Source organism: Alnus glutinosa, chromosome 10 (genome assembly GCF_958979055.1).
Source record: "Alnus glutinosa chromosome 10, dhAlnGlut1.1, whole genome shotgun sequence".
Lineage (NCBI taxonomy): Eukaryota > Viridiplantae > Streptophyta > Magnoliopsida > Fagales > Betulaceae > Alnus > Alnus glutinosa.
Window position 1 is genome coordinate 27,112,675 of NC_084895.1, and position 64,193 is coordinate 27,176,867.

Sequence of the window (64,193 nt, forward strand, 5' to 3'; positions counted from 1 at the left end):
TAATCATAAGCGTAGTGATGCAACCTATCCTAAGTCTAGGTTTTCATGTTGCTACCTAGGTTTTCAGCAAGTCAACATATGATTGACTATGCTCTGATACCATGCTGTCACGCCCCCGTTTTGGGATGTAAGGGGATACGTGAACTTGAGAAAAATAAAATCATCCACAAATATAATTCTTTTTATATTAAAAGAGGATAATACAATAAACACAAAATGTAGATTAATACCCATAATTTCACATATGTTATAAGTCTTCGTAATATTTCAGCTAATACAAACAGCCAGGGATCACAAAATAAAACACTGATCATATACAAAAAAAACTAATCCGGTCTTCGAACTACTTCTTGGAGGTAACTTCTACTATCTCCAAACTGGTCCGGACTAGCAGTGTCATTACTATACATAAACAAAATAAATCCCTGACTAAACGTTATGATCACGGGCTATCAAAACAAACATAAACCCACTGATCGGCATCAATGGGCCAGAACTGTGAATCATCATAGGTAGCGACCCCTATGGGTACGCCCGCTATGAGGATGATGATATGAAGCGCCATCTGAAAAGAATTGTAAGGGTAAGGGGGTGAGTTCAACAACTCAGTAAGTAACACAACAAAACATAAGATATAATATAAAATTAATTTACACATTTAAAAATTTTCACATAAATAAAAATTCAGTAATAATAAGAAACGTGCATTCATAATAATCATTCATAATGTGTAAGTTTTGTCTACCACTGGTCCACTTCCGCATTTTAACCATGAGCGGTGCACGTTGGGCTCGTCCAAAGGACCGATCCCGAAGGACCCATAGGCTCATCCTGTCGTCACAGGGGAGAGCTGCCGGGTTAGGAAGCTCCCTAGGTGAGAACCTCCCCGGCCGATAGCCCCACACTTTTGGTGTGGTTGCCCTGCTACCCAGCATTGTAATTAGTATAAGATCCGGATCACAGCATTATGGTACCGTGTGACAAAACTTTGTGTGGTGCACATAAAACAAGTATTCAATCATAATTTCATCATCATGTTCATATAGTGCGCATGTAGCACATATGTCATCATCCTCATTCTCATGATGCACATCCAGTATATAATGACCATCTTCATTCATTCATGTGATTACAAATAACATATTCATTATTTCATACCTGAGATAATAGAACAATTAATGTTAAAGTGAAAGTCTTTCGAAAATTCCCGACATTTTTCTTTTGAAAGGATTTTATTTAAAAACTTGCCGGGGTTTTTAGGGTTGTGTTTCCTTACCTGAATTTTCTGAGTGTAACTAGTTCCTCCTTCCTAGATTGGATCACAAGAATATATTTTTAGAGGATAAAATAATCAAATTTGGTGCATAATATATTGAATTAGATTAGCTAAAAGACTACTGTATTTTACGGCAAGCATCAAACCAATATTCTCCACATGTTTATTGACAAATTTGAAAGATACAAGTAAGGCTAAAGAACCTTAAAGTCCATATAGATTATGACAAATCACTTATAGTATAATATTGGCTAATGGTCCAATGATGACCAGTCTGAATGCATGTGCACCATGTAATAGTCATATAGTCTATAGGAGTTGGACTAAATACTATGTCAGATAATTAAAGCAATTGTCACTGTTTGGGCTTGAAGTCATTTCATTTTTTTTTTTTTTTTTTTTTTTTTTTTTTTTTTTTTCATATTACGTTGTTCTCTGTTCTGATGTGGATTCACTCTAAGTTTTCCAAGTACATGACACTGTCAAATGAAATAGTTCTAATGGCAACACTTAAGATGGCTTCTTTGATTTCTATCTCAACATCTAGAAACATTACTTAGCCAAACTATAAAATCGACATCCAGATTTGCAAAGCAACTCACACATAATTTCAATACTCATATAGTTGATCACAAATATAAAAGCCTTCTACAAAATATAATCACTGAATGAAGAAGTAACCTGTCGACAGCCTAATGAGGATCAAACAAGCATTTCCAAACTAAAACACCAACCAAACTCAGTTATCCATACCCAGCATCTCAAACAGAAAAATAGAAGTTAAAACCCATTCTGTTTTACGAATCAAAAGAAACTTCCCTCAAATAAAAACTGAAATCTGAACGAAGAAACCCAACAAAACCCATCTTTGAAAAACGAAATTCAAACTCCCCTGCAGCTTGCCGACGCCGAGCCGTGGCCTGCCGGCTCACTGCTCTAGCCCGCCCCAACCGGTGGTTCACCCACCGGTTCACTCTTCCTTCTCCCTCTTTCAATCTCTCCCTCATCTCTTCCTCTCAGTTGGGCTCAACAGGAAAAGAAATCAAGGAACCAAACAACTTTAAAATTTCATTACCCAATCTGCTGCTACTAAAATTCATACCAAAAAAAAAAAACCAAAGCCCAAAAAAAATCTTCACCACCCGCACGTTATTTCCAAGAAGAAAAATCAAAAATTTCAATACCCGGTTGATAATTCTTCTTCCACCGAAAATCCCTCTTTGAACCAGAAATTTTCATAATCAATCACCCCAAATCAGAAACCAAAGATTACACAATCCAGTTCTAAATCATTTCTACAAAATATACTCACAGGGAATCACCGGAAAACGGCCTCCGGTGGCGTCGCCGGCGCGGGACCGCGGCCTGCCGGCCCTGCGGTTCCGTCCGCCCAGTCCGGTGGCTAGCCCACCGGCTGGGTCTTCTCTCTTCCCCACCTCCCTCACTCGGCCGGTCTCTCCCTTTCCCCACTCTGTTTTCTCAATTTTTTCCCTCTTTCCAACTCTCTCTCAGAACAGGAAAAGAAAAAGAAGAGGGAAGAAAGAAGCAGGGGAGAAAAGAAATACTAAGGGCGTCCAACCAACGAAAAAGGAAGAGGAAAGAAAGAAAATAAAATAGAATAACTTCTAGCAACATAACACTTCAAGAGTCAATTAATCGCAACCCAAAAACAGAAATTAAAGTTCAACTCAACACAGTTTAATCAGGGATTTTTCTCAGAATTACAGTGCTACGAACCACCATAAATTATTCACAAAAGCTTTACAAACGAAACAAAGAAGATTGATTACCTGCTGGGTTAAGTTCTAAAAATGACTAAGAAGCTGAATTTCCTGCCGATGCCTTGATGCATGGCGAGGACAGTGGTTATATAGAAGAAGAAAAGAGCTGTCGTGGCTAACAGGTTGGTGCATGGGCTCAACGTGGGTTTCATTGGACTGAGACATGGCAAGAAGTGTCTGGAGATTTTTGCAATTTGTCACGAGAGAGATGAAAGGTGGAAGACGTCGTGCGAGTGAAAAAAATAATACTTCTTCAATTAAACGACGCCGTTCAAGAGGACTGATGATTTGATTTTTTTTTTTTATTTTTTTTTTAAAACATATATATATATATATATATATATATATATATATATATATATTTATATCTGTAATCATTCTTTTAAGCTCAAAAAAAAAAAAAAAAATATTGAAAGAATTTGGGGTGTTATATAAATGTAATATATATTTAATATATTAGTGACATGCTGCATGCAATATATAGGCCGGTCGCCAAACCATAATATTTTATGTAAATTTTAAATATTATATATAAATATATATTTTTGGTGTTATTTGTAATACGCAAATACAAACCCTAACCCTGAGAGTATGTACTACACACACAACAAATTAACCCCTAACGCATAAACCATATTTAAGAAACTCAACCTGTAAATCCTACTTTTTATCTATATCACATAGCCCTAAAATATAACCATAAGTACAGTACATACTATATATAATTATAAACCATAACTAAATATAGCACAAATCTAAGGTTGGGGTATATACGTGTCATTATGCATGTATATAGTAATAACAATAAGATTTTTTTATAAAAAAAAAAAAAGGAAAAACATTTAAATACAAGAATTTATTTGCATAGTGTACAAAACTAATTAGTTTATAAACTCTAATTTGGTATAGTGTACCTAGTAATATATTTGTTTTTTTTGAAAAAAAATGAAAAAAAAAAAAAAAAAACCAACAGTTGACCACGTGGCATACTTACACATGGCCAACATAAGGCCACGTGTCCTATTAATACACGTGGCGAAAATCCGCCACTAGAATTTTTACACGTGGCCATCTGGCCACTAATAAAATACACGTGGCCATATGGCCATGTGTATTAGTAAACGTAGCCAGATGGCCACGTGTATTAGAGCATGTGGCCAAATGGCCATGTGTATAAATACACGTGGTCAATTGGCCACGTGTAATAAATACACGTGGTCAATTGTTTTCACGCCCCAGATAGCCACGTGGTCACTAAGATACGTGGCTATCTGGCCACGTGTCTACAGTAACCGGTACTGTAAACACGTAGCGATCTGTAATGTTTTTTGTAGTGATTGCTAATTTTTAAATATTGAAAGCAAGATCGAAAGAGCTGTCCAGTTAGAGGAATGGGGAGGGTTAAATGTATTCTCTCGATTCTCTCCAACAAATAACTTCAGATAATGAAGAAAAAATGAGAGGAAAACGGGCATGGTGGATCAAGGCCTAGCCTTGTAGGATTCTCCTTTCTTTCTTTTTTTCTTTTCTTTTTTTTTCTTCTGGTCACAAACATACTCAAAATCAACATGGAGATCCAGTATAATCGGTTAGACCGCTGATTTTTTCATATAATAAACATTTGTTAAATTATATTCCTTTTTTTTTTTTTTTTTTTTTTTTTTTTTCGAACAAGAAGCATGTGGTCCTTCAATTTCTAAACAAGCCAAAAGGCATTACAACAACAGATAAGGGGTACAAGCTAAGACACCCCTACATCTATAATCAGACTAAATCTGACAAAGCAGCTACTTAAACAATACACAAAAATTACATGAACACCTATTGAAGCCCTTTTTTACAATTAAGCACACCCTAAAAAGATAAGAGGGTTGATCTAGCTATCACAGCCAACAAATAAGTTTAGTAAAAATTTATGTATTACAAAGACACACTGTGATACACAGAGAAAACTAGAGAATAGACACACACAAACATAAACAACAGAGAGCCAAAACACTATCCACCATTTGAGGGAAGGCAAACTGCCACCGGAGATGGCGCGTGTCCTTGAGACTCCCCAACAGCAAAAACAATTAAACTCCTCCATCCTCCGACCACCACTACCCATGACTTGAAAAACATGGCATGATTTACACGCGCCCATTAGGAAGAAAATCCCCCCACGTGTAGACCACATGTCGGTAAGAAAGAACGGCAAGGTCACCGGATTGTGACAGTCGAAACAAAAGAAGAGGGTGATCACAGTAGGGAAGCGCGTGTCTTAAAGAATCAATGGAGAATAACAGATCTGGCTCACAGGGATGGAATCATCTATTGTAGCTCTGCCAGAAATCCACGAGAGACACAAGGAAGACGGTCGATCTTCCAAAAGACGACGAAAACCGTGAAGGCTTACCTGTCATAAACAAAGAAAACAACAAAAACAACAAAATAAACAAAACAAACTCTTTAACTCCTACGGGTTAAGAGACAAAACCTCCACCGTAGAACATCCGAGAGGAAAACATACTCCCTGCCCTAATGTCAGGGAGAAACTAGCCTACCCTCCAATGGTAAAAACCATAAAGGGGCAAAAAAACCTCCTAGAAAGCTAGGAGAACTAGAGACCGGGAGGAGGGAGGGTGACCTCCCTCCCCCGGCAAGAAAACTCTGAAGAAGAAACTTGTTCTACTTCTCTCTCTATTAAATAATATTCCTAATACTGAATATATGTAAAGAATAATAAATAAGTACTAAAAAAATAGCATATCTTATTAAATAAGCTTTTTTAAAAATCGAGTGCAATTAACTTGAGTTAGGATTTTAGATTATGTAATTAACGTGATAAATATACGTTGACGCGTCATTTAAAAAATATAAATAATGTGGCATAATTTATATTATTAGACGCAATAATATTAAATCATGATCTTGAAATGGGTTTCACTCCAATTGCATATAATACAAAAAGTTAATATAAGACATGTTTGGATTGATAAACCTCGTTTAATTTCATGTACACTAAATTCACTGATGTGTATTTTGTACATGTAATGTGTTGGGAATAACAAACAATTCGGTCTTTATGGATTTTGTGATAACTTTTTTTAAAAAAAATTTCCTATTGTAAAAGGGAGGTGGGGGAAGACCAGCATTGGTCCATCTCGATTTTATATTTTTAATAGATTTTTTTTTTTTGAAAAATGCATTATATTATAAGATTTGATTCTTGTACAACATCAATACAATAACTGCATAACAATTCTTCACATGAGGGTGGACCCCAGTATGTGGGACCCACCCTCATGTGAGAGATTGTTGTACAATTATTATATTGGTGTTGTAAATCTAACATTTTCCTTATATTATTTAAGGAATATTTACTTTTCTTTTTTAGTAATCCTCTTATAGTAGAGACTATCTATTCCTAAGACTGGCGGGCAATGAAACAAAAGAGAAATCCTACCGTCGATATAAAAGGATAACATGCCAAACCAAATAAGAGCACCATGGAACAAGATGAAGCTAGCTATGGCGAGAAAGGTCAATAGCTTAGCCCATATATTATAGGAACATGATTTCTACACAACAATTATGCACGTATCAAGAGGCGTGGGTGAGTCCTATATGGTGGGTCCCACCACATAAGTCCCACGTGAGACCCAACCCAAGTCTATTGTCTCTTGCACAACAGTAAATATTTATGTATATTATATATAAAAAATAGACATTTAATTCATATAAAAATAAGTCAATAGCAAAAAACCATAAAAGTCAAACTAAAGAGTTTCGTTCAAACAAAACAGCATATTTCACGTGTCAGGAACAAACACACTTCTTTTATAACGAATGCGGCCCCGTTTGAAATTCACATTCTCATCCTCTTCCCTTATGTTCACTTCTCAAAAAAAACATCAACTTCAAATCATTCTTAATTTTTTTTTTCATTTATTATATCACATCAACATTTTTTTATTATTTTTTAAATAAAAAATTCATTACAATACAATTTTTTTTTTCTTCACTTTTTCATATAAATTATTTCAATTTTATATCACATCAATCTTATTTTTCAATCATTTAAAAAAAAAAAAAAAAATCCCTAAGGAGAGGAGAGGGATGATGGATTTTCAAACGGAACCGAAATCTTATTCGAACGACATAACGTCTAGTCGTCTACATGTGTTAAAAGGAAAACGCGCGAGTAAACCAACTAACACACTCGATCTCGTCTGAACGAAATTGGATCTCCATGTTAACTCAATGTGTGGGATTAGCAGGTGAGAAGAGACGCTGGCTTAAAATGTATTTAATGCAAGTTTGTTCAAATGAACCTTAATTTCGTTCAAACGAGATGAGCAGTAATCGATCAAATTCGTCTATTTAAAGCAGTGCAACTAAATGACAAAGTTTGTTTTTTGTTTTCCTCTAAGTGCTACGAGTTAAAGGATGCATTTTTGTTGAATGTTTGAGTAAAACCTAAGTGTGATAGTGAGTGTTTAGATTTTGGCCAATGTGGGTGGTTCCTATGGCCGGTCTGGAGGTGTCTGAACCACCCCTTTTTTGGCATGGGATAGTTTCTAACATCTATACATGTTTTTCATTTCGCTGATCATTTGGTCTAAAAAACAAGCTTACAAGGCAAAAACCCATTTAATGCCGCATAAGTAGTTTTAGGATCCGTTTAGATTTACGGTTACAATTTAAAAATGTGCGATTTTTTACAAACACAATTAAACATTTGGTAAAAATGCGGTTTGCTCTTTAAAATCACAGTTTAGCCTTTAAAATTGTGCATTTTAAAAAATGCACCCATTTATCTATGATTTTTTTTTTTTTTTTTAAAAAAAAAAAAAACTCTCCAACGATACATTTTTCTGCAATTTAATTTAAAATTGCACTTTTATACCGTGAAATGACAATGCCAAACACATACTTAGACGGTTTTGAACGGAAAGAGTGAAAAAAAAAAAAAAGGTGAAAAAAACTTAAGAAGTTAAAAGTCAAATATAAAAACCGACAGAATAAATTAAAATTTCGTGATTATATGGAGTCCAATTATTGGATACAATTATCTTACGGGCAGTAAATTGGCGTCCATTTCTCACACAAAAGGTTCAAAAATCCAATTTGTAAACCAAATACTGAACATTTTATGAAAAGTCTACTGAATTTGTAGTGTTGTGGGAGCTACCTCACCTTGAGAGGTGATAGGGCTGCCGCCCCTTCGTTGCTAGGACTGCCACCAACGGTCCATCCCTCTCCTTTAGTGGGAGAGGAGTTTAGACTATGTAATTTTGTGGACCGATATGATATATATGCGTTAATTAGCTAAACAGTGTTCTCAATGGGTAGCTCAATCGGTTGGGGATTACACCTCATGAAGCGGAAGTCACTAGTTCGAATCTCTTCTCGTCCTCTTACGTGGACATGTCAAAAATAATAATAATAATAATTAGTTAAACAGTAAGTTGACAACTGGACTTATTTTAAATTGCGGTAAAAATCAGAGACACATGCAAGACTAAATTGGAATCTCATAAAAACTTTAAAATTAAAATACTATTTTCAAATTGTTGATATATTGTCATATAAGTATTTATCATTTTTTTTTTTCTTTCTAATTCAGCATTTATCACTCTAATATTTACCATATTTTACACAATATTGATTTACTACAATGTTAATAAATTAATTTAAAAACAAATTAATTTTTTTTTTAAATATAGGGATGAAATTAAATTTTTTAAAATTTGGGCGACAAAAATCAAACATAGGCTTAATTTCAAGGACGAAAGCTAACATAAACATGATGAAGAGGCTTTTCCAATTAATTAATTAATATAAAATAATATTATATTTTAGAGAGATGCTATTTTGTATTATCTTGTCCTTCTCTTCTCCTTCTTTGATGATGTGACATTGTCAATCTACCTTTAGATCAATCTTAATTAAAAAGAAGGGACATGATATACATTATTCCCTGGATCAATTCTCTCATCTTCTCACTTTTAAAAATTATTATTGAATTTATGGATCCATGTGTGAAATAACATGTATCTTATAAATTCAATGGTGATTTTAAAAAGTATGAGGATGGGAGAAGGACAAGAGGATGAAATGAATAATTTCTCTTATAATAAAGCATACGGAAAGAAAAACGATTCATTTCTTCTTCCCGTCCTTCTTTCATCCTCACACTTTGAGAATCACCATTGGATATTTTAGGTTTATGTGAGTCCCTCGTATAAGCCCTACAAATTTAATATTAATTTTCAAAAAAAAATGATGAAAAAAGGACAGGAAGAAGATATATAATACTTCTCTTACCGAGAAACTAACATAAATCCGTTATTTGTTTCAAACACCCCAAATAAAGTATTGCATGCCCAATTATGACAGTTAATTGCTTCCAATATTAATTAATTATCTGCCAATGCATGGAATGCAATTATTTTGGAGTTGTTTTCCTTTATAGTAGCATCTAATATATTTCTTAATTTGCTTCTCCAAAGAAGGATAAATTCACTGTAGTCTCTAGCTACCATATTTACTTCATATTTAGAAATCATATTCTACATTTTCTAATATTTTTGATCCTATCTTTCTCTTATTCTCCAATTTTTAAAATCAATAATTCGATTTGTAAAACCTAGGGGTGAAAACCCGATTACGGTTATCAGTTATTAGCTAAAAACGGTAACCGTAATTGGGGTAGCCAGTTGGCCAAAATCGCCAACCGGCTCCAGTAACCGAGTAGCCGGTTAACTAATTTTTTAATTACCAGCGGTTATCGGTGGGTACTCAGTTATCTGGACCGGTAACTAAAATTTTTAAAAATTGAGTCTTTTAAGCCTAATATTGGTATTGAGCCTACTTTTTGGGCTTACTTTAGACTTTTTTAGCCATTTAAAAAAACATTTTTAACCTTTTTTGCCCAATATGTTGACCTAAGTTGAAATGAAAGTAAAAATGTAAAACCCTAAATATTATTATTTTGGTTTTTTAAATATATATATAGACACACACATACATGGTCACCGATTATAATCGATTTCAATATTTTTTAAAATAGGTAACCGCTCCAGTAGAGGCGGTTACCGGTTATTTTCAACTGAGTACCAAATCGGTTATTCGGTTACCGACAAGTTATAACCAGTCGGCTTTACACCCGTAATAGAACTCACACGTGGGTGTTATGCTATCCTACACATCTAATAATTAATTTTTTAAAATGAGAGAATGAAAGAAAGACCCAAATATATCAAATAGCATATCTCTAATCAAAATAATGGTTTCAATTGGACAGTCAATTAAGTGTGCAGTGTATAGAAAAATAATAAAAGTCATTCTCCTAATCGTCCGTTATACAATTTTTTAAAAGCGAATTTACAAATCAACCAATTAATATTAATAGCATATCAACTGGAAACTGTCTCCCACCCTACTTAACTGCACCGACAGCCGCAGCCTTCCATTTCCGTACGTCTAACTGATGTGATAGACATCGACCTTTGGCAACTGAATCATCTTTTAGCCTTAAAGCAGTGAATGAGACATGACTTCTTTTTTTTTTATTTATTTTTGTCGGTGACATAAGTTTGTTGAGTTGGGAAAAAAAAGATAGTGCATTTCTTCAACACATTTTCGGACAATTTTAAGTTTTAAATTTATATATTGATTTATTAGACCCATATTTAAATCTCACAAATTCAATGAATAAATTTAAAAATAAAATGTGTAAAAAATATATTTATATCATTTCTGCACTGGAGATAAGTTTTTTAAAATTCATTTTATTTTTTAAATGTAAGGAAATAGTTTTTATTTTTATTTTTTTTATATTCCCTAAATCAAGGAAATTAAGAGTGCTACCTTAAATTTTGGGGGATAGGAATTTCCTACAATTCCAAATAAATTTTAGATTATCAAATTATGGAATTTAAACCATTTCTAGGCATCAAAATGTTAAGAAAACGCTACCTATTAAAAATATGGCACAGTACAGTTGAGAATTAAGTATATTTTCATAATGTTCTTGTTCTTTATGTTGTAAAAAAACTTTGAACAGAATACTATCTTTTGGTTTTAAGAAGAATAAACATCTCTCCAAAAGTGAATAAAAAACTTTTTAGAAGAGAAATTATTTATGGTTATTTCATAACATGTCATCTTTTTAATGTGGCAATTTTTAAGCATTTTGTTGCCTAGAAATGGCCAAAAATTTTAATCCAAATTTAAGATAACATTTTGCTTCCCTTCACATTATTTAAATAATATAAGACAATGGTTTAAAATAAAAAATAAAAATAAGAAAGGGAAAAAAAAATGCTACACACATCTTCACACTAAATATTTTGAAGGGTAAAAAAAACTCCGGAAATAATACTCAAAAGTTTAGTTTCCCTCTGAAAATATATTGCAAATATGAGCTATTAATATAACAACCTTTCTATCTTTCATACGTATCAATGGAATCCAACCTTCTCTCTGAAATTGTGAAGATGGGGACCAGCCAGTGAAGAAGAAGAAGAGAAGAGACAAGAATGAACTCCAGTTTGAAAAGTTGAAGAAGGTACGTAAAGTGAAAAATCAGATTGACAATCGGGAATATTATTCTAGCAAATTATCAAAATTACTTCTTGAAAAGTTATACAAATTTTTCCAGCAGTCAGGTAGTAAGATGGCCAAGACTGTTGAGCTCATCTAAGACCCATCTCTCATTTCAGCAAACTTTCGCACTCATTAATCCAAGGTAAACACACAAACACTAAAATGTTAACCACCGTGATGGGTAGTAGGATTTTCATCTACTATTTTATCGATCTATCACTCTTGAGTACTCGCCTTTTCTTTTTCTTCTTCTTTGCAAGTTTTTTTTTTTTTTTTTTTTTTTTTTTTTTTTTTTCTATGACGCTGAGTTTGAAACTAATGGCTCAGTCTTCTTTCTTATTGTGAAGACAAGATAAGACCACCTGTCATGATCACACATTTTTCGTTGTTTTTATCGATCATTCACAGCCATATGTTCTGATGTGCTTGCTGACAAAAACTTGTCATGTTATTAATTTTATTTTTGTTTTTTTACCTCTTATGTCACTTTATCGTTTTTGTCAAACAAAACTTATGTATTGTGTAAAAAAAAAAAAAAAATCTTGAGTTAAGTAGATTTTTTGTTGAATAGTAAAATGTTTAGCAAAAAATATAATATTACGTGTTTTTGCCCCTGTAAAATTTATATAGGCTTGCTACTAGTAATATAACATTGAATTTCAAAAGTGAAAACAATAATTTTAGTATAAAAGTGTAATAAAAAAATTAAAAATTAAAAATTAATTTTTATTTAATATTTAAATATTAAAAAAAGCCTTATTTATAATAATCGCACAAGGCTCCAAAATTTATTGAGCCGACCCCGCATCCCACGACACCTACATTTTTCAGCTTTTCTTCTTTTTCCACAAGCTTCTCCAAGAAGCTCAATACCTCATTACAATTATGGTTGAAAAAGACAAGTCTCCACTTTAATTACACGACACCGACTATACTTAGGATCAATAATATCACTGCCTAGCTAGGTAGTTGTTACAATTGTGGTTGCTTTAATGTTGGTTATAATTAAGTATATTTATGAATATGATTGGTATATTATAACTGAATATATATAATAGCTGCACGAAAGAGAAGAGAAGAGAAGAAAGAAGTGGTAGCTAGCAATATTATCATCAATCTTGAGTAACAGTGCAGTTTGATTGAAAGAAACAGGAGAAGAATGTGGAGGCTTAAGATAGCAGAGGGTGGCAATGACCCTTATATCTTCAGTACAAACAACTTTGCTGGGAGGCAGATATGGGAGTTTGATCCTCAGGCTGGCACTCCACAGGAGCGGGCTGAGGTTGAAGAGGCTCGTCAAAATTTCTACAACAACAGATTTCAGGTCAAACCTAACAGTGATCTCCTATGGCGAATGCAGGTACGTACCCTCCTCTTCTCTCTCTTCAATATATCATTATCATTTTCTCTGCACTAAAAATAGCTTCTTTAACTCCAAGGGTTAGCTCTAGTGATAAGTCATTTGGCCCTATTCCTCGTTAAGTTTGACCTTATTGAGTTTAAACAATTCATTAGGGCAGAGTGTTACCCAACCGTGTAAAGAAAACGTTTTGTATGGTGTTCAAAAGATCTAGTTAGAGTGAAGCTCCGAATACCCCTATATATATATATATATATATATATATATATAAAACAGCTACTTTCCTGCCATGTCATAACCTTTCCCATGTATCAAAATCTGTGTCACCTTACTTAATTTGAAGGGGCCGGAGGGTGGAAGGTTTTGAAGTTTTTTTGCATGGTCTAACATCCAAAATTTTACCTTCATATATAATTCGGTTCTCATATTAATAAAGAAGGAAGCAATGCGCTATTTGATATAAAACTCATTATAATGGAGTATTGAATGATTGTTTCATTATAATGGAGTATTGAATTGAGGACAAAGACATTAAAACATCAAAATCAATTTCAACATACACTTAAGGTGGCACTACCATACACTTTAAATGCTTACAAACATAAAAAGAAAGGGAAAAGTATACACATAACCCTTTCAAACTACAATTTCATTTTCAATGTCCCCCCAAACGACCAATTGTGTCAATCTCCTCATTTGCACTACCAAAAAATGTCAATATCTACCCTTTATAAGATTATTAAAATTTAAAAGAAAAAACTAAAAAATTATTAAAAAAATCTGAAAAAAAAGTTATACAAAAAAAAAAAAAAAAAAATACAAACTGGTTTTTCTTCTTCTGTTTTTTTCATTTGTTTTTTTAAAAAATAAAATTGTTTTATAATTTGCAATTATATTTTTTTATTTCTTTGCTCTTTTTCGTTTTTTTTTCTAGTTTTTTCTTTATTTTTTTAATTTTGGTTTTTTTTTTTAATTTTTTTTTTTTTTTGGTTTTTCTTTTGTTATCTTTTAGTTGTAGTTTTTTTTTTTTTTTTTTTTTTTCAAATTTATAAGGACATTTTTGCCTTATTGAAAAAAAAAAATTATGGTCATTTTTATCTTTTTGTTGGTCTTAGGGGGCGGACATTGACATTTTTGGTAATTTGAAGAGGGATATTGACACAGTTGATAATTTAGGGAGGACATTGACAATTTAGTGGTAGTTTGAGGGGGATACATGTACTTTTCCCTAAAAACAACAAAATCAATGTTAGCAAAAAAGACAATAAAAAATAAAAATAAAAATAAAATAAGACAAAGAATTAGAAAAGAAAGGAATTTAAATCTTATAAGAAAGATTGGTGTATAATTTTTTTTGGAAAGGAAGATTGGTGTATAATTGGAGACAAGTCAATTTACCTTTTACAGAAACAATCCTTCTAATACAATTGCTTCTTGTGTTAAATCATCATTTATCCTAAAAGCTTAAGCTTATAGGATGAAGTAAATTTAATCAATTATGCAGTTTGTTTCGATGTAAAATGTTTTCCGTCGTAAAATATTTTCAACGAAAATCATTTTTTAGAAAAAATGATTTCCCTGTAAATATTTTTTGGCATTTAGCTCGTACGAAAAAATCACTAACGGTGAAAAACTACCGGTGACGAGATTCCGTCACTGGCCGGCAGAATTCCGGCCACTTTCACCTGAATTAGGCTACTATTGCCGGATTTTGGCGATGGAGGTCAAAATCCGGCCGTATTGGCTAGATTCGTCGGAATCTCGGTTGTGACTTTAAATTTTGAGGTTATGATTTCAAAAGTGATGAAAAATTAAGGGTGTAAGTGAAGTTTTTCCTACTTTTTATTATTCTTTTTCAAGACATTTCCTTGAACCAACGCAAAGGTATTGGAATTCAATGTTTAAACCAAGGAACATCACTTCCCAAATGTCTCAGTTATGTGCATGTACAATGGTACGGTACATCATACTAAAACCTGACATACGAGTTAAAATCTGTGTCACTAAATCCTCTATATAACACAAAGCCTAGATATATAGCTCGTAAATCTGTGTCACTAAATCCTCAGTATAACACAACCTAGATCTATAAATGCTATTTTGGTTGTTAGTTTAGGAAATGAAATTCTATGGTATTGGTAGGTGATGATATTGCCCTCCCACTTCCGGATACAGAGTAATCTAGCAGCTTTAAAATTCATATATATCATGGGATATCTAATGATTCAGAAATTTTACTCTAATATGCTTATTTCCTTGACAAAATGATTGCAGTTTCTGACGGAGAAAAACTTCAAACAAACGATTCCCCAAGTAAAGGTTGAGGATGGAGAAGAAATCACATATGAAAAGGCCACGGCTGCATTGCGAAGGGCCATCCATTTCTTTTCGGCCTTGCAGGCCAGTGATGGCCATTGGCCTGCAGAAATTGCTGGCGTATTGTTTTTTCTTCCCCCCTTGGTGAGACTCATAATTATTATCAATCTTCTTTTTATATATATATACTGTTTTTGGGATATTTACGTAAAAAAAAAAAAAGTATACATCAGGGAACCTTTTGTGATACCAGGCCTAATCATCAACAACATAAAAGCTTTTCTAATGATATTTAACACTGAAACATCTTCTAAGATTGACCGGACTATGAACAGTACCATTGGATTTATGACGGCATGTCTCCTTTGACTTGTTCTGGTTTTCATCTTGATGCACTGCTAATTGTATTCTTTTAACCCTAAAAAATGCAGGTAATGTGTTTGTACATTACAGGACATCTTAATACTGTGTTCCCTACTGAGTATCAAAAGGAAATCCTTCGATACATATACTATCACCAGGTGTATATTCTTGGAAGCTTTACATGTTAATCATGCAAACATGATTAGATTTTCTGTTGAATTACTTGATTCTTTTCCTTACTTTTTTTTTTTTGTGTGTTTAAACTGTCATGTTGAACAATTATGCTGTAAATTTTGCATATTGTAGAATGAAGATGGTGGCTGGGGATTACACATAGAGGGCCACAGCATCATGTTTTCCACGGCTCTCAACTACATTTGCATGCGTATACTCGGGGAAGGACCCGATGGTGGCCAGGACAATGCTTGTGCAAGAGCGCGAAAGTGGATCCTTGACCATGGTGGTGTAACACACATACCCTCTTGGGGAAAGACCTGGCTTTCGGTATGACCATGTTTCATGGCTAGTTGGGAAATGAATATGCATATATGATTACTGTTTGTTTGCTGATAATTAACTCTAGTATGCATTTTCCCTTTGTTGTAGATACTTGGTGTGTTCGAGTGGATTGGAACCAATCCAATGCCTCCGGAATTTTGGATCCTTCCTTCATTTCTTCCCATGCATCCAGGTTTATACATATATCTTCTTACAACTTCATTATACTTCCTGAAAATGCGAGTCTATTTAGATCCTTATTGCATCATGAAATGTTTTTAAAATCCATTTAGTCTAATGTTGAAAATTAAATACAGGGCTTAATTGAAACATGGTAAGCACTACTATTTGAAGCCTCTGTTACATAGAGGTTTTACTTTCTTCTCTTTGATAATTAAACTTGCAACATGTTGGTACAGTTTCCGGTACGGTGACGTGTTTCCTTGTGATTCGATGCCTTCCTTGATCTTCACTCTCCTCGGAATCTGCAAAATAATAAACGGCTCGTCGGCTCGTGGGGGTGCTGACCATACCCCCACTCCGATGCCTAAGTCAGTTCAAAACTGTTTATTTTTCTGGAGAGTATCAATAATTTCAGAGCATAGAGAATCTGCATTTTTTTCAAAATACCTGACGTAGTAGTCTTATTTATAGACTCACAGTTCACAGTTATGAAACTACTAGAGTGCTTGGAGCATAATTTAATTAGGAGTCTGAGTCCTAGATCACATAGTCTTTAATCTTATCTTCATAGAATTCAAATTGGGTAATAGAGTCTAAACTGGATATGACACTCTCTTTAGCTAATGTCATTCTATTAGGTGCCTTATGCCATATTTGATGGGATAGAAGTCTATCTTGATATATTTGGGATATGCGGCTTTTTGGAGATAATGGATGGTCTTGTATTTAAGTCTAATCTGGCCGGGTCAACCCGATGGGCTCAGCCCCCGATACTACCTTAGGCCCACGTGTCTTTGGAGTTGATTATTTCTCCAACAGTTACCCCTCTAATTCTCTTATTTGAATTTAGAATGTAAGAGAATTAAATACCTCAATTTCTGAATCTGGATCTTCCATAATCTGTATCTGACAATTGCCGCCTCTTCAAAGTAATTATGATGAATAATGCCTCGAATCTCTAGATTGGAGTGGCGTCTGACCTGATGGATGCCAATTCAATTCTTGGACACTTGTGATCTGTCAGAGTACTAATAGCAACTTCCCATAGATATCTTCTACATAAGTGCCTCTACATAATATTGTCGGTCAGGCTAAAGTTGTGAAGATGATCCTTTACTCTCAGTAGGAGATGGATCGGACTGATGTAGTTGATTTGACCAAGATTGTGGTGAAATGCCACTCTGAGAGAACACTTTGCGTACAACTTTCCTAAGATCAAGGTTCTGTCTGACAAAAAAGGGTAAACCGTTGAAGAAAAAGGCTTAACATACCCAAAGCTTCTTCATCGGTAGTGCTTCGTAGACCGCTTCCACAAAAATCTCTCTTGGCGGCTTTAGAGGCTCAGACTAGCGCTAAGGCTTTGGTTGTCCGAGACTTACAACGACTAGGGGCTTCCGGTGGCCCGAGGTTTTGTGCCTGGCGTACCAAATCTTCTAATCTGAACACCATCTAGCTTGGTCTCACCTGTGAATATCTTTATTTTTGAACTTTGTAATGTTTGAATTCTTTGTTATGGAAAAACTTTCCATAGCAAATCAATTCTCACTTATCCGCTAATAACTTGAACAAACAATCGGTTTGCGTAAGTTAACTCCGAGGAGGGTAAGAAAAATCTTTTGTTTCAAAAATCTTTTTGTTTCGACCTCCTGGACTAGGAGGGAAAAAAATCTTTTGTTTTAACCTCCGAGCCGAGAAGGGAAAAAATCTTTTGTTCAATCTCCGAAACTAAGAGGAAAAAATCTTTTTGTTTTGAACTCCGAGCCGAGTAGGGAAAAAATCTTTTTGTTTCGACCTCCGGGATTAGGAGGGAAAAATCAAACTTTAAGCTATCCTCCTTAACTTGAACAAACAATCGGTTTGTGTAAGTTATGACCGAAAAGAATAGGAAAAATCTTTTTAGAATCGATGAACTTACTTGGTTATTTTTTTGTAGAGGTGGTATCCCCTCATGGTTTGTTATAGGGGTTGTCTCCCGTAAGGTTTGTTGTAGGGGCTGTCTCCCTGTATCTTTGTCCGAGTTGCTCTTGAGAGAACTTAATTTAAGAGCTTAGTGTAGCTTCGGTGATTTTCCCTTTGCAGAAGCTTTAACTTTGTTGAGCTACCCCCCATAACTTTAGTCCGCGACCGCGGGCTAAGCCGTTCGAGGCAGATAGTCAAGTCCTCTTGGTATCCTGGACGATGTTGTAAAAGAGATCTTGGAGTTCGGAGTGAGTCTCGGGGCTTCAGCCTGTAAATACTTGAACTTTCCTTTTCAAATGTATCTTTTCTTTTTCATGTAAAATTTTTTGTAATGAACAAAATTTCAATGTTAATGAATGGAAGTCTTGGACATTTTGACTTTCACTTTCCTTATCTTACTAGTTCTGAAGTGTTGAGTCTTATTTGATGATTTTTTAAAGAGGTTTTATCCTCATACCTTCCTGAAGCTTTATCTTCTTGAAGCTTTATCATTCTGAAGCTTTGTCATACTGAAGCTTTTTTTCCCTGAAACTTTATCTTCCTGGATCTTTCCTGAAGCTCTGTCATACTGAAGCTTTTTCTCCCTGAAACTTTATCTTCCTGGATCTTTCCTGAAGCTTTATCTTCCTGAAGCTTTGTCATCCTGAAGCTTTATCATCCTGAAGCTCTACCTTCCTGTTTACTTTCCTGAAGCTTTTATCATCCTGAAGCTTTATCATTCTGAAGTTTTACCTTTCTGAAGCTTTATCTTTCTGAAGCTTTACCTTTCTGAAGCTTTATTTTTCTGAAGCTTTATCATTCTGAAGTTTTATCTTCTTGAAACTTTATCTTCCTGGATCTTTCCTGAAGCTTTATCATTCTGAAGCTTTACCTTTCTGAAATCTTTGTAACCTGTAAAAGACTTTATATATTACTGAAATGAAATTACTGAATTGAAGTCTTAACCTTTCAATTTCCTCATTTCTGAATTTAGATGATCCATGTTCATAGCATCTGGAGACCTCCATCCGAGAGGTTTCTTGGCTTGGACCAAACTATCCTGAAGGTTCTTGTCCTTCCGGAAACTTTCAATCTTGCCGTGGTTTCCTTTTCATAACCCTTTCGGGTCGTCCGAGGAAAGGATTTGGGCCAATTCTTAATCTTATATCCCTTCAGAACCCCCAACCGAGGGGTTTCTTCCCATTGAATCCTTTCCATGACCCTTTTGGGTTGTTCGAGGAAAGGATTCAGGTGGATTTTAATCGGGATATCCATAACCTTATCTTTCGGAAACCCCCAATCGGGAGGCTTCAACCCTTTGTATCCTTTCCATGACCCTTTCGGGTTATCCGAGGAAATGATTCGGGCGGATTCTTTTCTGGATATCCTTAGTCTAATCCTTCGGAAACCCCCAACCGAGGGGTTTCAACCCTTTGTATCCTTTCCATGACCCTTTCGGGTTGTTCGAGGAAAGGAATCGGGCGGATTCTAGTCCTCATCCTTCGGAAACCCCTAATTGGGAGGTTTCAACCCTTTGTATCCTTTCCATGACCCTTTTGAGTTGTTCGTGGAAAGGATTTGGGCGGATTCTTTCATAAGCATCCCCACCATAATTCTTTCGAGTCGTTTGAGGGGAGGAGTCAGATGGACGTTGATGTAGCTTGATCATCTTTGGAGAAGTTTGATGAAGAAGTGCTTCCATTCTGCCTCGGATTGCTGCTTTATTCTTAGCAGAGATCAATCGATACCAGAGGACTGTCTGCTCTTCTTTGCTCTCAGTGTTGGACTAACTGAGAAGTTTCCCTTGTTTTCTTTGCAGGGTTGTCTCCCTGGCTCTCGGTGTTGGACTAACCGAGAGGCTTTCCTTGTATAATTTGTTGTAGGAGTTGTCTCCCCGTATCTTTTCTGCAAAAAGGGTTAACGAAGCACTGCATATACTAAAACAAAATAGCAGAATGCACAGTAGCACCATATATTCTTTTCATCCGTCGGGATGATTTTGTGATCCTTTCACCCACAACAGGAGTGAAGCCTCAACACATGAGTCTATTTTATCAAAATATATATACATTTCGGCAAAGCATACAAGTGCATGCATATATATATATATATATATTTTTTTCCTGGTTGATAAAAACCAACATTTATCCTTACTTTAACATGAATCATGATTGTAAAAGAAGAGTATGAACTTATCTGGTGAATTCGATGAAGATGAACTGTCTTACTTGGAATTCCTTATCTTGCACGCCCCTCGATATGGGGCTCTTTGGGAGAGTTCCTTAAGCTGGACCCTCGGTTCGGATTGGTCCTTCGGCATGTGACTGTGCACTTCGGAGGATGGCAAATCTGGAGGGGTCTTTGGACTATGCTATTTGGAACTAGAAGCTCGGGCATAGGGTCTTCGGGATAGTACCCTCGGAATAATACTCTTGGTATGTGTCGTCTCGGTACGTACTTTTCGTCTCGGTAGAACACCCTCGCATCTAGCTTTTCTCCTTGGTAGAATGCCCTCGGATCAAACTTCTTGGAATATACTTTCTTCTCGGTATGAAACCCTCGGATTTTACTTTCCTCCATAGTAAAACATCTCGGATCTAACTTTCCTCCTCGGTAAAACACCTTGGATCTAACTTTTATACTCCGTAGAACACCCTCGGATCTAACTTTTCTCCTTGGTAAAACACCTCAGATCTAGCTTTTGTACTCGGTAAAACACCATCGGATCTATCCTTTCTCCTCGGTAGAACACCCTAGGTTCTAACTTTCCTCCTCGGTAAAACACCTCGGATCTAACTTTTCTCCTCGGTAGAATACTCTCGGATCTAACTTTTCTTCTCGGTAAAACACCTCGGATCTAACTTTCTTCATTAGTAAAACACCTCGGATCAAACTTTTCTCCTCGGTAAAACACCTTGGATCTAACTTTTCCCTCGGAGTATACTTTCTTCTTGGTAGAACACCCTCGGATCTATCTTTTTGGAGGGTGGCCACCTCGGGATTAAACACCTCGGACTTTACTCTTTTTTTTTTTTTTTGAACTTGGTCTCTAAGGCCTTCCTGCCCAATTAAAACCTCTACATGATTGCCTCTATTTTTACAACAGTAATGCATGCCCAACTAGAATTTTGGAGCATCCAACCCATCTGCCGAATCACATCACTGCAAGGCCAAATCTTGAAGGCCATATCTTGAAGCCCATATTATTCTTGGACAAGCAGACTTCTATTTTCTGATCCAGGTGTCTCAAGCCACAACCTGATGAGTTTGGTCATAACACAAATCACAAATTATGCTTGGAGGGGTCTCGCGTCTCTCGTTCTAGCACCACTCCGAGGAGATAAACAGCCTTGCTTGGAAGGTAGGAGTGGGGCGCCCAGTTCTTGTGGTTGTGGGGGTTGTGTGACGACCCTTTTCTTTTTTTTTTTTATTATTTTTTTTTATAAAAACATACAAACGGATCATCACAGTGGCACGACTACATGTCGCTCAGCCAACATATGGCACATGCCCCATAACATGTACCTGATAATCAGAGTTAAATCTAACAGTGGAATATAATAATCAATGTGCAGCGGAACACATATCATAAGCGGAAATACATCTAATACATAACAATTAATTACATCAAGAGCCATTTACAAGACTATCTATTTAAGGCTTATAAAACATATTACACCAATTACATACTAAATATAGGCTCAACAAATACATGTGTCACGTGGTACACGAGCCATAAATAAAATACCCAAAATGTGGACTACCCATGAGTCCGTGACTTATGACTGTTGCGATATGCTCCAATCATAGCATCCCAGACAATAGGTGGACGAGTCAATAACTATATCCGCAAAACCTGCAACCAAAGCATAAACGTCTGCACGGTTGCGGGGGTTGCCGCATCCGTACAGGTGGAATTATGAGCCCACCGTCTTAGCATACATAAATATACTAAGACCTCAGAGGTATACTATTCACTGAGTTTTCGCAAAGAACCAACTTTTCTTTTCTAGTCATGCGTACACTATAACAGCCACCAATTTTATAAACTTTTGTTTGAAAACCCCCATAGCTGATATAGCACACACCGGCTAATAGAAAACATTTGAACATACTTGGCAGCTAAGATTATACGCAGAAGTTCTGTTGTAGAAACAACTACGTACGACCTCACCTACGATAATACTTTAAGGTTTATTTGCTTAGGTATACATAATCCTTACGTTAGAAATCAATGGCATTTAAATCATGCAACTATCCGATAGAAATATACATAAGCTCTTTTCCATTAAAACTCTTATGCATACCAATACGTATAGCAAAACTACTCATAATATAAAAACATCACTCATCAAAACCATGCTATGAATGATTATGCAATGCACATCATGGAAATTAATCCAAGCATCATGGGTTACCCCAAGCATCATGGGAATTACCCCAAGCATTGTTTCCCGTGAGTTGTGAACCTCACTTCGATGCACGTTTAGCGTTCATATGCATATGCATCATGCTTTAAAACAATATACATTTCATTTTATGAATTATGCCTTTAACACATGCTTTCTTTACAAAACATAATCAATTCAACATGTCATTTCTTTCACAATTTGCATAACTTAAATCTTTATACTCACTCTAAACTCACCAATCATATTCATAGTTCAAAACATCATCAATATTTCAATATACTCCAAAGTACTCAAATCATCCAAAACAATTAATAATCAACATACAGTTGGTTCAGGTTTGTAAAACAATATATATTTTGCAATTCATCATTTAAGAAAATAATACTTCTCAGTGAGTAGAATACTCACCTGACTGCGCGGATTTAAGTACTAGGTCTCCTAGACACCACCTTGCAATGTGTCACTGTGAAAATACACATTGCACATCATTTGACCTTTCTAATATTAGACCGACATTTAGCTCTTAAATTGCTCAAGAGCTAACAATTGAAAAACCCCTAATATTTTAAGGGTCCCAATTACACACCCATAAATCTAGACACTAATTCTCAAACAATATTAACTCAAAGTATTTACTAAGAGTTAGATATTAAAATAACTATTTAATTATTTACCTATAATATCAATTTCTAACCCATAATTAATTCCACTAACTCATACATTATTTTCACAAACACTTTTATAATAATATTAGCCTTAAAATTATATTCATAAATTTCTAGATTATTTCTCACTAACATTCTATCAATATTATTAACTTTAATATTACGTTTATTAATCTTTTTACAACAATTACTAACTTATTAGCATAATTTATTCATCTATATTTTAATCACTTAAAAAAAAAACCCAAATTAGTTTAACCTATCAAATTAAGGTTTCTAAACTTTAAATCATAATTTATAAAACACTACTCCAAACACAATATTATTAACCCAATGGCTTTTATTAAGGGTTAATAACATAAAAACTCAATTAAAATTAAATATCCAAAAATTAGAGTTTGAGGAAACTCACCAAAAATTCCACCAAACGTAAATCCAACACTTGGAGAGTGTTTAGTAAGCTCCACACAACAAATCCTAAGAACACATAAAATTCAACTCAAATATCTTTAGATTTAATCTAAAATCTCAAAGACCAAGAGTTTGCGAAAATACCTCAAACCGATCGGTAGAAACGTAGATCGGGTTTCGTAGATCACGTTACCGAAGTCGGATTTGAAATTGAACGGTTAAATCTTCATAGATCATGATTTTTGTACGAAAAATCAAAAGAGGAAAAATGAGAAGAAGAGGCCCTGCCTCCCTAGGAAGAAGAAAAGAAAAGGCCGAATGGCCTTTTCTGTCAACAAGGCGCAGTGCGCCTTGTTTTAGTGAAGGGCCACTTGGCCCTTCATTTTATTTTATTTTATTTTATTTTTTTTCTTTTTCAGCATGTGGGGCGCAGGTCGCCCCACATGTTATGTATATATATATATATGGGATAATTGCACCGGAGGTCCCTGTGGTATACCATAATTATTTTTCACTCCCTATGGTTTAAAAAGTTCACTGGAGGTCCTCGTGATATGCAATAATTACAAATCGATCCCTGGCGTCAAATTCTGTTAAAATTTTTAACAGATTCCGTCAAATGCCACGTCAGCGCCACGTGTCGCCAATAAGATGGCGACACGTGTCTATCGTAATAAAAAATATAAATTTATTAAAAAATAAATAAAAATACTTATTTTTTTATAAAAAAAATTCAAAAAAAAAAACAAAAAAAAAAAAAAAGCTGAAGGGGTGGCCCAGCCACCCCTTTGGGGGTGGCCGCGCGCCACCCCCAGCCACTGCAGGGGGTGGCGCGCGGCCACCCCCAAGGCCCAGGGGGTGGCCTTCGGGCCACCCCTAGATCTACTAAGGGTGGCCCGATGGCCACCCCCGGCCACTGGGGGTGGCCGCGCGCCACCCCAGGTGGCCTCTGGGGGTGGTGCGCGGCCACCCTTAGAAGATCTAGGGGTGGCCGCGCGCCACCCCCGGCCACTGGGGGTGGCCGCGCGCCACCGCCGGCGGCCTCTGGGGGTGGCGCGCGGCCACCCCCATGGGCTGTTGGTGGCCTGGCCACCCCTTTTGGGGGTGGCCAGGCCACCCCTTTCCTATTTTTGTTTTTTTCTTTTTTTTTTTTTTTTGTTTTTTTTTTTTTTTTTTAAAAAAAAATAAGTATTTTTAATTTATTTTTTAATAAATTTATATTATTTTATTAAAATTAGACATGTCAGCGCCACGTGTCACCAATAAGATGACGACACGTGGCGCTGACGTGGCATTTGACGGAATCTGTTAAAAATTTTAACAGAATTTGACGCCAGGGATCGATTTGTAATTATTGCATATCACGAGGACCTCCAGTGAACTTTTTATACCATAGGGAGTGAAAAATAATTATGGTATACCACAGGGACCTCCGGTGCAATTATCCCTATATATATATATATATATATATATATATATATATATATATATATTTTTTTTTTAATTCATACTTTCTTCCTTTGACTTTTCTTTTCTTTCTTTTTTTATTTTATTTTTTTCTTTTACTTTTCTTCTTTCTTTTTGTGTTTGTTTTACCGATTTTTTTTTTTTTTTTTTAATTTATTTTTTTTTTTAATTTATTTCTATTTTAAATTCTTTTCTTTTGCATTTTATTTTTCATTTCTAATTTCTTTTTTTCTTTTTTTCTTTTTTCTTTAGACTTAAAAATATTCTCTTGTATTTTTAATAACACTAAATTAACTTAACTAATTATTTACTTAAATTTTATACTTTAATTATTGAATATTGTCTCGGACATTACAGGTTGTCAACGAGGGAAGAGTCGTAGAGGATGGGAATCTCTGAACGTTCCCAGCCACCGACCACAAGATCTTTGAGCCACCTACGCGCCTTGCTCGCCTTTGGCCTTGATTTGCAGTGAACTAGCTTCTGGGAGTCCCAACAATAATGGGAGATTCTTCATTACCTAACTCGGCAACATCGGCAAGGATCTAAACTCGACTCGAGATGAGCCGGCGCGGATCTTCCTTTGGAGCTCGGACTGAGTTCCAAAAGCCTCAGAAGTCTAGGTCTGCCTCGGAGGTTCAAAGAACCTTCTGGGTGGAGTCTCTCATTCTTCTCGTTATTCTTCTAGTCCGGCGCTGCCTTTCCCAAAACGCACAGCCGAGAAAACCGCTAGTATTTCCCAGCCCATATTTTTTGTTCCTTCCTTGGAATGATGTCTTATAGCAGTTGGTCAACAGCCCTTAGCAACACATGTTCTCCCACCATGCTTTTTCTTCTTCATCGGGCCACTACTATCTTGCGGTGGGGACAAGCTGGTTCGAACTTTGCTGCCCAAGATCGCCCATCACACAGGCCTAAAGGGCTTGTGGTTCTATGACTGCCCGACACACAAGGACACCTTGTGCTCACGACCGATTTGTGCCACGTGGAACCTAATCTGAACACGTTCTCTTCCAAGTCGCCGTTGCCTTGAAGGTCTGGGTCCTCGGAGTGTGCTTCTCTCTCTCTCTCTCTCTCTCTCTCTTTTTTTTTTTTTTTTTTTTTTTTTTTTTTTTTTTTTTTTTTTCTGGACCGAGCCCCACACTTATGGAAAAACCGGTACTGGCGGACTCACAACACGGGTTGGCTTCTTTCAAATGATGGCTAGGAACTTCCTACCGAAACTTTCAGAAACATCTGGAGCAGCACCAAAAAGATAAAAACACAGCCACAGTACCAATCCCTTAGGCGTGATCCAGCTTTTTGAAGAGCCAGAACTTTGAGAACCTCTATCAGGGTTTCGGTGAAAAGTCTCTCGGTTTTTCCAGCTACTAGATTAGTGGAGAATCTTTCCAAAGTCTACCTGTCGACCGATCTTCCGAGAATCTTCTACCATTTGATTTCTTCCGATTTCTTCTTCAAGACACTCTCGGTTGTGAAATTTCATCAAGTTGTGTACGTGTAGTCACCTTGCAACCAAAGTTCGCATAGAAATCAACCAACGTCATCTTTACAACCAATTTTTTCTCAAAACACGGGTATCACTTTCCACGATAGGCATACTGCAGCATGCGATTCTTTCCAAGCAATACACATTATATTTTCTTTCCTTTTGTAAAACAGGGTAGTGCTGAGTCTTTCCATATCAAGGCAGTACAGAATTGAACAAGGTTGGCTAAGTCGATGCTATTTGGTGGCCAAGATTGGAACTGGGTTACACCACATGGATGGATGGATCCACCTTGGACGTTTGGCTCAGGCCTAAGATCCACCAACTCCCCTCGGTGGATTCTGGGTGGAATGGAGCGTCGCCATCACCTGAAAATCTCCAAATCTGTGAAGAAGACAGCCTCCACGTTCGGGGCTTTGACGTCCCACTGGGTAAAACCAGAAGTACCGTGGATTTGCATTTTAAGATCCTGGGAATCGCGTCACTGGCGCTGGACCTTTGCGGTGGCGGATCCTTCATCCTCTGGCCTTGATGTGCACATTCTCAACCCATCACAGTTGGTGGATTCGAGAGAAACGGATCTAGGATCCGAAGAACATGCGCCGACAGTCCCGTGCGCCCATGTGCCGACAGTCCCTGATGAATTGGAGCATCGTGGCCCACGACTAGTGGGTATCTTCGAGCATGGGTTGCCTCCGGGGAGGGTCTTCTCTGCTTGCCCTAAGGATTCTAGCCTGCATCTCTATCTGAGTTAGGTCACGCCGCATGCCTACAGTCGACCTGCCCGAGGAGAGCCATCATGCAGGGAGGCCAGATTCTTCATCGCCTGACTTGGCATCACCAGCAGTGAGGGCTGATCGTGACTTTCTCCAGCGTCAGAAGAGGAACAACCGATTAGCCAAGGGGTTCTTCGGAGAAGAAATCGGGAACCGAACTGATTTGGGGCCTACCCATCGGGTTTTTCTTGGGCCGACCCAAACTCTCCTTTCTTCTTCTCTGTATATTTTTTGTTTGTCTGGGCCAACCCATTAGAACGAATTGGACTAGCCTCAATCCCCCAAGCCTAAGCCAATCGACCTGATGCCTTTTTTCTTTTTTGTATAGACTGTATGTGCTGTAGCCTTTCACGTGAACTCGATACCTAAAAAGTGGATAAATTTTCCAAAGTTTCTATGGTTGACATGAATGGTCAAAGCTGCATCTAAGAAACCTCCAAAATTTTCACACCACTCAAGGCAGAATCATATATGGGCCATACGACAGTCTCTAAAAACGTAGAAAAACACAAGTTAAATCAAACATATCTGGTATATACAACGAGGTCCAACATTAGTTTGATGTGCGTTAAAGCAAGCCCGAAATAGATGGATGTGGATAAATTCTAGCAAACTTCAAGTGTAGACCCACGAAGTCAGAGATCTTTGTCTATTGATGAAGAGAGATTTTCAGATTTGATTTGATCACGCAGTCACCGTTGCGGATTTTTTTTTTTCTCGTAAGAACGATCTGTCGTTTCCACAGACGGCGCCAAACTGTTGGTACAGTTTCCGGTACGGTGACGTGTTGCCTTGTGATTCGATGCCTTCCTTGATCTTCGCTCTCCTCGAAATTTGTAAAATAATAAACGGCTCGTCAGCTCGTGGGGGTGCCAACCATACCCCCACTCCGATGCCTAAGTCAGTTCAAAACTGTTTATTTTTCTGAAGAGTATCAATAATTTCAGTGCATAGAGAATCTGCCTTTTTTTCAAAATACCTGACGTAGTAGTCTTATTTATAGACTCACAGTTCACAGTTATGAAACTACTGGAGTGCTTGGAGCATAATCTAATTAGGAGTCTGAGTCCTAGATCACATAGTCTTTAATCTTATCTTCATAGAATTCAAATTGGGTAGTAGAGTCCAAACTGGATATGACACTCTCTTTAGCTAATGTCATTCTATTAGGTGCCTTATCCCATAGTTGATGGGATAGAAGTCTATCTTGATATATTTGGGATATGCGGCTTTTTGGAGATAATGGATGGTCTTGTACTTAAGTCTAATCTGGCCGGGTCAACTCGATGGGCTCAGCCCCCGATACTACCTTAGGCCCACGCGTCTTTGGAGCTGATTATTTCTCCAACACAACACATATTGCTTATATATCAATTGCCTTTCCCCTAAAATGCAGCCAAAATGTGGTGCTACTGCCGTTTGGTGTACCTACCTATGTCATACCTGTATGGGAAAAGGTTCGTAGGCCCAATCACACCTCTCATTCTGTCATTGAGGGAGGAACTCTATACTCAACCTTACAACAAAGTTAACTGGAAGAAAGTGCGTCATCTATGTGCGAAGGTGAGTTTACCTTAATCTTCTCCTCATGGTTGATACTTGCTCATTGCTACATATGCTCTTCAATGTTCTTCCAGCCCATTGATTATGCAAAACTTTTGTTGTAGGAGGATCTCTATTATCCCCATCCTTGGATACAAGATCTGCTCTGGGATAGTCTATACATATTCACTGAGCCTCTTCTCACTCGTTGGCCATTAAACAAGCTGGTCAGAGAGAAGGCTCTTCAAGTAACAATGAAGCACATTCATTATGAAGATGAGAACAGTCGATACATCACCATTGGATGCGTGGAAAAGGTAATGTTATCATACAATCAAGTGAAGCAATGGAAAGCATATATTTGGGCTATATAACTGTACTCCTAAAGCCATTCGCATTGAACAGGTCCTATGTATGCTTGCTTGTTGGGTTGAAGATCCAAATGGGGATTATTTCAAGAAGCATATTGCTAGGATCCCAGATTTCATATGGGTTGCTGAAGATGGAATCAAGATGCAGGCCAGTACGCATATTCTGCAAAAACAGTTGCAGAACCTTTTGTCTATCCTTGAACATTTGAATTGCACTTTATATTGAACTATGAATGAAGAGATTTCCTAATATAAATTTCTTTCTAGGGTTGGTTTTGTAAATATAACTATTCAAACTTGAGTATAAACCTCAATTAAGCTCTCGTTTTCTAACTTCAAGTCTATAAGTCCCGGAGTCTTTGCAAGAAAATGGAAGGGATCGTTGATTTTGATATATGCCATTTGTATGTAGGGTTTTGGAAGTCAAACGTGGGATACCGGTTTCGCTATTCAAGCTTTACTTGCGAGTAATCTCATTGATGAAGTTGGACCTACACTTGCGAGAGGGCACGACTTCATCAAGAAATCCCAGGTTTGATTTTCAATTCTGAAAGCATCTCTTCGCCACAATCATCAGACTAATTATTCTGTTTTCCCTTAAAAATTGTAAAGGTCAAGGACAACCCTTCCGGGGACTTTAAAAGCATGTACCGTCACATTTCTAAAGGATCATGGACTTTGTCCGATCAAGATCAGGGATGGCAAGTTTCTGATTGCACTGCAGAAGCTTTGAAGGTAATTAACTTCGTTTAAATGCATCAATGGTGTAAAGTGTTGCACCTTCTCCATAATTATTAATGTATTCCTCACCAAATTCGATCTCCTCTATTTCAGTGTTGCATGCTTTTATCCATGAAGACACCAGAAATTGTTGGTGAGAAAATGGAACTCGAGCGATTTTATGATTCTGTAAATGTTATACTTTCTTTACAGGTGAGGATCAAACTTTCACAATTGTTAAATCACTGATCATCCCAAAATTTTAAACTGATAAAAAATGAATGATTGTAATTATTTAAATAATATATATTCTAACGCTCTCACGTGTGGGTTCAAACTCCCCCTTAATAAGTGAATAAGGGAAAAATGTCGATTTTCATTATTTAATTAATATTTTAATACTCTTCCTCATGTGTCGGCTTAAACTAACTCTTTAATAGTGAGGCCCAAAACGTAGAGAACTCAGAATCTTGACTTTTATACCATGTTAAATTACCAGTTATCCCAAAAGTTTAAACTGATAGAAAACATATGTTTAATTTTAATCATTTAATTAATATTCAAAATTTCAAACAACTAGCGCTACATGTCTTTTTAATAAGTTTAAATATTTGGCAACTATCGGCATTGAATAGAAAAACCAGTCTTCATTTGGTTTTTCGGAGGATCTGAAACTTTCTTAAAGTTTCCTTTATCTAGTGCAATGCTTATTTCTTAAGTATTTCACTGCGTTCATATCAATAAGCTCAATTGTATGGCTTAATGCAGAGTAAAAATGGTGGTTTAGCTGCCTGGGAACCAGCAGGAGCCCAAGAATGGTTGGAAGTAGGTACCTTAATGTATTGAAGTGGCCTTGAAATGTGCTTATGGGAATACTTCAAAATTATCTAGTGCTTCTATATATATTCTCCCTTTTCTATCGTATATTAATGGATTTTTTTTTTTTTTTTCATTAGCTTTTAAATCCCACAGAATTCTTCGCAGACATTGTTGTTGAGCATGAGTACCTTGAGTGCACTGCATCAGCAATCCAAGCTTTAGTTTTGTTTAAGAAGTTGTACCCCGAGCACCGGAAGGAAGAGATAGAAGATTTCATAAAAAATGCTGTTCAGTTTATTCAAGACATACAAATGCCTGATGGTTCATGGTATGTATGTTCCTCCACTGATTTATTAGATATTTCTCTGACATTAGTCTGTTTTTATACCAAAGAAATCTATTACATGATTAAGCATTTCCACAGGTATGGAAATTGGGGAATTTGCTTCATATACGGTACATGGTTTGGACTTGGAGGATTGGCCGCAGCTGGCAAGACTTACAACAATTGTCCAGCTATGTGCAGAGCTGTTGATTTTCTACTCAAAGCACAAAGGGATAATGGTGGTTGGGGAGAGAGCTATCTCTCATGCCCAAACAATGTAATGTTTTAACAACCATATATAAATGCTAAAACCCTCGTAATTCTTGATTTATTTTTCATCTTTATTTTCAAACATCATTAGTTTTTTCCATTATCTTTTACTCTAAACATCATGGATAACAATTTAAGAACCTTCATTAACATGCATCGTGTTGTTCCACAAATTCTTATTAGTGGAAGAATTTCGGTCAAAGAAAAGTCTTTCTTGTTTTTGTCTTTCTAAGATTTTGCAGATGCTAGATAATAAAACTATAATCTCTTTGTGCTTGATTATATAGGAATATGTACCACTTGAAGGAAACCGATCAAATTTGGTACAAACTGCATGGGCAATGATGGGTCTCATTCATGCTGGACAGGTGATCGACTTGATGGTTTAAAAATCTAGCCTTGTTTTCTCTTATACCATGCTGTCATTATTGTCATATGCTTTGATCTGGCATATTCTGATGTTAAAATTGTATCTGTACTAGGCTGAAAGAGACCCGACACCTCTTCACCGCGCTGCAAAGCTGATAATTAATTCTCAACTGGCAGACGGTGATTTTCCTCAACAAGTACGTCCTCTCTTTAAAACATGAGAATTTAATTCAGAAAGATTGGGGAGGAAAGCAAAATAGCATAACTTGGAAGTATATTATGCTTGAATTTTACCTCCAACGCTTCCTAACCATCCGTCGACACTCTTTCATATATACAGGAAATCCTTGGAGTCTACTTGAGGAACTGTATGCTACACTATGGAGCATACAGAAATATTCACCCAATGTGGGCTCTTGCAGAATACCGCAAGCATGTCCCATTGCCATTGTTGTAACATCCCCAGCCCGAAATGTGGTTGGTTCGTGATACAGTCAGATTTCCTAGGGCTTACGTGGCAATGCCGTAGCCATCAAGCAGCCCCCAAGCCAGCGTGAATAAGGAGAATAATTCTCCATATTTCTTTCCTTGCATGTTTTAACTAAATAAGGAATGTATTTCCACTAGTTTATTTCTTCCTAGTTAATTTTCCTGCACGATGTAACGATGGCTAGGCCTAATAGTTATGTCTTATGACCTAGCCGTCTTCTATATAACTATATAAGTGTAAACCCTAATGTATAAAGATCACGCTAAATTATAATCAAATCTATAACCTTTATTGGTATCTTAGAGGTCACTGCTCCCTCGAAGTAGCCCATAACCATTTTTCCTTTGTTCTTTACTATTTGATTGCATCAGTTCGTCAACTCTCCTTTCAGAGGCATAAAGAATTATAAGGCATGTATCGTAGCTTTGTTGGAAATCATCATTTCGAAATTAAGTTGTGTCTTCATTGAAATATTGATGTGTTAAATATGCTTTGAAGTGTTCAGAAAATAAATCGTTTTAAGTATAGGGTTTTAAAGAAAATGAATTTAACACAACTGTTTTATGATTGGGGATTTCCTTACTGAGCATTTTAGCTCATTCAGTTTACTTTTCGTTTTCAGGTCTTGAGGAAGGACTAGGTGGCTGGGATGTGGGGCTAGGATATATATCCATAAAGAACATATCATGAACAATTTTTCCTTAAATTAAATAAGTGCAGTGGCACATGAGTATTTTCAATTATGAACTTGTTACTATCGGAATATCATTTTGGAGGTTTTGATCAAACACTTTCGCACTTAAATAAATTTTTAATTACAGCCAGTCCTTTTTACCAAGCATTTATTATCTCATTTAGTTAACTACTTTGGCATGCCTTAAAATTCTTTGCGCCTCTAAAAGGAGAGTTGACGAACCTACCCCTTTTCAGGATGGGGATGTTACAATTGCCATTGCCATCCAAAATAATTTAAATCAATTAAGTAGTGAAATCTTAATTAAAGAAAGCCAGTTGTGAATTCTCTTACTTTTTCTTTAGCAGTGTTGACTGTTGGGGAAATACCTAGATAAGTTATTTTTAGTGAGCCCATAATATAACATGTTGAGACACCATACAACCCAAAAACTTAAGTGCATGGGTTTGGGCCCAATAATGCTATATAAACCACTCACTCTCCTTACATCTTTGCAATGTGGGAACACCTCACAAGTGCACTCAACAATCTCTCCCTCACTTGTGATTCTCCTCCACATTGACTCAACTCCCCCTCACTTGTGAGTTTTTTTTTATATTTCCAAGAGTGTCACACGTACCGAGCAAAAACAGGCGCGTCCAGACACTCCTCACAACACAGGAAACTAACCATAGCTCTGATACCAGTTGTTGGGGAAATACCTAGGGAAGTTCTTTTTAGTGAGCCCATAATATAACATATTGAGACGCCATACAATCCAAAAGCTTAAGCCCATGAGTTTGGGCCCAACAATGCTATATAAACCACTTACTCTCCTTACATCTTAGCAATGTGGGAATACCTCATAAGTGCACTCAACATTGACGTTTGTAAGAAGTTTCTAAACACTCCGCCGAGTAATTCTCGACGTCATATCCATATCATTTTTAGAGGGACATCGGACATGGGTATGATGTCTAGAATTACTCCACACAGCCACCTAAGATAGATAAGAGTAAGGAATATATTATACAATGATGTACCAGTGAATAATATGTAAGAAATTCTTTAATTATATTAAATTGTGGTCTATATGCCACATGTATTTATTGTGATTTAAATTAAATGTAATTATGGGTATTCAATAATTTATTCCAAACTAGCCTATATTGCGCAGGTTATTTCATTATAATTTACTTGAAAAGTCTTTAAAAAAGATATATTATCGGTAACCAATTTCCTTTTTCCCAGATATATTAACTAAATGTCTACTACGAATGAAAAATGTTCATAAGATCATTTTTGTAACGCCTCGTCTTTTACAAAAAAACGTAAATGATTATATCTGAATAACCATGTGACATTATTACATCAAAGACGGTAAATCTCGCAGCAAAAAATATGTATATCTTTTTTTTTTTTTTTTTCTTTTTTGAAAGAGAGGGACAATTCCCTTATAACACATTAGAGCTTATTTAAAATACCTCAATATAAATAAACATGAACATCATGTTCTTACATGATAAATACACACTAAAGCGATAACGTATGTGCCACATGTGGCACTGATCCTACGTAACCATAGTGTTAATACTTTACAAACCACAAGCGGAAAATATAACATATTAAAAGTAACGCTTAAAAGATAAGTCTAACATATATAAAAGATAGACTAAACTAGGTAGTCTATCATACAACAGAGGCAATAGTTAGCCTCATCCATAAATATCTGGATTGACATAATGATTCTGACAATACTGACTTGCCTCCTGTCCTGCATAATCATTTATGTGATTGTGGTTATCATCACAATCTCATACTATAATTGAGTGAGTCAACTGTTTCGATAATATAATAACTACTAAATTATTTAGAAGCACATAATGTAATGATATGATGACAATTTTATATGCAAGTCTTATTTATTTTCTTCTTGCACTCCTCTCGTCAGAGCCTTTGCTTCGTTAACGTATTACCTAGGAACCTATGGTCCTTTAACTATAAAAGCTTATTTGTTTGTTGCTAGAAGCCTACGGTCCCAGCCGACTGAAAGCCTAAGGTCTCAGCCTTTGTATTATTAAATCTTTCACGGAAGCCTATGGTCCCATTGGTAGCCTATGCTCATCAACTTTGTTATTAACCAATTTAGTCATAACTGTCACGCCCCCGTTTTGGAATATAAGGGAAACGCGAACTTGAGTGCTAAAAACAAACATTTTAAATGGAAGCGTGCATTTACAACATATAAATTTAAACTTCCTATTTTTATACCTTTCTATTAATAATTCTTTATAAGGTAATGAACTCCAAAAAGAACAAAACATACTATACAATACTAGGGTTTGGCCGGTTCATCATGAACTATTGCTCTTAGCGAGGTCTACGCCCTTACAAGGAAAAGACTTTGTCTTACTGTTGTCATCTGAAAAGGGGTGGAGGAAAAAGGGGTGAGTTCGACAATTCAGTAAGGAAAATACAACACTAGGGGAATAATACATGTTATAAACCTTTATGCCATAATCTTTAGTAGTGCATAATGACAGATTTATTCTACTCACTGATAAGAATTAATTACAAATATGATGAACAAAGTAAATTGTTTTACAACCTGAACCACTTAATTACAAATATGATGAATTGCACAAAGTAAATTGTTTTACAACCTGAACCACTTGTATGTTGTTTTTAATTTATTAAGGATGATTTGAGTATATTTTGAATTTATTAAGAATTATGATAATGTTTAGAAGTTTGAATATGATATGTGATTTTAGACTAAGTATACGTTAGAGATTCATGTTATGAAAATTGTTAAAGAAATGACATACTAGACTGTTTATGATTTATAAGAAAACACGTGTTAAAAACATGATTCGTGATAAGAAATGTATTGTTTTAAAGTAGAAGGCATAATCATATGAACAATTAACAGAATAAGTGAATGAAGAATAATAAATAATGACATATGGAATTTATAATGAATAAATTCTTTTTATCTGTTTTCCCTTTAATCCTTTATCTGTGGTTTAACCTTTTACAGACTCTAAACCGCTGTTACCCGTGTGCGGAGCACGTTGGCTTTTGTCACACAGACCTATGGACTCAGCCTATCGTCACAGGGGAGAGCCGTTCCGAGTTGGGGATCTTCCCTAGGTGAAGGCCAACCTCGGCTGGTAGCACACACCAACTTATGGTATGCTTGCCATGCTACCCTATGGGTACCAATCCTAACTGTAATAGTGCCTCAGGGTTAAACAGTTACTGCACATGAACGTTTTTCTGTAATACTGTAGGCTCTGCTTTATCTGTATACTTTATTTCAAAACTATAAGAGCCGTTTTCATAACTATAGTCATGTGCAGAATTTAACTTTAGATTCTCTTTCCTTTCAAATCTGTATTCATGAATAGAGTCATATACTTTGGAATGCTCTATAGTCATAACTTTCAAATGCTCTCTTTTTCATCATTGTAAGTATGCATAATTCATAACTTTAAAATGCTTTTGATCATATCTGTGATTATGCATAAATCATAATTCTTAAAAAAATGTTCTTAACCAAAACTGTGATTTATGCTCAAAAGTCTTAAACAATATCATATGAGTAATAAAGCTTGGCATTAAAAAACCACATGAGCAACGTTTTGTAAAATTCCCCAACACTTTTTCAAAAGATTTATAATAAAATCTTGTTGGGGGTTTTTCGGTGTTGTATCCCCTTACCTGGATTTGCTATTGACGTCAGGATCGAGCTTTTACCTAAATAAAACAAGAGGATAAATTTAGCTGAGCGTTCTGAAATTTCAATTCTAAGACTTAAATTAGACTATCTTATATGTATATTCTATACACAAAATTTCTATCCAATATAGAGCATAATTTATATTCATAATACATACATTCGGCTATTCCAACTAAAGTAGAAATACTCTCAAAACACAGAGCATGATCCAAAACTTAGTAAATCCACAATCATCCCAATATCTAGTCTTCAAATACCACTAAACTTCCAATAGTTGAACACAACCCGAACACTTACTAAATCACCCAAATCAAAACATCACCATACTCATAATTGGTCAAAACACTATATCCACATACCAATTTAACCAACTTAAACCAGCAATCTCTTTAAAAGCCATTAATCCTCAATTTAAGCATTAAATCAACCAACAACAAAACTCATCAATTGATTTGGTCAGAACAACCCAAATACCAACACCTATCTCTCAAAGATAACATAACTGAAATAGAAACACCAAAACCCAAGCCTACAAATCAAATAACCAAAACAGCACATAACCCAAACCCACTGGAATCCATCAATAATCGGCCATCATCAAAACAGGAGTATCAAAATCCTAAACTACGAAAAATCCCCAAATCAGTATACCATCACAACAGTAGACAATCCAAACATTACATATTAACATATACCCAAAATCACTTCAGCCGAAATACACAGAGTAAGGTAAATCATCAACAAAAAATATCACAAATCCAACAACTACAAATCAACCCATACATGGCCACCCACAATAAATACACCATCCGACCTTAAATCCACAACACCCAATTGTATCTAAGCATCACAGGAATCAGCCAAAAATCATAACATAAAGGTAATTATGTTCAATCCTCAACACAATCAGTTCTAACTCTAGAATCTAACATGATCTAAAATAGGGACCCAATATCAATACACATATCACTGGCCGGAACAACCATCCACTGATTGACACACACACGAGCACTAAATCGGCCAACCGAAAATGCCCAACATCATAGTCCAACCAGAAAAACCCAATAATCAATAAATCAATTTCAAAACATCACAATCTATTTTAGCACAGTCGAGTAGAACCCTAAAATACCCAATCATCCACAAATCTACAATAATAGACTAACAAATTAAACTAACTCATAGGGTTTACTCACTTTGAGGATTTTCCCAGAAAATCCACCGAAGAAATCACCGGAAATCGGCTCTGGTTCGTTGGAGAACTCGCCGGAAAATCGTTCCTGGAGGGTCGGGTTTCATGGGTCTCGGGTCGCGGATCACTGGGTCACGGTTGCACGGTCATGGTTCATACAGGTTGCTGGGCAGTCCACTACCGACGAAAACCACCGGAGAGCAGCCCCCCAAACGCCGAAAATCGCGCCGGACTCCGCCTCCGAAGAATCGGGTTCTCCTCTCGGGTCTGACGGGTCACCGGGTCGGGTTTTGGATTATGGGCTTCGGGTCTTTGTGGATCGGCCGGAAATCGACCTGAGCTCCACCGGAATCGCACACCTGGGTCGACGGGTCCACCGGTCCGAGCTCCTGGGTTCGGCTCCCTCTCTCTCGATCTCTCGGTCTCTCTGCTCTCTCTCCGATCTCTCTCTCTATCTCTCGAGTTCCTCTCTCTCGACATCTCTCTCTCTCTCTCTCCCTCAGTCTCTAGCTCATTCTCTGCCTCTCCCTGTACTCTTCCTCTCACTCTCTGCGTGACTTCCGAACAAGAAGAAGAAAGAACGAAGAAGGAAGAAGACAAGAAAAGAAAGAAAAGAAGAAAATAATAAAAAGAGTAAACAACTTGCCGTGCAAGTTGTTTTTTTTTTTTTTTTTTTTTTTTTTTACAACTTGTTAAGTAAGTTACTTACTTAATAAGTTATATATATATATATATATATATATATATATATATATATATATATATATATATATATATATATATATATATATATATATATTATTATTATTATTATAAAATTTGGGATATTACAATAACATTAAAATATGCAAAGTTCCATTCACACGCATACAATTAAATAAACTTGTAAACATGATATTATAGAAATCAGCATCACTCTCAATAAGTAATTTATACTTACAGTCATTTCCTACTTCAGAAAATATTCACATAAGTGATCATTGTAATACAGTTTTGTAATCTGATAGTGAATTAGTACAAATTGCTAAAAACCTATTTTTACACTTTTGTCACTTTTGACTTCTAACATAGCTTTCCTAATGTTGCTTAGATAATATAACGGCATATAAAAATAGGCTGGTTGCATGATCATATATTTTCATGTGGGCATTATTGCGGTATTAATATAGCTAATGCCTAAAATATCCGTAAAGTAAAACAAGCATCATAACAGCATTAGTAAGCTAAATATGTAATATTCTTTGTGTAAAAATAGTAATAGTAACCCCATTAATATAAATAATGAGTATGATATTTTTAGAAATATATGGGCGGCATAACGGTATAATTATAAATAATTTATATTTTATCCTTTTATAAAATTCGGGTAAAATAATGGCATAAATATAAATAATTTCTATTTTATTTTTTTTATAAAATTTGGCAAAATAACGGCATTAGTATGACTAATGCTTAAAAACATTTTTATAATTTTGGGCAGTATAACGATGCTTTTATAAAATACTTACTTTTATTTGGGAATTATAACGGTGTATTTATTAATTAAATACACCATTTTGAAAATCATGTTTAAGCACAACATTAAATATTTAAATAACTCAATAACTTATAAATCACACAAACTAAATCATGCCTTAAGAACTTACTCAAAAATATCACAAAATAAGATTGTAATATTTTTAAGAGGACTCCAACCAGGTACAGCCGAAACAATGAGGAAGAGAAAAGTTCTTTTCTTCTCTTTCTATGGGCTGGCTGAAAGAGACAGAGAGGAAGGGCAAAAGCTTGCTTTGATTTAAAAGAGAAAGAGGAAGAGAGCTTTTCTGGTTTTTCTTTTGGGTTGGCCGTGAAAAGAAACAGAGGAATGAGAGAGTTTGAGAGAATTGTCTCCTATTTTCTGTTAAAGGGGTACAAGCCATGTAGCATAGAGAGAAGGAGAGCTTGATGTTTTTCTACAAACAGAGAAAGAGAAGAGAAGAGTTTTTGTAGAAAATAATAGAGAAAGAAGAAGAAGTGTGCTGAACGTGAGGGGTTGCACTTCTATATATAATGTTGTGGATGGCTTAGATTAGTTTGAGTCATACTTGAACAATGGGTGAGGATCCTATTCGTGGGCAGCAAGCTAGATGTCAATGAGCTGTGTGGTGAGTCATTGCAATAACAAAAATCTGCTATCTTTAATGAGCTATCGGTTAAGTTTCCATTTAACCGAAAGTTTTCTCCTAACTAAATTAAGTGGTTTAACTAATTTAGTTTACTTTAGCCTTCATAACATTTAGGAGTTAGATATTGACGAAATGGGTTCATGCATGGAGAGAAAATCATCAAATGAGTAATGATGATTTTGATAAAAATCGGATAACAGTTGTTCGGTGAAGTTCTGTTCTAAGCAATTATATGGCGCTCGAGCGCTACATTTTGGGGATCGAGCGCAACTACAATCGAGAGCCATGTTTTGTGGATCGAGCGCCATGTATTGGGGGGATTGAGTGCACATTGGATCGATCGCCCTCAACAGACTTGGGTTTGTGTAATCCGCGAATGTTTTCGCATCTTAGATGAAGTCCAAAAATCATACAATTCGGAGAGAAGATAGAGAACTTTGAGTAGAGTTTTTTAGTTTTCGAATCAACTAAATCGGAGCTCGTTTGATCATAATTCCGTCATTTTAAAGTTTAAGGTCCGATAAACTTATCTAATGAATTTGGAACTGTAATCGTACCTCAAATATCAATGAATATTTAATCCTATAAATACTCATATTGTTCTTTTATCATATTTACCACTAGCATTATTATTTCTGTATATATATATATATATATATATATATATATATATATATATATATATATAGAGTTACAATATTATTTTCTCAGGCTTTACAATTTTGAACCAAAATTTTTAGTCAACAGCATAAATCCCACATATCAAATAATTTTAGAAATTCTAAAGTTTTATCCTTATAAAATTTAAACATGTTAAATCTTTGTGACCATAGATGTAGTTTAAAACGAAATGAACTATAAAGGGTAATAATTATCAAAATTAAAACTAGGATTAATAAATAATAGAAGATGAACAAAGTCACAAAAATGCAACCAACCACAATCCATCACATACCACTTCCCCCTCCACTGCAAAATAATTCTCTCTTGACTATTAATGACTAATCTGCAAACTTAAAATAAGTAAAGTTACAATGATATCAAGCATCAGCAATTTGCTTTATTTCTCTAATTGAGTTATAAAAGTGTTATTGTATTATTTAAAAAAAAAATTATGGAAAATATAAATTTACTCTCAATAATCGTGTAATTTCAATTTTTTCCCTTGGGTTTAAAATCCAACTTGTAACTCCTTAAGTTTTTCTTGTTTTTCACTTCGCTTATTCGGTGTAAAAAACAAGCTTACATGGTAATAACCCCTTTAATGCCGCAAAAGCAATTTTAGGGTCCTTTAATGATTACGAGTCTAAAAAGTATGATTTTAAAATATGCGATTTTTAAAAACGCAGTTTAGCCTTCATAAATTGTGCATTTTTAAAAATGTACTTATTGCTTACGATTTGAAAACTTATAAAAAATAAAATAAAAAATACACTCCCAAACAATACATTTTTCTACGATTTGATTTAAAATCGCACTTTAATACTGTGAAATCGCAATGTCAAACACACTCTTAGACGGTTTTGAAGGAAAAGATTGAAGTTAGAAACATGAAAAAACTTAAAGTTAAAAGTTAGATATAAAAACCAACAGAGTAAATTGAAATTTCGTAATTATATGGAGTCCAATTATTGAATACAAAAGGTTCAAAAGCCAATTTCTATTTTTTTTGGTGGGTTGTGAAGAAAGCACACATTGAATTAGGATCCCCTACAATCCCAAATTTTTTTGAAACCAAGCCGTTTTTTACATCAAAATGACGTAAAAAAATGTTGTATATTAAAGATATGACTTGTTAACAATGAAACAAAAAAAAAATAATAAAATAAAAAATAAAATAAAATCATTCCAAATGGTTTTTTCTTCACTTTTGAAAAGACGCTTCTTTTTTACTAAATCGAAATGGAAAATGATAGAAATACTCACAGTGTACAATAAGTGCACAACAGCAAGACACAATGAAGTAGAGTCTACACATGGAAAATGTTAGATTTACAACACCAATACAAAAACTGCACAACAACCCCTCACATGAAGGTGGGTCCTACACACTGGAGCCCACCCTCATGTAAGGAGTTGTTGTGCAGTTGTTGTATTAGTGTTGTACAAGAATCAAATCCCGTCTACACATTGGGCCCCACTCCATTGTGTCTTACTGTTGTGCACTGTGAGTGCAAGAATCACTCCTCAATCGAAATACAGTTTTTTGCTCAAAGCTTTTGGAGAAATGATCCCTACACTCATTTCTCACAACAGACCCACAACAAGCTGACGTGGCTAGTAGTATTTTATTATTTTTTTTTTCCAAAAAGAAAACAAAACAAAACAAAAAAGTAATAAAATATTACCAGCCACATCAGCTTGTTGTGAGGCTGTTGTGAGAAATGAGTGTAGAGATCATTTCTCAAGCTTTTATACGACATAAAATGTAAGAAAAAACCTTTTGGAATGATTTTTTTTTTTTTTTTTTTTTTTTTTTTCATTGTTAACCTGTCATATCTTTAATATGTAGCATTTTTCACGTAATTTCAATGTAGAAAACAGCTTGATTTCAAAGAAATTTGATAATTTCAAATTTCTTTGAAATTGTAGGGGATCCTGATCCATACACATTTGGGTCCCACAAATTCAATGGTAAATCAATATTTTCTACACATTTATATAAAACTAAATTTTAAATCTATCATATTTGGGTCCCCAAATTCAATAGTAAATTTAAAAATGAAATATGTAGGACATGTATTTATATAATTGCTGAACGACAAGTTTTTTAAAATTCATTTTATTTTTTAAATGTAAGGAAATTAAAAAAAAAAAAAAAAAACTATAAAAAATAGTTTTTTTTTTTTTTTTTTTTTTTTTTTTTTTTTTTTTATGTTCCCTAAATCAAGGAAATTAAGAGTGCTACCTTAAATTTAGGGGATCGGGATTCCCTATAATTCTAAAAAAAAAATTAGATTATCAAATTATTGTATTTAGATCGTTTCTAGGCATCGAAACCCTAGGAAAACACTACCTATTAAAAATCTGTATATTTTCATCATGATCTTGCACTCTATATTGTAAAAAAGCTTTGAACAAAAAACCATCTTTTGGTTTTGATTTTAGGAAGAATAAGCGTCTCTTAAACAGTGAATAAAATGCTTTTTGGGAGGGAAATTATTGATGGTTATTTCATAACATGCCATCTTTTTAATGTGGCAATTACTGAGCATTTCGATGTCTAGAAACGGCCGAAAATTTTAATCCAAATTTAGATAACATTTTTGCTTCCCTTAACATTATTTAAATAATATAAGACAATGGTTAAAAGAAAAAAGAGAAAAATACTACAAACATTTTCACTCTTATTATTTTGAAGAGTCAAAAAAACACTCCGGAAATAATAGTCAAAAGTTTTAGTTTCCCTCTGAAAATATATTGCAAATTTGAGCTATTAATATAATAACCTTTCTATCTTTCATACGTATCAATGGCATCCAACATGACTGCCTATAAATATCCATTTTATGCAACGAGTATGATATCACTCAGTTCTCTCTCTCTACTTTTGCCTCTGGAATCTTCCGCCTCTCTCGATGTAATGCTCAACCAATCCACATTTCATCCAAAACATGCATCTTTTCCAAAATCGTTTTTCTAACGCTTTTTTCTTCTTTTGTTTTTACAAAACCGTACGTGTGTGTGTACAGTTTTGCCAAATGTTGAAGGTAGGAGGAGCATTCGATCTCACGTCAGGTGTGGGAGGGAAGATGGAGAAGCGCGATGTCCTCTCCGCCGTCGAAAAGTATGATGTTTCACTTGATATTCTTTGTCTCTCCAGCGTTGTGATTGTGGAGCTTCAAACAAATCTATCTATTTCTCTGTCTTTCTAAATGATGCTTCAGACTTACGTTTGATATATAACATGCATGTCCAGACAAAACCCAAAAGCTTTCCGTTTTATATATCATGTGGGATTTTCTATATTACGCCAAACTTCGACTTGGCGTCTGCTTTTTCTCTCTATCTATACGTTGAATAAAATGATATTCTTCAGCTTCAATCTCTGTTTCACTAAAATGAGAAGTATGCTACATCACTCTTTTTGTTTGACAATTCAGGTACGAGAAGTATCATGGCTACCATGGTGGTGACGAGGAAGAGAGAAAAGCAAACTACACTGACATGGTGATGAGAGCTGCTCTGTCTTTACCAATCTTTTTATTCCATGCAATGGCATGGTGTTACTGTCTTTGGAGTTGTTTGCAATGGAAAAAATGGGGAGAGGGAGCTGGGGAATGAGAGAGAGAGAGAGAGAGAGAGAGATGGAAGATAAACTGAGTAGGCGAGTGGTTTTTGTCAAGGGTACTGGGTTCAAAATTTTAAAAAGCAAAATATTTAACACGTGTCATTTTTTAGACAGTTCAATATAATTAATAAACGCCCCAGATTGTTAAAATTGGGATCCATCAATTTCATTGAAATTGTCGTGAATCCTGATCTTGCGTAGGGTAAAGCCAAAAAATGAGATGGGTAGAATTGTTTTTCAGAGGTTAAAAATGTGAAAAAGGCAAAAAAAAAAAAAAAAAAAAAAAAAACTGAAAATGTAACATACACGTCAAGCGGGAAGTGGGTGGGGCCGTCGGGGGACAAAATATGGGGTTAAAATGTAAAGATATATTTTAAGGGGGGACAAAAACAATTTTTTTGGAGGGACAAAATTAAAAATTTACATATTTTAAGAGAAATTTCAAAATTTTTGGGGGGACAACTCTTACACCTGCGTCCGCCCTGTATTCATGCATATAACACAAAAAGTTAATATAAGGCATGTGCGGACAAGTAAACCTCATTTAATACCATGTACACTAATATGTATTATGTACATGTAATGTGTTGGAAATGACAAACAATTCGGTCTTTATGGATTTCGAGATAATTTTTTTTTTTCTTAAAAAAAAAAAAAGAAAAAAGTTCCTATTATAAAAAGGAGGTGGGTAGATCAACTATAGCTATTTTAGCTGGGTGTGATTATTATAGCCGCATGCGCTCTCTTAAATACGACTGTGCTATAACCTGATCCAATCCTATCAAATTAAAGTATCAGTAGGATCTAATGCGATTAGTACTAATAGAGTATGTAATATATAGGATTGATAATTTTCATTTTGAAAGTCAAACAATCAATTTAATACATATCCAACCGCTTAAGAATTTCCTTTATGCCACCAAACCTCCGTCTTTGTCTTATCGATGAATTTTGAGGTAACTAGTAGCCTAAGTAATTAAACAAGAGGAATTGCACAGCTAATCATTCATCAGGAAACAGTACTCCATTAATGATGCACATGCAACCTTTTTTTTTTTTTTGAGTCTAATGGAAAATTTATCGGTTGCTGGCAGCGTACGTATATCCCACTTTTTTCAGCTTCTTCTTCTTCTGTTTTATTTATTTATTTTTTTCGTCTCTCTCTCTCTCCATGGAATAAGAATTAAATTAAGAACGACGCTAATTGCTAAACCTTCAACCAAGAGTACGAAGCTATTTATGGCGAGAAAGGATAACAGCTTAGCCCATATATATATATAATAGACTTTTAATTCATATAAAAATAAGTATTTTTATTTATTTTTTAATAAATTTATATTTTTTTATTAAGATGGACACGTGTCGCCATCTTATTGGCGACACGTGTTGTTGACGTGGCATTTGACGGAATCTGTTAAAAATTTTAACAGAATTTAACGTCAGGGATCGATTTGTAATTATTGCATACCACGAGGACCTCTCATGAACTTTTTAAACCATAGGGAGTGAAAAATAATTATGACATACCACAGGGACCAACGGTGCAATTTTCCCTAAAAATTCATTTGAACGACATAACGCCTACACGTGTCAGAAGGAAAGCGCGCGAGAAAACCAACTAACACATTCGATCTTGTCTGAACGAAATTGGATATCCATGTTAACTTAATGTGTGGGATTAGATGAGAAGATCGAGACACTGGCTTACCATGCATTTAATGCAAGTTAATTTGTTCAAATGAACTTTAATCGAGTAAAACCTAATTAAGTGTACGTGATAGTGAGTGTTTGGATTTTGGTCAATGTGAGTGGCTATAGTTGGTCTGGGGTGTCCGAACCACCCATGTTTGGCATGGGGGTAATTTTGTACATCTACATGTACGTGTTTTTCATTTCACTCATTTGGTCTAAAAAACAAGCTTACAAGGCAATAACCCCTTTAATGCCGCATAAGCAGTTTTAGGATCCATTTAGATTTACGATTATGATTTAAAAATGTATGATATTTTAAAAATGCAGTTAAGTATTTGGTAAAAACGTGGTTTGCCCTTTAAAATCATAGTTTAACCTTTAAAATTGTGCATTTTTAAAAACACAACCATTTATCTATGATTTAAAAAAACACTCTCCAACGATACATTTTTCTACAATTTGGTTTAAAATCGCACTTTTAGACTGTAAAATCACAATACCAAACACATTCTTAGACGGTTTTGAATGGAAAGAGTGAAATAAAAAACGTGAAAAAACATAAGAAGTTAAAAGTCAGAAATAAAAAGGGACAGAGTAAATTAAAATTTGGTGATTATATGGAGTCCAATTATTGGATACAATTATTGTCAAGTTTAGAAAGAGTATAGAGAAAAGAGAGAGTAGCGGAAGAGAAGAATCTTGAATAATCTGAATATGAAAATGTAGTTACAAAGAATGAAAGGAAATTACAATATATAGCATGAGAACTCGAGTTATCTAAGCTAAACTGTTACAACTAGAAGATAACAAACATAACAGCCTATCAACAATAAGTAACAACTTAACTATATACAAAAAATATATCTTCTATCTCTGATAATTATCTTACAGGCAGTAATTTGGCGTCCATTTCTTACACAAAAGGTTCAAAATCCAATTTGTAAACCAAATAGTATACATTTTATGAAAAGTCCACTGAATTTGTAGTGTTGTGGGAGCTACCTCACCTTGAGAGATGATAGGGCTGCCACCCCTTCATTGAGGCAATGGTTAAAAAAAAAAAAAAATGCTACACACATCTCCCCACTTAATATTTTGAAGGGTCAAAAAAACTCCGGAAATAATACTCAAAAACTTCAGTTTTCCTCTAAAAATATTTTGCAAATATGAGCTATTAATATAACAATCTTTATTTATATATATATATATATCACTTCAATAATCACTTTTTACTACCACTAAAAATAAAATAATTCCCCCATACTTGAAGGAAAGGGGGTTGCCAAATGGGGTGCACTGCCGAAACACTAGCTGCTGCTGGGACTCTTCTTCTGAAAATATCTTTCTCGCACACTGCTCTAAAATGACATAATGAAGCTGTTGCCTTTTTTAATCCAAAAAAAAAAAAAAAGGACCTACCAAGACATGTCATGGCACCCACCAAGGCAAGTGGGGCCCACAGTTAAAGACTTGTTGAAATACAAGTCGCCACTTTAGGTAAGAGAGATACATAACAGAGTAGTGGATTGTTAATTTTGAAATTAGTAAAAAGTGATGATGTGATATAAAGTAAAAAGAATTTGTATAGAAAAGTGAAAAAATTTTGTATTGTAGTGATTTTTTTATTTAAACGGTAATAAAAAAAATTATTCATGTGATATAAAAAGTGAAAAAAGTGGGAATGTTTTGATGTTAATTATTAATAAAAAAAAAAATATGAAAAAGTGAAAAAAAAAAAAAAAGAAAAAAGAAAAAGAAAAAAGAAAAAAAAGTACATAAACAGTAAAACACACTACTGTGTTCCGTTCACGTTCTTACCAAACAACTCCTTAATTACACAACATCTACTATAGACTATAGTTACTATACTAAGGATCAATATCACCGCCTAGCTAGGTAGTTGTTACCATTATGGTTGCTTTAATGTTGGTTATAATTAACTATATATATATATATAAAAAAATATGATTGGTATATTATAACTGTATATATATATTATACAGAGAAGAGAAGAGAGAAGTGGTAGCTAGCAATATTATCATCAATCTTGAGTAACAGTGCAGTTTGATTGAAAGAAACAGGGAAAGAATGTGGAGGCTTAAGATAGCAGAGGGTGGCAATAACCCTTATATCTCTAGTACAAACAACTTTGCTGGGAGGCAGATATGGGAGTTTGATCCCGAGGCTGGCACCCCACAAGAGAGGGCTAAGGTTGAAGAGGCTCGTCAAAATTTCTACAACAACAGGTTTCAGGTCAAACCTAGCAGTGATCTCTTATGGCGAATGCAGGTACGTACCCTCATCTGCTCTCTCTTCAATATATCATTATCATTTCCTCTGCACTAAAAATAGCTACTTTTACTCCAACGGGTTAGCTCAAGTACTGATAAGTCATTTGGCCCTATTCCTCGTAAGGTTTGACCTTATTGAGTTCAAACAATTCATTGGGGCAGGGTTTTACTTGAACTGTGTAGAGAAAATGATTTGTATGGTGTTTTAAAGATCTAGTTGCATGGGACGAAACTCCGAATACCCAGATTTTATATTAAAAATAAATAAATAAATAAATAAAAATAGCTACTTTCCTGCAATGTTACTGTAATGACACACCCCCAATGACACAATATTGTCCGCTTTTGGCTCCTCATACCAGACTTCTCAGGAGGTCACCCATCCTGGGATTGCTCTCGCAGAAGCACGCTTAACTACGGAGTTCTGATAGGTTCATGACCATCACGGCTTTAAAACGCGTTGTGTCATAAATAGTGCATTTATACATATAAGCGAATCATCATTCCCAGGCGATGTGGGATGTCACAATCACCCCCTCTTTGGACCCAGCGTCCCCGCTGGCGTCCCTCATTGGGCTTGTGCACGCTCCCACCATCTCAGGCTGGGTAATGGCTCTGATACCATTTGTAGCGACCCACCCCCAATGACACAATATTGTCCGCTTTTGGCTCCTCATACCAGACTTTCCACGAGGTCACCCATCCTGGGATTGCTCTCGCAGAAGCACGCTTAACTGCGGAGTTCTGATAGGTTCATGACCATCACGGCTTTAAAACGCGTTATGTCATAAAGGGTGTATTTATACATATAAGTACATCCTCATTCCCAGGCGATGTGGGACGTCACAGTCACAATCTTTCTCATGTATCAAAATCTGTGTCACCTTGCTTAATTTGAAGGGGCTGAAGGGTGGAAGGTTTTGAAGCTTTTTTGCATGGTTAAAATCCAAAATTTTACCTTCATATGTAATTTGGTTCTCATATATATATATATATATATATTATTATAATGGAGCTATTTGATATAAAACTCATTATAATGGAGTATTGAATGATTGTTTCATTATAATGGAGTACTGAATAAATGAGTTCTGGGCCAATTTGAGGACAAAGACATTAAAACATCAAAATCAATTTCAACATACACTTAAGGTGGCACTACCATACACTTTAAATGCTTACAAACATAAAAAGATGAAGGGAAAAGTATACACATAATCCTTTCAAACTACCGTCTCATTTTCAATGTCTCCCCAAACGACTAATTGTGTCAATGACTCAATCTCCCCATTTTACACTACCAAAAACTGTCAATGTCCCCCCTACTGACAAACATACCCTTCATAAAATTATTAAAATTTAAAAGAAAAAACTAAAAAATTATTAAAAAAAAAAAAATTCATTTGTTTTTTAGAAAAATAAAATTGTATTATAATTTTCAGTTATACTTTTTTAATTATTCGCTCTTTTTCGTTTTTTTTTTTTTCTAGTTTTTTCTTTATTTTTTTTATTTTGGTTTTTTTTTTTTTAACTTTTTTTTATTAGTTTTTCTTTTGTTATCTTTTAGTTGTAGTTTTTTTTTTTTCAAATTTATAAGGACATTATTGTCTTTTTGAAAAAAAAATTAGGGTCATTTTTATCTTTTTGTTGGTCTTAGACTCTTAGGGGGGACATTGACATTTTTTGGTAGTTTGAAGAGGGATATTGACACAATTGGTAGTTTAGAGAGGATATTGACAATTGAGTGGTAGTTTGGGGGGGATACATGTTCTTTTTCCTAAAAAGAACAAAATCAATTTTAGCAAAAAATAAAAATAAAAAATAAAAATAATAAAGAAAGATTGGTGTATAATTGGAGACAAGTCAATTTACCTTTTACAGAAACAATCCTTCCAATACAGTTGCTTCTTGTGTTAAATCACCATTTAATCACTTATGCAATTTGTTTCGACGTAAAATGTTTTCTGTCGTAAAATATTTTCAACAAAATCATTTTTCAGAAAAAAATGATTTTCATGTAAATATTTTTTAGCATTTAACTCGTACGAAAAAATCACTAACGGTGAAAAACTACCGGTGACGAGATTTCGTCACTGGCCGGTAGGATTCTGGCCACTTTCACCAGATTCAGGCTACTGTTGCCGGATTCTGGCGATGGAGGCCGGAATCCGGCCGTACTAGCTAGAATCGTTGGAATCTCAGTTGTGACTATAAATTTTGAGGTTATGATTTCAAAAGTGATGAAAAATTAAGGGTTGTATGTGAAGTTTTTCCTACTTTTTATTATTCTTTTTCAAGACATTTCCTTGAACCAACTTAAAGGTATTGGAATTCAATGTTTAAACCAAGGAACATCACTTCCCAAATGTCTCAGTTACGTGCATGTACAATGGTACGTTACATCATACTAAAATCTGACATACGAGTTAAAATCTGTGTCACTAAATCCTCAGTATAACACAGCCAAGATCTATAAATGCTATTTTGGTTGTTAGTTTAGGAAATGAAATTCTATGGTATTAGTAGGTGATGATATTGCCCTCCCACTTCTGGATACAGAGTAATCTAGCAGCTTTAAAATTCATATATATCATGAGATATCTAATGATTCAGAAATTGTACTCTAATATGCTTATTTCCTTGACAAAATTATTGCAGTTTCTTACGGAGAAAAACTTCAAACAAACGATTCCCCAAGTAAAGGTTGAGGATGGAGAGGAAATCACATATGAAAAGGCCACAGCTGCATTGCGAAGGGCCATCCATTTCTTTTCGGCCTTGCAGGCCAGTGATGGCCATTGGCCTGCAGAACTTACTGGCGTATTGTTTTTTCTTCCCCCCTTGGTGAGACTCATAATTATTATCAATCTTTTTTTTAATTTTTTTTTATCAATGTCATCATTGTGATCATCACATAATCAAACAGATACTGTTTTTGGGATATTTACGTTAAAAAAAAAAAAAAAAATCATCAACAACATAAAAGCTTTTCTAATGATATTTAACCCTGAAACATCTTCTAAGATTGACTGGACTATGAACAGTACCATTGGATTTATGACGGCATGTCTGCCTTTGACTTGTTTTGGTTTTCATCTTGATGCACTGCTAATTGTATTCTTTTAACCCGAAAAAATGCAGGTAATGTGTTTGTACATTACAGGACATCTTAATACTATGTTCCCTGCTGAGTATCAAAAGGAAATCCTTCGATACATATACTATCACCAGGTGTATATTCTTGGAAGCTTTACATGTTAATCATGCAAACAGGATTAGATTTTCTGTCGAATTACTTGATTCCTTTCCTTCCTTTTTTTTTTTGTGTGTGTTTAAACTGTCATGTTTAACAATTATGCTGTAAATTTTGCATATTGTAGAATGAAGATGGTGGCTGGGGATTACACATAGAGGGCCACAGCATCATGTTTTCCACGGCTCTCAACTACATTTGCATGCGTATACTTGGGGAAGGACCCGATGGTGGCCAGGACAGTGCTTGTGCAAGAGCGCGAAAGTGGATCCTTGACCATGGTGGTGTAACACACATACCCTCTTGGGGAAAGACCTGGCTTTCGGTATGACCATGTTTCATGGCTAGTTGGGAAACGAATATGCATATATGATTACCGTTTGTTTGCTTTTTTTTTTTTTTGAACAGATACAATTATTATTGCTACTTCAAGAAGAATACATCCATATTGATCCTATGCAAATAGGATCTTAGGGACCCGGTCGTTCCCTAAAAACTATGTTACGAACACTCACTGGGGTGTCTTCCAGCCAGTAAAGATCTATGTTGTTATGAGAGGCCATCTTTGCTAAATTATGAGCAGCCATATTACAATCACGTGGGATAGCTTGAAAACTGGTTGACCGAAAAAGGTGCCTTTCCTGTTGAAAACTTTCAATAAAATGTCCCGCCTTTGAAAACAAAGGAGGATCCGACAATATTTCCTTGACCACTTGAGTTGCATCTCCTTCGAAGATCACTTCCCAGAAACCAGCTTCTTTGCTGAATTGCATAGCTTGCAGAGCAGCCATTATTTCTGCCGTTTTTGGGTCAGTCTTCACCTGTTGCGTTATACTCCTGGCCCCCATACATAAGCCTTTACTATCACGTGCTATAATGCCCTGACCAATCCATCCTTTGGCCACATTTAAAGCTGCATCCCAGTTCACCTTAATAACACCATCTGGTGGGGGAATCCAGTGTGTTTGTCTTCTACTTTGTGCCTCCTCCCCTCCTTCCGAAAAGGGCGACTCCTTTTCTTTACTGTTGCATCTTTTGTAATCCAGAAGTGCCCTTGAAGCTTCACAATAGACTGTGTTGGGATGATCAAAACTCCTCTCGAATAACCATGCATTTCGTCGTAACCAGATGCGTCTAGCAATAACTGCCATTAGCTCCAGATCCTCCTTCGTACCACGCTCCATGCAATAAGCAAGAAGTCCTTTAAAATTGGTACCTGCATAACAATACTTTTGGAACACAGATACAGAACTACCCCAAACGTCTCTGGCAGCAGGGCAAAGCCACAATGCATGAAGGGCATCCTCATCTTCCATCTCACAGCATGGGCAAGCTTTCATCTCCGTCACCTTCCTACGAACCAGGTTTACCCTAGTGGGAAGTAGCTCATTGCAAGCCCTCCAGATAAATAGCTTTGTCACATTTGGAATACATAAGGCCCATACAACCTTCCAGAAATCTTCCCCCTTTCCTGTATACGAGCATTGACCCCCCTTTGATTCTTGCAAATCCATGCCTAGATGATATGCACTCGGAACAGAGAAATCCCCATTCGCTGAACATCTCCAGATGAGTTTATCCTCGGACCTCAAGGGGTTTAAAGGGATACTTGAAATAACCTGAGCTTCCTCCTCCATGAACTCTGCTTGAATGAAATCCACCTTCCATCTCATAGTATCCTGGTCAATTAAATCCGCCACCTATGAATTTCCATTTAGCCTTTTTGGAATTGATTGAACCGAAAAGGTTGAGGGGGTGGGCAACCATTTATCACCCCAGACCTTGATCTTTCTTCCATCTCCAACCCTCCATACAAGGCCTTTGCATAAAAGATCCCTGGCATAATAAATACTTCTCCACGCATAAGAAGGCTTAGCCCCCAGAGTTGAATCAAGAAAAGAGGAGTGGGGAAAATATTTTGCTTTAATGATGGTGGCTGCCACTGAATTTGGATCTTGCATGAGTCTCCAGCCTTGCTTGGCAAGAATAGCTTTATTGAACATTACTAGATCTCGAAAACCAAGACCCCCCATACTTTTGGGTCTTCCCATTTTGGACCAGCTCATCCAATGAATCTTAGAATTTTTTGACATGTGGCTCCACCAAAAGTGTTGCATCATTTGGTTTAACTCCTTGCACAAACCAATAGGTAACTGGAAGACCCCCATGCTGTACGTTGGGATCGCTTGCACCACTGCTTTTAATAAAACCTCCTTCCCTGCTTGTGACAGAAATTTTGTCTTCCAATTGTCAAGCCTTCTAGAAACTTTACCAATTATATCCTTGAAAGCAATAGTCCTGGATTTGCCTACAAAGGTGGGCAACCCTAAGTAAGAATCAATTCTGTGAGCCTCTGACAAACCCGAAAACTCCAGAATTTCTTGCCTTCTTGCTTGGCTAGTGTTCCTGCTGAAAAACATAGAGGTCTTTGCCAAATTGAGTTTCTGGCCTGACCCCTTCTCATATATGCCCAAAATTAGAATAATTCGTCTCCATTCTACTGCATTAGATCTACAAAACAGCACACTGTCGTCAGCGAAGAAAAGGTGACTCAACCTGGGGCCCCTAAAGGAAGTGGGAACCCCAGTTATGACACCATTTCTTTCAGCCTTGAAAAGGAGGGCACTTAAAGCTTCGGCACAAATGAGGAAAAGATAAGGAGAAATAGGATCTCCTTGTCTAATCCCTCTAGAAGGAATAATGTGCCCTACTGGGTTTCCATTGATAATCACTGAATAGGAGACAGTCTTGATACAAGTCATCACCCACTTCACCCATTTTTCTGCAAACCCCATTCTGAGCATCGCCGCTTCCAGGAAAGGCCACTCCACTCGGTCATAAGCCTTGCTCATGTCTAGTTTGATTCCCATGTAACCCTCCTTGCTCCACATCCTAGTCTGCATTGTATGCATAGTCTCGTATGCAGCTAGGATGTTATCAGTAATTAATCTCCCCAGAATAAAAGCACTCTGAGTAGGCGAAATGATGGCAGGGAGAATAGCTTTCAGCCTATTTGCCAACACCTTTGAGAGCACTTTATAAATAACATTGCATAGACTAATAGGACGGAATTCAGAGACACTGCGGGGGTTAGCAACTTTAGGAATTAAAGCTATGTGGGTGATGTTAATACTGGACTCCAGCGTTCCAGTGTTAAAAAAATGAGTAATCGCTTGACAAACCTCCTTGTGGACCAGCCCCCAATTTTGTTGATAAAAGCATGCACTGAATCCGTCTGGGCCGGGAGCTTTAAGAGGAGGCATTTGAAGCAACGCCCTGGAGATCTCCTCCACCGTAACTACTGCCACCAGATTATCATTCATGGCATCCGTAACCTTTTTGTCCAAAGCTTGGATGCACTGATCCACTTCAAGCTGAGGTCCCCCCTTAAAAAGTTCTCGAAAGTAAGAGACAAAAGCCTCTTCAATCGCCTCCTTGGTAGTGCACCTCTGACCACTGATGTCTTGTATTTCTGATATTCTGCTTCGACGATTCTTTTGGGTAGCTGCAGCATGGAAATACTTAGAATTACGATCTCCATGCTGCAACCAGTTAACCTTTGCTCGTTGTTGCCATTTGAGATCTTCCTGTTCCAACAAACTATCCAGCTCCTCCTCTATTTGTCTTTCCTCTTCCATTTGTGCCCCGTTGTCATGTAACTGGATAACTTTGAGCTCCTGTTCTTTCCTTTTTATTTTATCCTCCACTGCATCTGAATTCTTCCTCACCCACTTCTTCAGAGACTTTTTGCAGCCCAACAGTTTCCCTTGAAAGATATTCCATGGGTTAATAGATGGCTGTATGGCCCTCCAAACCTGTTTGATGAGTTGGTGAGGCTCCCTGTGTTTACCCCAGTAGGCTTCATATCTGAACCTTCTACACTTGCTCCACATGACATCCCTCGAGTTAGAGAAAGACACCAATAAGGGGTGATGATCTGATTTGCTCCGTGGAAGCACCAAAACATCCACAACATTAAACAGATTTGTCCACTCCCCGTTCGCCACCGCTCTGTCCAGTCTCTCCCGAGTGAAGTCCTCTCCACTCCTACCATTACACCATGTAAACCTCGGCCCAGAAAAACCCAAGTCAGAGAGGTGACTGTCCTCGAGAGCATTTTTAAAAGCTTGCATTTGACTTGAAGATCTATACGATGAACTCGACTTTTCTGATAACGACACAATTTCGTTGAAATCTCCAACACATAGCCAAGGTGCCGGATCCATTGAGGACAGAAAGCGAAGAAGACTCCAAGACTCTGATCTCTTCGTGACTTCTGGGTTGCCGTAGAACCCTGTAAATTTCCACCCCCTGCCATTGTTCGCGTTCTTTACAATTGCATTAATGTGTCGTTTACTGTAGTTTTGCACTTGGATGTTATATTCAGACTTCCACATCAACGCAAGACCTCCGCTTCGGCCATGGCAGTCCACTACAAACAGACCATCAAAACCCAGTTTGACTCTTACATACTCCATAGACTGACTTACGAGCTTGGTTTCCATTAAGAAAACCACATCAGGCTTCTTTTTCCGCACCAATCTGCGGAGGATTCGAACTGTTCGGGGGTTCCCAAGCCCCCGACAGTTCTAGCTCAAAACATTCATTGGGATGGCCGGGGCTGTGCCACAGCCCCTGCCTTTTCTGCTGAATCTTCAGAGATTAAAGAGACATTTTTCCTACCTTTTTTCGGCTTCGGAGGAGCACCCTCCTCATCCAAAATCTCTTCCTTCCTCTTCCCTTCCGGACTCCTCCCATCAGTGGGCTTTCCTGGTGAAAGCGTCCCCCGTCTGGCCCTCTTCTTCCGCGAGATAGATGGAGCCCGAGCTTCCCGTTTACTGCCTCCATGGAGGTCTCCTGAAGCTGCTTCTTTTTGCTTTGCCCCTATGTTCAGACCCTCGGTATCTTCTAAACTGGGCAACACGTTGTTTGGAGCTGCTTCCTCGCTTGGTTGTTTTTTACTTACACTCCGGACACGTGGATGGCACTGTTGGTCTAATATTTCCTCTCCCAACTTATTTGGACTGTCAGTTGCACGCATGAGTTCATACACCATCCGGCCTGCGTCGACATCCCACTGTCCCAAATACTGAACCTTGGGCCCATTCACGTGCACTGTTCCTTCCTTAACTTTTGCCTTTACCGAGTCTGCTGTTTCCATATTGGGTTGTTCCCTTTCCATGCTGGCTTGTTCTCTTCCCATGCTGGCTTGTTCCTTCTCCATGCTGGCCTGTTCCTTCTGCAAACTTGGGTTCGGAGGAATGGAGTTCCCCCCGCCGTCCGACTCGTTCTCCGACGTCCGAGGACGCCATAGTTGAAAGGCGTCAGGTTGGGGGATTCTTCCTGGCGTTTCCTTGCTCTGCCTCCCTGTAGTTGGACGGCCTCCTCTCCGCACTTCACCCTATGTACCTCTTCTGGGTGGGAAAGCAACCCGTAGCCATGGTCCATATGGATACCCCTCTTCATCACCCTTTTTCTTTCCTGCACCCTACTCTATACACCCCGACCTCCCATGTTTAATGACACCACAATTATAGCAGAATTTCGGTAGTTTCTCAAATTTGAAAGCAACCCAAGTTGAGCGGCCCTGAAGGTGTAGCATGCGTCCCCGCGCTAGAGGGCTTGACAGGTCTATAGAAACCTTCACCCTTAAATATTCGCCCCACCCAGCCGCATCTTCCCACACGTCCACTTCTTCCACCACCCCCACTGAAGCCCCTATCTTTTCTCCAGTTGATTTGCCCATGCACGCCAAGGGGAGGTTGTACATCCGGATCCAAAAGGATCCACGTTCAAACTTCAACTCATTCGGTGGAGTCAGCCCATCGAAGTCGGCCAATGAGACCAAATATCCGTCAAAAATCCACGGTCTCCCCTCAAGGATCCGAGATTTGTCCTCTCCATGTTCGAATTCTGCAATGAATAAATTCTCACCAATAACATTGAACATTAACTCCCCCATCGGACGCCAGATCCGGGTCAATGGATCCTTGTAGTATTCCTTCGGTATAATCCGATCTGCAATCAGTTTCCCCACAATGCACGACCTCCCCCGTTTCACCAAAGGCTCAACCTCAGGTGCTTCCAAAGAGACTCCCACGTTTTCTTCCTCCCGTAAGGAGAATTTTCCCCACATGGAAGATAGCTCTTCCATCATACCACCCCGCCGCTGAGAAGCACACACCCTGGTTATGACAAATCTCTACGTCCAGGGACGAGAGGGACTACAGCTTCACCTCCTTGTTCGCCAGAGAGAACTCAGAGGGAAGGTCATTTAACTTGATTTTCAAGAAACATATTAAACACATCGCTCAAAATAAATAATATCCTGTTTGTTTGCTGATAATTAACTCTAGTATGCATTTTCCCTTTGTTGTAGATACTTGGTGTGTTCGAGTGGATTGGAACCAATCCAATGCCTCCGGAATTTTGGATCCTTCCTTCATTTCTTCCCATGCATCCAGGTTTATACATATCTTCTTACAACTTCATTATACTTCCTGAAAATGCCAGTCTATTTAGATCCTTATTGCATCATGAAATGTTTTTAAAATCATTTAGTCCAATGTTGAAAATTAAATACAGGTTTTAATTGAAACATGGTTACCACTTCTGTTGGAAGCCTCTATTACATAGAGGTTTTACTTATTACATAGAGGTTTTACTTATTACATAGAGGTTTTACTATCTTTTCTTTGATATTAAACTTGCTACATATTGCTTATCACTTGCCTTTCCCCTAAAATGCAGCCAAAATGTGGTGCTTCTGCCGCTTGGTGTACCTGCCTATGTCATACCTGTATGGGAAAAGGTTTGTAGGCCCAATCACACCTCTCATTCTGTCATTGAGGGAGGAACTCTATACTCAACCTTACCATGAAGTTAACTGGAAGAAAGTGCGTCATCTATGTGCAAAGGTGAGTTTACCTTAATCTTCTCCTCATGGTTGATACTTGCTCATTGCTACATATGCTTTTCAATGTTCTTCCAACCCATTGATTATGCAAAACTATTGTTATAGGAGGATCTCTACTATCCCCATCCTTTGATACAAGATCTGCTCTGGGATAGTCTATACATATTCACCGAGCCTCTTCTCACTCGTTGGCCCTTAAACAAGCTGGTAAGAGAGAAGGCACTTCAAGTAACAATGAAGCATATTCATTATGAAGATGAGAACAGTCGATACATCACCATTGGATCCGTGGAAAAGGTAATGTTATCATACAATCAAGTGAAGCAATGGAAAGTATCTATTTGGGCTATATAACAATACTCTTAAAGCCATTTGCATTGAACAGGTCCTATGTATGCTAGCTTGTTGGGTGGAAGATCCAAATGGGGATTATTTCAAGAAGCATATTGCTAGGATCCCAGATTACATATGGGTCGCTGAAGATGGAATCAAGATGCAGGCCAGTATACATATTCTGCAGAAATAATTGCTGAACCTTTTGTCTGTCTATGGAACATTAGAATTGCACTTCATTTATATTGAACTATGAATGAAGAGATTTCCTAAAATGAATTTCTTTCTAGGGTTGGTTTTGTAAATATAACTTTTCAAACTTAGGTATAAACCCAAGCTCTTGTTTTCTAGCTTCAAGTCTATAAGTCCGGAGTCTTTGCAAGAACATGGAAGGGATCATTGACTTCAATATATGCCATTTGTATTTAGGGTTGCGGAAGTCAAATTTGGGATACCAGTTTCGCTATTCAAGCTTTACTTGCGAGTAATCTCATTGATGAAGTTGGACCTACACTTGCGAGAGGGCACGACTTCATCAAGAAATCCCAGGTTTGATTTTCAATTCTGAAAGCATCTCTTCACCATAATCGTCAGACTAATTATCTGTTTTCCCTTAAAAATTGTAAAGGTCAAGGACAACCCTTCTGGGGACTTTGAAAGCATGTACCGTCACATTTCTAAAGGATCGTGGACTTTTGCTGATCAAGATCAGGGATGGCAAGTTTCTGATTGCACTGCAGAAGCTTTGAAGGTAATTAACTTCATTTAAATGTGTCAATGGGGTAAAGTGTTGCACCTTCTCCATAATTAATGTTTTCCTCACCGAATTCTCCTCTATTTCAGTGTTCCATGCTTTTATCCATGAAGTCGCCAAAAATTGTTGGTGAGAAAATGGAACTCGAGCGATTTTATGATTCTGTAAATGTCATACTTTCTTTACAGGTAAGGATGAAACTTCCACAATTGTTAAATCACCGATCATCTTAAAAGTTTAAGCAAATAAAAAAAAAATTGACTATAATTATTTAAATAATATTCCAACACTCTCACGTGTGGGCTCAAACTCATCCTTAATAAGTAAATAATGGGAAAATGTTGATTTTCATTATTTAACTAATATTTTAACACTCCCTCTTATGTGTGGGCTCAAATTACCCCTTAATAGTGAAGCCCAAAACGTAGAGAACTCAGAATCTTGGTTCTTATACCATGTTAAATTACAAATTATCCCAAAAACTTAAACGGATAGAAAATTATTAATTTTAATCATTTAATTAATATTCAAACAACTAGTGTTGTATTATGAAGTACAAATATTTCGCAACTATCGGCATTGAATAGGAAAACCAGGCTGCAATGTTTATCTAGTGCAATGTTTATTTCTTAAGTATTTCACTGCATTCATATCAATAAGCTCTATTGTATGGCTTAATGCAGAGTAAAAATGGTGGTTTAGCTGCCTGGGAACCAGTACGAGCCCAAAATTGGTTGGAAGTAAGTACCTTAACGTATTGAAGTGGCCTTGAAATGTGCTTAGGGGATTACTTCAAAATTATCTAGTGCTTCTATATTCTCCCTTTTCTATCGTATATTAATGGAAAAAATCTTTTTTTTTTTTTTTTTTATTAGTTGCTTAATCCCACAGAGTTCTTCAAAGACATTGTTGTTGAGCATGAGCACCTTGAGTGCACTGCATCAGCAATCCAAGCTTTAGTTTTGTTTAAGAAGTTATACCCCGAGCACCGGAAGGAAGAGATACAAGATTTCATGAAAAAAGCTGTTCAGTTCATTCAAGACATACAAATGCCTGATGGTTCATGGTATATATGTTCCTCCACTGGTTTATTAGATATTTCTCTTACATTAGTTTGTTTTTATACAAAAGAAATCTATTACATGATTAAGCATTTCCACAGGTATGGAAATTGGGGAATTTGCTTCATATACGGTACATGGTTTGGACTTGGAGGATTGGCCGCAGCTGGCAAGACTTACAACAATTGTCCAGCTATGCGCAGAGCTGTTGATTTTCTACTCAAAGCACAAAGGGATAATGGTGGTTGGGGAGAGAGCTATCTCTCATGCCCAAACAATGTATTGTTTTGACAACCATAAATGCTAAAACCCTCGTAATTCTTAATTTATTTTTCATCTCTATTTTCAAACATCATTAGTTTTTTTCATTGTCTTTTACTCTAAACATCATGGATAACAATTTAAGAACCTTTATTAACATGCATCGTGTTGTTCCACAAATTCTTATTAGTGGAAGAATTTCGGTCAAAGAAAAGTCTTTCTCGTTTTTGTCTTTCTAAGATGTTGCAGACGCTAGATAATAAAACTATAATCTCTTTGTGCTTGATTATATAGGAATATGTACCACTTGAAGGAAACCGATCAAATTTGGTACAAACTGCATGGGCAATGATGGGTCTCATTCATGCTGGACAGGTGATCGACTTGATGGTTTAAAAATCTAGCCTTGTTTTCTCTTATACCATGCTGTCATTATTGTCATATGCTTTGATCTGGCATATTCTGATGTTAAAATTGTATCTGTAATAGGCTGAAAGAGACCCGACACCTCTTCACCGCGCTGCAAAGCTGATAATTAATTCTCAACTGGCAGATGGTGATTTTCCTCAACAGGTACGTCCTCTCTTTTAAACATGAGAATTTAATTCAGAAAGATTAGGGAGGAAAGCAAAATGGCATAACTTGGAAGTATATTATCCTTGAATTTTACCTCCAACGCTTCCTAACCATCCGTCGACACTCTTTCATATATACAGGAAATCCTTGGAGTCTACATGAGGAACTGTATGCTACACTATGGAGCATACAGAAATATTCACCCAATGTGGGCTCTTGCAGAATACCGCAAGCATGTCCCATTGCCATTGTTGTAACATCCCCAGCCCCAAAAAGGGGTTGGTTCGTGATACAGTCAGATTTCCTAGGGCTTATGTGGCAATACCGTAGCCATCAAGCAGCCCCCAAGCCAGTGTGCATAAGGAGAATAATTCCCCATATTTCTTTCCCTGCATGTCTTAGCTAAATAAGGAATGTATTTCCACTAGTTTATTTCTTTCCTAGTTAATTTTCCTGCATGATGTAACGATGGCTAGACCTAATGGTTATGTCTTATGACCTAGCCATCTTCTATATAAGTGTAAACCCTAATGTATAAAGATCCCACTAAATTATAATTAAATCTATAACCTTTGTTGGTATCTTGGAGGTCACGGCTTTATCGAAGTAGGCCATATCCCTTTTTCTTTTGTTCTTTTACTATTTGATTGCATCAGTTCGTCAACTCTCCTTTCAGAGGCGCAAAGAATTATAAGGCATGTATAGTAGCTTTATTGGAAATCATCATTTCGAAATTAAGTTGTGTCTTCATTGAAATATTGATGTGTTAAATATGCTTTGAAGTGTTCAAAAAATAAATCGTTTTAAGTATAGGGTTTGAAAGAAAATGAATTTAACCCAACTATTTTATGGTTGGGGATTTACTTACTGAGCATTTCAGCTCATTCAGTTTACTTTTTGTTTTCAGGTCTTGAGCAAAGACTAGGTGCCCGGGATGTGGGGCTAGGATATATATCCATAAAGAACATATCATGAACAATTTTTCCTTAAATTAAATAAGTGCAGTGGCACATGAGTATTTTCAATTATGAACTTGTTACTATCGGAATATCATTTTGGAGGTTTTGATCAAACACTTCCGCACTTAAATAAATTTTTAATTACAGCCGGTCCTTTTTACCATGTATTTATTATCTCATTTAGTTAACTACTTTGGCATGCCTTAAAATTCTTTGCTCCTCTAAAAGGAGAGTTGACGAACCTACCCCTTTTTAGGATGGGGATGTTACAATTGCCATTGCCATCCAGAATAATTTAAATCAATTAAGTTGTGAAATCTTAATTAAAGAAAGCCAGTTGTGAATTCTCTTACTTTTTCTTTAGCAGTGTTGACTGTTGGGGAAATACTTAGAGAAGTTTTTTTTAGTGAGCCCATAATATAACATGTTGAGACACCATAAAACCCAAAAACTTAAGCGCATGAGTTTGGGCCCAACAATACTATATAAACCACTCACTCTCCTTACATCTTAGCAATGTGGGAACACCCCATAAGTACACTCAACAATCTCCCCCTCACTTGTGATTCTCCTCCACATTGACTCAGATCCCCCTTGCTTGTGAGTCTTTTTACATTTCCAAGAGTGTCACGCGTACCGGGCAAAAACAGGCGCGTCTAGACACTCCTCATAAGAAACTAACCATAGCTCTGATACCAGTTGTTGGGGAAATACCTAGGGAAGTTCTTTTTAGTGAGCCCATAATATAACATATTGAGACGCTATACAACCCAAAAGCTTAAGCCCATGAGTTTGGGCCCAACAATGTTATATAAACCACTTACTCTCCTTACATCTTAGCAATGTGGGAATACCTCACAAGTGCACTCAACATTGACGTTTGTAAGAAGTTTCTAAACACACCGCCGAGTAATTCTCGACGTCATATCCATGTCTTTCTAAAAATAATGTGGCTTTTAAAATTAAAATTTGATTTATGATAGATCATTATTAGATTTTGATCAAATTGTGATTTTAAAAACCATATCATTTTTAGAGGGACACCAGACATGGGTATGATGTCTAAAATTACTCCACACTGCCACCTAGGGTAGACAAGAGTAAGGAATATATTATACAATGATGTACCAGTGAATAATATGTAAGAAATTCCTTAATTATATTAAATTGTGGTCTATACGCCACAAATATTTATTGTGATTTAAATTAAATGTAATTATGGGTATTCAGTAATTTATTCCAAACTAGCCTATATTGCGCAAGTTATTTCATTATAATTTACTCAAAAAGTCTTTAAAATATATATTATCGATAACCAATTTCCTTTTCCCCACTCAATTAACTAATTGTCTACTACGAATGAAAAATGTTCATAAGATCATTTTTGTAACGCCCCGTCTTTTACAAAAAAGCGTAAATGATTATATCTGAATAACCATGTGACATTACTACATCAAAGACGGTAAATCTCACAGCAAATAATATGTATATCTTTTTTTTCTTTTTTGAAAGAGAGTGACAATTCCCTTATTACACATCAGAGCTTGTTTAAAATATCTCAATATAAATGAACATGAACAACGTATTCTTACATAATA

At 36.3% G+C, this 64,193-nt stretch overlaps 2 protein-coding genes and 2 long non-coding RNA genes across 4 annotated transcripts; 2 read left to right on the plus strand and 2 right to left on the minus strand.

Annotated features, from left to right (window-relative positions):
• Positions 1-219: 219 nt before the first annotated feature.
• Positions 220-2,731, minus strand: LOC133878897 (uncharacterized). The gene is made up of 2 exons (XR_009902020.1): positions 2,589-2,731; positions 220-565 (listed from the first exon to the last, which is right to left on the minus strand). It is a non-coding gene; the product is annotated as an uncharacterized LOC133878897 (long non-coding RNA).
• Positions 2,732-12,738: 10,007 nt separating this feature from the next.
• On the plus strand, positions 12,739-32,685 carry LOC133879559 (beta-amyrin synthase-like). Its single transcript, XM_062318171.1, has 17 exons — positions 12,739-13,012; positions 15,287-15,472; positions 15,760-15,849; positions 15,998-16,195; positions 16,298-16,382; positions 28,927-29,093; positions 29,198-29,389; positions 29,478-29,591; positions 29,856-29,975; positions 30,056-30,178; positions 30,278-30,376; positions 30,932-30,988; positions 31,120-31,310; positions 31,407-31,584; positions 31,865-31,945; positions 32,060-32,143; positions 32,287-32,685. The coding sequence occupies exons 1-17, from the start codon at positions 12,812-12,814 to the stop codon at positions 32,401-32,403; spliced, it is 2,283 nt and encodes a 760-aa protein (XP_062174155.1). The 5' UTR covers positions 12,739-12,811; the 3' UTR covers positions 32,404-32,685.
• LOC133879837 (uncharacterized) lies at positions 21,900-24,162 on the minus strand. Its single transcript, XR_009902158.1, has 4 exons — positions 23,943-24,162; positions 23,800-23,864; positions 23,131-23,185; positions 21,900-22,187 (listed from the first exon to the last, which is right to left on the minus strand). It is a non-coding gene; the product is annotated as an uncharacterized LOC133879837 (long non-coding RNA).
• Positions 32,686-48,211: 15,526 nt separating the features above from the next.
• LOC133879560 (beta-amyrin synthase-like) lies at positions 48,212-61,981 on the plus strand. Its single transcript, XM_062318172.1, has 17 exons — positions 48,212-48,480; positions 51,141-51,326; positions 51,624-51,713; positions 51,863-52,060; positions 58,115-58,199; positions 58,486-58,652; positions 58,757-58,948; positions 59,037-59,150; positions 59,414-59,533; positions 59,613-59,735; positions 59,828-59,926; positions 60,422-60,478; positions 60,614-60,804; positions 60,901-61,078; positions 61,355-61,435; positions 61,550-61,633; positions 61,777-61,981. The coding sequence occupies exons 1-17, from the start codon at positions 48,280-48,282 to the stop codon at positions 61,891-61,893; spliced, it is 2,283 nt and encodes a 760-aa protein (XP_062174156.1). The 5' UTR covers positions 48,212-48,279; the 3' UTR covers positions 61,894-61,981.
• The last annotated feature ends 2,212 nt before the right edge of the window (positions 61,982-64,193 follow it).

Coding starts and splice junctions, on each gene's coding strand:
- LOC133879559 (XM_062318171.1), top strand. CDS start 12,812: ATGTGGAGGCTTAAGATAGCAGAGGGTGGCAATGACCCTTATATCTTC. Junction 15,850..15,997: donor GATACATATACTATCACCAG/GTGTATATTCTT, acceptor TGCATATTGTAG/AATGAAGATGGTGGCTGGGG. Junction 31,311..31,406: donor CAAATGCCTGATGGTTCATG/GTATGTATGTTC, acceptor GCATTTCCACAG/GTATGGAAATTGGGGAATTT.
- LOC133879560 (XM_062318172.1), top strand. CDS start 48,280: ATGTGGAGGCTTAAGATAGCAGAGGGTGGCAATAACCCTTATATCTCT. Junction 60,479..60,613: donor GAGCCCAAAATTGGTTGGAA/GTAAGTACCTTA, acceptor TTTTTTTATTAG/TTGCTTAATCCCACAGAGTT. Junction 61,436..61,549: donor GTCTCATTCATGCTGGACAG/GTGATCGACTTG, acceptor TATCTGTAATAG/GCTGAAAGAGACCCGACACC.